Source organism: Solanum dulcamara, chromosome 6 (assembly GCF_947179165.1).
Source record: "Solanum dulcamara chromosome 6, daSolDulc1.2, whole genome shotgun sequence".
In the NCBI taxonomy this organism is placed as follows: Eukaryota; Viridiplantae; Streptophyta; class Magnoliopsida; order Solanales; family Solanaceae; genus Solanum; species Solanum dulcamara.
The window spans coordinates 58,011,297-58,083,385 of record NC_077242.1 but is presented as its reverse complement, the minus strand read 5'-3'; the positions used below and the strand labels follow the sequence as shown (position 1 = coordinate 58,083,385).

General features: G+C 36.7%; 2 protein-coding genes across 3 annotated transcripts; both read left to right on the top strand.

Annotated features, from left to right (window-relative positions):
* The first annotated feature begins 5,295 nt into the window (after positions 1 to 5,295).
* Positions 5,296 to 7,757, top strand: LOC129893031 (probable pectinesterase/pectinesterase inhibitor 13). Its single transcript, XM_055968521.1, has 3 exons — positions 5,296 to 6,410; positions 6,509 to 6,663; positions 7,060 to 7,757. The coding sequence occupies exons 1-3, from the start codon at positions 5,296 to 5,298 to the stop codon at positions 7,755 to 7,757; spliced, it is 1,968 nt and encodes a 655-aa protein (XP_055824496.1).
* Positions 7,758 to 41,175: 33,418 nt separating this feature from the next.
* On the top strand, positions 41,176 to 45,053 carry LOC129891189 (DNA repair protein RAD51 homolog). Of its 2 annotated transcripts, none has more exons than XM_055966466.1 (9): positions 41,176 to 41,476; positions 42,845 to 42,989; positions 43,119 to 43,229; positions 43,317 to 43,408; positions 43,507 to 43,601; positions 43,687 to 43,800; positions 44,245 to 44,374; positions 44,525 to 44,646; positions 44,732 to 45,053. In XM_055966466.1, exons 1-9 carry the CDS (start codon positions 41,381 to 41,383, stop codon positions 44,853 to 44,855), a joined length of 1,029 nt encoding a protein of 342 aa, XP_055822441.1. In that variant the 5' UTR covers positions 41,176 to 41,380; the 3' UTR covers positions 44,856 to 45,053. The 2 variants fall into 2 exon arrangements, with proteins under 2 accessions (XP_055822441.1, XP_055822442.1); XM_055966467.1 differs by lacking the exon at positions 41,176 to 41,476 and adding an exon at positions 41,924 to 42,024.
* The last annotated feature ends 27,036 nt before the right edge of the window (positions 45,054 to 72,089 follow it).

The following is a 72,089-nucleotide window of genomic DNA, read 5'->3' as shown; positions in this document are numbered from 1 at the left end:
CATCATCCGAGGTACATGCAACATTCCCTTGAGCATTTGATGGCTCAGGGTTTTCACTCTTCTTCTTGAACCGACAATCTTTCTTGAAATGCCCTTTCTTGCCACAGTTGTAGCACTTGATATTCTTCTTACTTCTTGATTGAGATCTGCCATGATTGTGACTCCCACTGGGGCCACGTTCCGTTGGTCTTCCTCTCACCATCATCAAAGCTTCAGCTTGCTGCGAACTTGCTTGTCTGTCTTCCTTATTTTTGCGCCGATTTTCTTCTTCCAAGACAGCGGCTGCAATTTCATCAAAAACTAGACTGTCTGTATTGTTCGTCAGGTTGATGATGAGTTGATCATACGAGTCAGGCAGACTTTAAAGTAGAAGCTCCGCACATTCAGTCCCCTCTATTTTGCAACCCATTGTTGTAAGTTGCGAAAACAGAGTATTCAAAGTATTGATGTGTTCAGTAACTGACATGGACTCTGCCATTCGAAGAGTATACAATCTTCTTTTTAAAAAGATTTTATTATGCAAAGACTTGGCCTCATACAACCCCGTAAGAGTATCCCATATTTCTTTCGCCGTCCGCTTTTCCGCCACACTAGACAACACTTGATCAGCTAGTGCCAAGTATAGATCAGCAACTGCATTGCTGTCTATGTCGTTCCACTTGCTGTCATCAACAAAGTCTGTGGGTCTGCCTTCAATTGCAGCTAAACAATTATCTTTTTTCAGTATTGCTTTTATTTTCATTTTCCATAATGAGAAATTAGTCCCATTGAATTTCTCAACGTCAAACTTTGTTGTACTCGACATTGTTATTTGCTTCACACCCTTCTAGATCGTTTCTGAATAATTTTGCGAACAACCGTGACAAACTGCACCGTCACCGAAATTTACTATTTACGTGAATAGTACTATTTACCGAATTTTACTATTCACGAAAAGTTACTATTCACTGATAGTACCTTCGCATAAAATAGACAGAATAACCGAGGGCTCTGATACCACTGTTGGGGGGATGAAGCACCATAACTAAAGTTTGATATGATGAAAATAATAAAAATAAATTGGACACGAGAATTTTACGTGGAAACCCCTCTAAAAGATAGAGGGGGAAAATCACGGGGTAGAAGGATCTCACTATTTTAATATGGAGTACACAGCTCTCAAATACAAGGAGAAAACAACAATAAACACTTCTCTCTTGTAAAAGGAACAACTACTAAAGAGGACACTCAAGACTAAAATATTTATCTTGGTGTATAACTCTCTTTGTATTCTTACTCTCTCTTTTTGGGATGGGATAAATGAGGGCAAGAGGTCTTCTATTTATAGAAAACTAGAAACGCGTAAAATCCGCGTATTGAACCTCCCTTTTTGACTACGCGTTCAAAACGCGTTTTGTTCCTTTTTTTGACTACGCGTTCAAAATGCATTTTGTTTCTTTTTTGACTATGCGTTCAAAACGCGTTTTGACTATCTTGCAAATTCAACTCAAGTTCGGACTGTTAACCTTAAAAAAAGAGGTGCATTGTACCTAATTTTTTAATCATCAACTTTGCCTTTATATAGTTCTATAGTTCTCTGCAGGTTCTCCTCCTCTTCGCCATGTCATTAGCCTTGCTAGCCGGACGAACTGGTGGCCTTAGAACGAAGGATCTGACCAAAAAGATCCACCAGATATCACGTTGAACGATTTCATGTGTCACTTTCTTACTGCTTGGCAAGGCTAAGAGTGACCGCATTCCATCTGGCTTGGTGAGATTGACACTAGGAGTAGCCCTTTCAGACTTTGCTGAGTAAACACTTGGCACCTCTCCCGAAAATATGTATTCCCTGATGTAGGAGGAATAGAATTTTGAGCTGCTTGATCCTACAGAAATGAAACTCAATTTCCTGCCATATATCAAAATTTCAGATCAAAATTCCCTCCAGATTGATTAGAATTAATTTTTCAAGTCAATTTCCAAATCTGATATGTCTGTTTTGCAGCTTTTCTTTCCTTCCATATATCAAAATTACAGATCAAAACTCCACCCTGATTGATTAGAATTAATTTTTGAAGTCGACATCCAAATGTGATGTCTATTTTGTAGCTTTGCGGGGATGTGGTAGAAAATTCATAACTCGGAGTAGGAATTTTGAAATCATGAGCTTCTTGTTCTATTGGAAAGTCAACTTGAAGAACTACGATATATGTAAAACTCACGGTCAAAGGCTTTATGGATTAGTACATATATTGCTTCGAAGTCAGCTCATGATTCTGTCTTGCTCGGCTCTTCAGCTTCATGCGTCTGTAGTATAAAATTAATAACTCTTAGTAGAAACGTTGGAATCAGGAGATCCTTGTTCCGTTGAAAATAAAACTCGAAGAACTACTATACGTGTAAAAATAACGGCCAAAGGTTTAATGAATTGGTACAGATATTGCATCGAAGTCAGCTCATAATTCTGTCTTGCTCGGCTCTTCAGCTTCGCGCATCTCTGGTAGAAAATTTATAACTCGGAATGGGAATGCCAAAATCATGATCTTCTTGTTCCGTTGGAAAAAGACTTAAAGAAATACAATATGAAAAGAAATCACGGCCAGAGGCTTTATGGATTGGTAAGATATTGCTTCGAAGTCAGCTCATAATTCTGTCTTGCTCTGCTCCTTAGCTTCACATGTATGTAATAGAAAATTCATAACTCGGAGTAGGAAAGCCGAAATAATGATCTTCTTGTTCCATTGGAAATATGTTTAAAATAACTACAACACGTTTAAAAATCAAGGCCAAAGGATTTACATATTGGTACAGATATTGCTTCGAAGTCAACTCACAATTCTGTCTTGCTCGGCTCTTCAGCTTTGCACGTCTGTGGTAGAAAATTCAAAACTTGGAATAGGACATTGGAATCATGATATTCTTACTTCATTGGAAAGAGGACACCAAGAACTACAACATATACAAAAATTATGTCTAATTACTTTCTGTATTTGTGCATATAATTAATTAAAGTTAAGACGTCTGTGCAACTTTGCGCAATCTTGCGTATCTTGAGCCTAGAGCGTCCAAATCGTGAGCTTTTTAATCATATAGACAACCAAACCTCAAGGAGTACATCTCTTACAAACATGGAAGATTAAATCAGCCTAAACAAATAATTGAAGTTGACACTATGATCTGGCACGTCGTGTCTTTGGTCAGCATGCTTCATGAATCTTATTTTCTTCTTCTTGATTTCTTTTTCAAGCTTGCAAGGTAGCTCAAAGGGTCTCGATATCAGACTAAGATGATGCACAAGATGTGGATGTTCTGAAGTTCTGAGCCACGGGCAGCAAGCAACACCTTCATGTGAAGGAAAGATTTGTTGTAGTCGATCATGTCCATCATGAATCTACTCCTTTTCCAAGAACCACACATACTTGATTTTTATATTTTCTCAAAGCTCATCATAGATAATTATTAAGGTGATTGGAGCCTCTCTTTTATTTCAAGGAAGACGGCTTCTCTCATAGAATCTTAAACCAACATTTTCAAAATTAAATGGGGCACTCAAGATAAATCGTCAACAAGACTTGGCTTCTGATTATTTTCATGACTTAGGTTTTGTAAATGATGAGGTATAGTCATCTCCGTGTCACCCTTTTTTGTATCCATTGATGTATCAAACTCTTGCAATATTTGAGCAATAAAGTTCTTCTTTTCTTTTTACTTCATCACAAATTTTCATCTTCTTTCAACTATGTATGCCTCTATATTTCAAAGAGTGTGATGAATGGATAAACCCATAATTTTCTTCATTATTATTTTTCTTTGGGTCGTATCCAATTTAAACTCATGTAGTCCAAGAGTAACATTTAGTTTAGGCTCGTGCATTAAGGAGCATTTCAACTTGCAGTTTAGGCTCGTGCATCGAGGAGCGATTAAACTTGCAGTTTAGAGTCGTGCATCAAGGAGCATTTGGGGGAAGAATTCTATCAATGCAATTTTTCTTCTAACCCTTTGTGGTGAAGCCTTGTTGCACTTCAATTTGGTGTTGGATTTGGATTTTATGCTTTTGCATATATGAAGTTGATTTCCACTAGATCTTATGTAGACATTTAAAAGTCACAGTTTAGATGTCTCTTGATACTTTTGTCTTTTGCGAGCGACCAAAGTCCAAGTGTCACCATTCTTGTCATTCGAGAAGTCATGTAAGTGTACGTTACTTGTAAGTGCTTCCATCCCAAGGCGCAAGATAAAAAAATTGTAATGCTTTGTTATTTTGAAAACTTTTTAAAACGTATTTTATAAATACAAACTTATTCAGTTCAAAATTTCTTTTGTTTTTGTTGTTTTAGTGTAATATTAAAAACATATCTACTTATAGGGTTCTAGATTTGGAAATCGAAACATATAATTTAATTTTATTATAAAAGATATGATTGATTCTATAACGTTCAATTCGATTAGTTCAATCGATTGTCAATGAACATTGACACCCCTAGAAAAATGTTGTTATCAAGGTTTTCTTTGTCAAAGAGCAATGTGGCGTTATTAGACAAGCGTTACAATCAGTAAAAGTATGTTTTTCTTATGGTTTTACTCCTCGTAACAAGATTATGTGGCTATAAGGAAATTGGCTTAATTAATCGTTGACGTTTGAGTAACATTTTGATTCAAGTAATCCAACAATTCCTGAAAATAACTTCAAAGTTGTTTACAAGCAATTCAATATTAGCTTCAAGATAAATAAAAACACTAAAAGAGAGGCAATAGTATTTAATTCTGTATTTAAAATAGCATGTTAAATTTACTTCTTTATTCATGACTCTCTCCATTAAAACATGTACATATATAAAAATATTCTCCTCTAATTAACTGATTAAATATATTATTTCCGCAAGCCAAAAAATAAAGAGTAAATATATATGTACGTAATGTGTTAATTAGATAAAATGATAGGTGTCAAAGGAAAAACGGGAATTGGATGGAATGGAACTTTTTATGGAGTTTTGAATGGAAAGAAAAAACATGGATCACCCATTGTTTAGGAAGTTTTAACTGTCTGGACTCCAAATAACAATTCCTAAAATTTCTCTACTCCAGACTTCTTTTTTCCATTTCCTTACTCAAATCATGGTTGTCAAATTTACACACTCAAGTAACTCTGACCAATTTGTCAAGTTCAAGTGAATAAGAGGAATAAACAGAGGGAAAACAAAAATAATAACAAATAAAACACCAAAGAAAAGCTCTCGGTGTAACATCTCTGCCTTGGCTTGGGATCCAGGGCAGAGATCTTTTTAATCTCTGTCTCTATTCCGGACTCAATCCAAAATGGCGTTTCAAGATTTTGATCAAATTTCTGAGCGGAGAAAGCTCGAAAGGCAACAAAAGATGAAGAAGAGGATCATAATTGCTGTTGTATTGCTACTCCTCATTCTCATTGCTGTTGCTGGTGCTGTTGTCTATATTGTTGTGTTTAAGAACAAGAGTGCTGATGCCTCCGCCAGCAAATCTAACAAAAACGCATCAACACCTCCTCCAAAAGAACCAGCCACACCTGAAACGCCACCTCCTAAGGCTAATGCATCACCACCTCCATCTTCTCCTTCTGAGGCAGATACAGCACCACCTTCGGATGAAGATGTTGCTGCAGCTCCTCCACCAAATGAGGATGGTGTTGCAACAGCACCGTCTGGGGATGCAGCACCTCCTGCACCATCACCCCAAGAGGGTGATAATGCAGCAGCCCCAGCCCCTTCACCACAAGGTGAAGGAGCTATGGGAGCAATATGTGCGGCCACAGATTTTAGTCAAAGTTGTGGGGATATTCTATCAAAAGTTTTACAAGAAAATGCCTCTGGTGCTCAACCCACTGATCTTTTCAAGGCAACTGTATCTGCAGCTATCGATGAGATTGCTACCGGCATTGTAGAACTGGACAAAATCAACAAGGATATCCCAGAGAAGGCAGTTGCCCATGACGATTGCATGGCCCTCCTTGCTGATGCCAAAAGAGACTTGAACGCATCCATTTACATGCTTGATGGAGGCATTAATGATGTCGCCACAACAACAGTTGAACTCAATAACAAGTTAAGTGCAGCCTTGACATACCAAGGCATGTGTGTGGATGGATACCCTGAAGCAGACCAGTCCACGGTGCAAACCGCCTTGAAGAAAACAGAGGAACACACCATCAATTCTCTCGCTGTTGCCTCCGGGTTGTCATCATCATCCCCTCAACCAAATAATAGTGCTAAGAGACGTCTTCTAACAACACGATTAGGTGTTCCCACATGGATTAATCAAGGTGATCGGAGAATGTTGGATGAAGAAGGCAAAGATATGATGGGATTTATAAACATGACTGTTGCAAAAGATGGTAGTGGTAATTTTAGTACCATAAATGAAGCTCTAAAGGCAGTTCCTCAAAGCTTTGAAGGAAGGTACAATTTTTTACTCCATTTTTTTTATTTACAAACTTTATCTAATCCAATTAATAGATGAGTCTTTTTTATTTTCTTATATTATGATGACAATGCAGGTTCTTTATTTATATTAAAGAAGGAGTTTATGAAGAGAATGTAGTTGTGACACAAGTCAATCTTACATTTATTGGAGATGGATCCCAAAAGAGTATCATCACCGGGAGCAAAAACATTGTGGACGACCTCACAACATACCAAACTGCAACCGTTGGTAAGTTAATTGAAAACGACTCATTGAGTTAAAACGTATCTGACAATATAAACAGGGGCGGATCTAGGGTATTGAGTAGGTTTCATGGGAACCCAATAACTTTTAACCGAACCCTATATTTTAAGATATTCAACCATGACCGATGAAATAATCTCTTTGGAGCTTTGTAGAAGTGGATTATCCTTTCATTCTTGTCCTTCTAATTTCTAGTGAACATTAACATTAGGGGTCATTTGGTTGATAGCTTTATATAATTAATCTCAGCATATAAGATACAACGTTTAATTAACGGTATAAGAAAAGAACTAATGTTTTATATTGTTTTATCATTACATTTGTTGCATCATATTGTAAAGTCGATTTTATTATTCTTTTTTTCCCCTATGTTTTGTGCAGCTATTTCAGGAAATGGATTTTTTGCATATAAGATAGGATTCCGAAACACCGCGGGTCCTGAAAAATTACAAGCAGTGGCTCTCCGAGTCCAAGCTGATCATGTAGTATTTATGAATTGTCGCATGGAGGGTCACCAAAGTGTGATCTATGCTCAAGCCTATCGACAGTTCTACCGCGGATGTTACATCACAGGCACAGTTGACATCATCTCAGGCAACGCGGCAGCTGTGTTCCAAAACTGCCAATTTTACCTAAGGAAACCAATGGATGACCAAAAGAATGTCATTACCGCACAAGGAAGGTTGCACAAGCGCCAAACCACAGGGACCGTCTTGCAAAGTTGTAGCATTTTCGCAGACGATACACTTGAGCCTGAAAAATCAAAGTTCAAGAGTTACTTGGGTCGACCAATGAAGGAATACTCGAGGACAATTGTAATGGAAACAGACATAACTGATGTTATTGATCCGGAAGGATGGGAGGCTACTAGCGGGGACTATGCATTGAGCACTCTATATTTCGGGGAATACAGCAACAGAGGAGCTGGATCTGAAACCGGCTCTAGAGTTAAGTGGGCTGGATATCAAGGCTCAATAAGTAAGGAAATCGCGTTGAATTACACTGTTGAATCCTTCTTACAAGGCCAAACTTGGTTGAAGGAACTCGATGTTCAAGTTCGTTATGGCCTTTCCAACTGATCATCATCATCAATCATCATGTCAAATTAATCTTTCTTCCTCTTAATTCCATGTCAAATTATGATCATCTTCATCTTAGTTATCTTTAATTTAGTTTGTTCTTAAATTATCATCTTGTACAAGTAGTTCTAAACTATCTGCGCTTAATGGGAAAAAAATTTCTAAAACGTACGTTAGTACGTACATTATTACAAAGAAGCTATATATACTGAATAATTGTAATGAATACTATTCATTCTCTAATTCTCACTTGCGCGTGAAAGATTTATAGCGGGGGGTTGTACATACAAGGACTATAAATGAAGGCATAGAGGCAATGAAAAAAAAAAAAAAGGGGGGGGGGGGGTGACTTAATAGTACATTTGAAGGAATTATATAAACGGATCTTGTATCTTGTCCTGAATTTTTAACTACATACCTAAATTTTGTGGGACACTTATTATGTCATTTAACTTTCATGTAACATGGAGAGTGTATTTTACCCTCCTATATATCATGAGTTGAGAAAAGATTTTTCTTCGAGAAAAAGATGCAGCATTTCTTTCATTACTAGATGCTATGTTTCATGCGATGCACGGGCTCAATTGCTATTTTTTTTATTTCTTCTTTTTATACTTTAACACTTCATGTAAGCTTGCTTTGATAAGAAAGGGTTGCTCGAGCAGTAAGCATTCTCTATCTTTAATCCTAAAATTGCGAGTTCGAATTACTAAGAAAATAAAATGGAGAGTTTCAATAATGGGTATAAAGAAAAATAGACTCGCATCCCAAAAATAGTAACGTTAAAAAGTGAAATCGGACTCCCATCACATGATGAAGAACCTTTATATGACTATTTATTTGTTATTGCACCCCATCCCTATTTGTGATTGTTGGCGGCAAGTTCTTTACATAACAGATTTGATAAATCTCTACATATATAAATTGACAAGCTCAGGTGCATTAGTGTACCCCTTCTCTAAAGTCCCGCCTTTGAGTTCGGTAATATAGTTTATAGGGAAAAGGTCATATTTGACCCTATACTATCGAAAATGGTTTAGTATTACCTTTCATTATATTATTTGTCCATATATGCCTTGATGGTAGGTTATCAGTTCAGTTGCTTTTGGTTTAATATGGTATCGATAAGTCTCTCGAGCCTCCTATTGTGCCAATATTTATATTATTTATATATATTATTGAAGTTATAAAAATGACTCAAATTTGTCCTTATTCCGTTAATCTCATCCATTTTAGCCAAAATGGCATGCCAACTCACCATACCAACTCTTCTTCTTCCATCACCATTCAAAATCACCAACACTTTCACCATATATACCCTCACTACAAACATAAAATATCTACCTTAAACATTATTGAAGGATATCTTGAAAATCAACGTATTAATAAAAATTTGTACATTAATTACATTATAACAATTGACTCAAGGCGGAATCTATCGGTGGCCACCTAAAATTAACATCAACTTTCACTTAGTGTAACACCCCCAAAAAATTTTCCCTAAGATTCGGACTTTTCTTGTATTCGGGTAGGGTCGAACTCATTTATTGTGAAGTATATGCTTGAGTTAAGATGAGTCCCTAAGTAATTGAAGAGTGTTGGAGGGGATGTGGGGTCACAAAGGACCCCTAGGACCAAGCTAAGTCCAAAAGGTTCCTCGTGGCTAAGTTTTAGGATGAGTTCGTTTAAGGGGTCGACTTCTAACGACCTTATCTTTTTAAAGACGACAATCTGGGTAGCCCACGACCTACCAAATTAAAGGTCGTCGAGTCTTCTTTCCAACGCTACCAAGAATGTAATTTTTGGAATTTGGAGTCAAAAGATATGACGATCCTAAGACAAACTAGCACGATAGGAATTTTAGGCCTGGGTTGCAACTGCTGGGAATCTAGGCTTGGTGCCGCAGTGGAGCGACGCGCCACTATCGCACCAAGAACAAGCCTCAGTAGTTTGGTCCTAGGCGCGGCGCGCCACTACGAGGTGTGCAGGGTTTTTAAGCCTATTTTCCCAGAACCCAGAAAATATGGCCTTGGCGCTGTAAGGGCGCGACGCGCCACTATCGCGCCAAGAACATGCCTCAGTAGTTTGGTCCTTGGCGTGGCGCGCCACTAACAGGTGTGCAGGTTTTAGGCCTAATCGACCTGGCGCTGCAATGGCCCGACGCACCACTATCGCGCCAAGAGCATTTGTAGCCTATTTTTTAGAATTTGGAGAAAGGGCAATTTGGGAATTGTCCCAAATTATATATGTATCAGTTTTTAACATTTTTGGACCATATTTTCAGCCTCTCTCTCTCTCTCTAAAAAGCCCTAGAAATCCCTCTCTCTCTCTTCTTCTTCTTCTTCTCCATTTCCAACAAGGAATTGTTCCAAAAGCTTCAAGATTCAAGCTTCCCATTGAAGACCCAACAACAAGGTTTTCTTCAAGAATCTATTCTAAGATATGTAAGGCTACTCAAAGCATGGGTTGAGTCCACCCATGTGCCCTACTCTTCTTTGAGGTTAGATGTCCATGAGAATGGAGTTTTTTGATATGGTTTATATTTGAATGAGTCTTGCCTCCTATTAATTTGATTCTTATTGTGTTGAAGTTGTTGAGCTAAGAATTCCAAAAATCTTCTTGTTAGCATGAGTCGATGGAGATGGGTTGTTAAACATGTTTTATTGATTTTTTTGATTATGTGGATTATGACAAAAATTCTAATTTCCTTAAATGTGTTGTTTATTTTGAATTGTTGATTTAAAACCTTGGAGTTGTGGTGAGTCCCAAAAGATTTGTTAAATGAATGGAGGAACGATTGGATAGATTTGTATGTTGTTATAAATGCATATTTAATCTACTCTTGAAAAATATGATTGGGATTGATCGAATTGTATGATTGGGAGAGGTTTGATTTTGATAAAGTTGATGAGTTGACAAGGTTGTAATGAGACTTCTCGATATGATTTGATTGAGTTGATTGGATGGAGTTTTATGAGAACTGAGTCTTGGGAGGAGTATCGAGCACCGAATTGGATAAGAGTACAATCCATACTCGAACCCAATAACTACGTCGCCAAACATCGAGGGGATTGAACCGTTAAAGTCGGATGCTTCCCCAAAATTATTGTCCTGATATTATAGGACTTGGTTAGATTAGATCCATGATTGGTTGATTCGTTCATACCCTGGCAAAGTATGAACGGACGCAGCAACAACGTCGGTTTGTTGTACTTTCACTGGCTCATAAGTGATGGTTGTCAGATAAGAGAAACTCCCATATAGGTCTTGATAGTACTCTAAGTCAGATTGTGTTGAATGGTATGTGATTGGTCCCGTCTAAACCATATTCTTGTTTAGACTTAGGACACTTGATTGAGTTGTTATTTCTCTTGAGTTGAGATTCTGAGTTGATTTGATTCCTCCTTGATGTCCATTTCATTCGGCCATTTTAAATACTCGTACATTCCATGTACTGGCGCCATTTGGCATGCATCATTTCATGATGCAGAGACAGGTACTAGAGATCATCAATCGGCGCACCGTTGAAGATCCACACACTCCCAGCTAGTTGGTGAGTCCTCCTAGTTTCCGGAGGATGTTGAGTTTCCTGTATAGTTTTGTGTTGTTTCCTTTATTTTGATTGTTGGTAGCAATGGGCTTGTCATTGGCACCTCCTAAATTGTTGATAGAGGCTTCATAGACCAAAGTGTAGAAATGTTGGATTGTTTTTTTGAGTAGTTCCTCTATAACTGTTTTGTTGATTTGATAGTTATTTGGCCTTTGGCCCTAAATTACGACTAGTACTTCATTGATTGAGTCTTCCGCTGAGAGAATGTGTTTGAATGAGTGTGTGACTAGACCAGGTGGTTTGCTTGGAGGCCAGAAATGGCTTTCGAGTGCCGGTCACGCCTAGGGTACCCTTCCGGGGCTTGACAAACATGGTATTAGAGCATAGAGTTCAAGAGTCCTAGGGTGTCTATGAAGCCGTGTCTAGTAGAGTCTTGCTTATGTGTGTGTTGTGCACCACACTTATAATCAGGAGGCTATAAGACATTAAGAATTATTTCACTTCTTTCATACTCTGAATTCGTGCGATAGAGTTAAACTCTATAAAACTCCTTTCTAATTTGTGCATTTATACGTTATAGATAATGCCTCTAAACGTACTGATAGCCAGAGAAATGATGATAACGCAGGGATGCCACAGTCAGAGGTACGCGCATCGAGGGCTAGAGGCCGACCGACGAGGTATGCGGAGGCACCTCAAATGCCTACTACTCCACCTGCACCAACTTCGGAAGTAGACTTTAGAGGAGCGATTGCCATGCTCACTCAATTAGTGGATGCCCGAAATAATAGCCAGAGTTCGCCAACTCTTAGCTCTAGTTCCCAAGAGCCGTCTGCTGCTACCAGAATTAGAGACTTTCTGAGAATGAATCCACCGGTATTCACGGGGACTAAGGTTGATGAAGATCCCTAAAATTTTATTGATGAGATGTGAAAAATCCTGAAAGTTATGCATGTTACGAAGATTGAGGGGGTTGAGTTAGTGTCCTACCAACTCAAGGATATGGCAAACATCTGGTATAACCAATGGGAACAAGGTAGAGGTGAGGATGCCGAACCTGCTATGTGGGATGAATTTGAGGGAGCCTTTCTGCACCACTTCTTTCCCCGAGAATTGAGGGAAGCGAAAGTGGAGGAGTTTGTAAATCTGAAACAAGAAGGCATGACTATTAAGGAGTACATCCTGAAGTTCATCTAGCTATCCAGGTATGCTCCAGAGATGATCCCAAATGTGAGGTCGAAGATGAGGAAATTTGTCTCCGGTTTGGGAATACATGTGAAGAAGGAGTGCAAAGCGGCATTGTTAATCTCCGATATGGATATTTCAAGATTAATGGTGTACGCTCAACAGGTGGAGGATGAAAAGAGAAAAGACAGAGAGGATCATCTAAGCAAGAGGGCAAGATCAGCTGGGTAGGAGAATAAACAAAAGCAAAATAAGGGCAATAGGTCCTTCTTCCAGAAAAGGCCTTCCAAATATGCCTCATCTACCGCCAGTGCACCTATGCTGCAGAATAGGTACGATCGATAGGGGTACAGTTGCGAGAATTTCAGACCCCAGGGTTCTCAATCCCAAACTAGTGTGGGTCAAGGTTCAAAAGGGAAGCCACCATGCGTCAAGTGTGGTAAGCTCCACTTGGGAGAGTGCAGAGCAGGAAGGGTTGGTTGTTATAAATGCGGCCAAATAGACCATTTTCAGAAGGAGTGTCCAGTATGGGGGAACAGATCCCACTATTCTACCACCGCACCACCAGCTAGAGGTAATTAGAGGGGCGCTGCTTCAAGTACGAGCGGAGGTACAAACCGACTATATGCCATGGGTAGTCGTCAAGATCAGGAGAACTCTCCAAACATTGTGACGGGTATAATTCGAGTCCTTTCTCTTGACTATTATGTTTTGATGGATCCGAGTGTCACACTATCTTTTGTGACCCCTTACGTGGCTAGTAAATTCAATAAAATTCCTGAATGTCTTCTTGAGCCTTTCAGTGTAGCTACTCCTATCGGTGATTCTGTCTTAGTTGAGAGAGTCTATAGAGATTGTACTGTGTCAATTCATCACAGGGATATCTTGGCTGACTTGGTTGAGTTGGACATGGTCGATTTCGATCTGATCCTTGGCATGGACTGGCTTTATGTCTGTTATGCCTCTATTGATTGTAGGACTCAGATTGTCACGTTCAAATTCCCGAACGAGGCTGTCATAGAGTGGAAGGGGAGTCCTGTTGTGCCTAAGGGTAAGTTTATTTCCTACCTTAGGGCCAAGAAGCTAATCTCAAAAGGGTGTATCTATCCCATTGTTCGAGTGAAAGATGACAATGTTGAGTCACTATCCTTTGAGTCAGTCCCAATTGTCAACGAGTTTCCTGAAGATCTGCCTGGAGTCCCTCTAGATAGGAAGATCAACTTTGAGATTGATGTTCTTCCTAATATCCAACCTATCTCTATCCCTCCATATAGAATGGCTCCGGCGTATTTGAAAGAGTTAAAGGAACAGTTGAAAGACTTATTAGATAAGGGATTCATTAGGACGAGTGTCTCACTATGGGGTGCTCCGGTCCTATTTGTGTGAAAGAAAGATGGGTCCCTTAGAATGTGCATTGATTACAGGTAACTGAACAAGGTCACCATAAAGAACAAATACCCTCTCCCCAGAATAGACGACTTATTTGATCAACTTCAGGGTGCCACTTGTTTCTCAAAGATAGACCTAATATCGGGCTACCATCAGTTGAAGGTGAGGGAGTGTGATATCCCAAAGACAGCTTTTCGGACCCGCTATAGCCACTTTGAGTTCTTGGTGATGTCCTTCGGATTGACTAATGCCCCCGCAGCTTTTATGGATCTCATGAATCGAGTATTTAAACTGTACTTTGATATATTTATGATTGTATTCATAGATGATATCTTGTTCTACTCCAAGAATAAGGAGAAGTACGCCCATCATCTTAGAGTCGTCTTGCAAACTCTGAAGGACCAGGTATTGTATGCAAAGTTCTCCAAATGTGAATTTTGGCTTGCATCAGTGGCTTTTCTAGGACACATTGTATCTGGAGATGGTATTCAGGTTGATGCTCAAAAAATTGAGGCAGTGAAGAATTGGCCCAGACCCACATGCCCGACAGAGATAAGAAGCTTCTTGAGTTTGGTCAGCTATTATCAAAGGTTTGTAGAGGGATTCTCATCCATATCATCACCATTGACTAAGTTGACCCAAAATAAGGCTAAGTTCCAATGGTCCGATGCTTGTGAGGAGAGTTTCCAGAAATTGAAGACCAAGCTAACCACTGCTCCTGTTCTAACCTTGCCCGATGGAATAGAAGGTTTTGTGATCTATTGTGATGCATCTAGAGTTGGTTTGGGTTGTGTGCTGATGCAGAAGGGGAAGGTGATAGCTTATGCTTTAAGATAGCTTAAGGTTCATGAGAGGAATTACCCAACTCATGACCTTGAACTGGCAGCTGTGATATTTTCCCTTAAAATTTGGCGCCACTACTTGTATGGAGTGCATGTTGATGTGTTCACTGATCACAAGAGCTTACAATACATCTTCAGCCAGAAGGAACTCAACCTGAGGCAAAGGAGATGGCTCGAGCTACTCAAGGACTATGATATGAGCATCATCTACCATCCAGGTAAAGCTAATGTTGTTGTTGATGCTCTTAGCAGGTTGTCTATGGGTAGCACTGCCCATGTGGAGGAAGGAAGGAGAGAATTGGCGAAGGAGGTACATAGATTAGCCCGATTGGCAGTTCGTCTTGAAGAGAACAATGAATGTGGAGCTAATGTTCAGGATGGGTCTACATCCTCACTTGTGGCAGAGGTAAAGGAGAAACAAGATCAGGATCCCGTCCTTCTCCAATTGAAGTATGTTGTCCACAAACAAGAGGTGATGATTTTTACCAAAGGGGGAGAAGGTGTATTAAGGTACCAAAATAGGTTATGTGTACCTGATGTCGGTGATGTTTGAGAGAGGATTATGGCTGAAGTGCATAGTTCCAGATACTCTATTCATCCGGGCTCTACAAAAATGTACCATGACTTGAGGGAAATCTATTGGTGGAGTGGGATGAAGAGAGATATTGCAGAATTCGTTTCCAAGTGTCCAAATTGCCAACAGGTGAAAGTTGAGCATCAAAGACCATGTGGCTTGGCTCAAAATATAGACATTCTAGAATGGAAGTGGGAGATGATCAATATGGACTTTATTACAGGTTTGCCGAAGTCCCGAAAGCAACATGATTCAATTTGGGTAATTGTGGATAGAATGCCAAAATCAACTCACTTCTTGGCAGTTAAGACTACTGACACCGTAGAAGATTATGCAAAATTATATATACAGGAGATCGTCATATTGCATGGGGTCCCCTTGTCTATCATCTCAGATAGAGGAGCTTAATTCACCTCCCAATTCTAGAGATCCTTTCAGAAGGGACTGGGTTCGAAGGTGAACTTGAGTACGGCCTTTCATCCCCAGACAGATGGCCAAGCAGAGCACACCATCCAGACGTTGGAGGATATATTGAGGGCATGTGTGCTTAACTTCAAAGGAAATTGGGATGATCACTTACCTCTCATAGAGTTTGCATATAATAATAGCTATCATGCAAGCATTCAAATGGCTCCTTATGAAGCTTTGTATGGGAGGAGGTGTAGATCGCCAATTGGATGGTTTGAAGTTGGTGAAGTTGAGTTGATTGGGCCTGATCTTGTTCACCAAGCCATGGAGAAGGTGAGAGTTATTCAAGATAGGCCAAAGCCCGCCAAAATCTTACACCGACGTGAAGAGGAGAGACTTAGAGTTTGAGGTGGGTGATTGGGTATACTTGAAAGTGTCACCCATGAAGGGCATCATGAGGTTTGGAAGGAAGAGGAAACTCAGTCCTCGATATATTGGTCCTTATTAGATTTCGAGGCGGAATGGGAGTGTTTCCTATGAGTTGGAGTTACCCTCAAAGCTAGCCTCTATTCATCCGGTATTCCACGTTTCGATGTTGAAGAAGTGCTTAGGAGATCCCTCATTGGTAGTCCCCATTGATAGTATTGGAGTTAAGGATAGATTATCCTATGAAGAGGTCCCGGTCCAAATTCTTGATCGCCAAATCCGCAAATTGAGGAACAAAGAGATCACCTCAGTTAAAGTCCTGTGGAGAAATCAGTTTGTTGAGGAAGCCACGTGGGAAGCAGAGGAAGATATGAAATCTAAATATCCCCATCTATTCGTGCCTACTGACGAGAATGTTGAAGGTAATGTCCATTTCCTTGACTTGAATTTGTTTGCGCACTATGAGTTTGATTGGTAATTTCTATTTGAGAAATTGATTGGTTGATTGACTGAATTATGATTGTGATTTGTACCCCAATTTCCATTCTTGGTTTACTCGTCATTCGAGGACGAATGATCCCAAGGGGGAGATATTATAACACCCCCCAAAATTTTCCCTAAGATTCGGACCTTTCTTATATTCGGGTAGGGTCAAACTCATTTATTGTGAAGTATATGCTTGAGTTAAGATGAGTCTCTAAGTAATTGAAGAGTGTTGGAGGTGATGTGGGGTCACAAAGGACCCCTAGGACCAAGCTAAGTCCAAAAGGTTCCTCGTGACTAAGTTTTAGGATGAGTTTGTTTAAGGGGTCAACTTCTAACGACCCTATCTTTTGAAAGACGACAATATAGGTGGCCCACGACCTACCAAATTAAAGGTCGTCGAGTCTTCTTTCCAACTCCACCAAGAATGTAATTTTTGGAGTTCAGAGTCAAAAGATATGATGATCCTAAGACGAACTAGCACGACAGGAATTTTAGGCCTGGGTTGCAACTGCTGGGAATCTGGGCTTGGCACCGTAGTGGCGCAATACGCCACTATCGCACTAAGAACATGCCTCAATAGTTTGGTCCCTGGCGCGGCGCGCCACTACGAGGTGTGCAGGGTTTTTAAGCCTATTTTCCCAGAACCCAGAAAATATGGCCTTGGCGCTGTAAGGGCGCGACGCGCCACTATTGCGCCAAGAACATGCCTCGGTAGTTTGGTCCTTGGCGCGGCGCGCCACTAACATGTGTGCAGGTTTTAGGCCTAATCGACCTGGCGCTGCAATGGCGCGATGCGCCACTATTGCGCCAAGAGCATTTTTAGCCTATTTTTCAGAATTTAGAGAAAGGGCAATTTGGGAATTATCCCAAATTATATATGTATCAGCCTTGAACATTTTTGGACCATATTTTCAGCCTCTCTCTCTTTCTAAAAAGCCCTAGAAATCCCTTTCTCTCTTCTTCTTCTTCTTCTTCTCTATTTCCAACAAGGAATTGTTCCAAGAGCTTCAAGATTCAAGCTTTCCATTGAAGACCCAACAACAAGGTTTTCTTCAAGAATCTATTCTAAGGTTTGTAAGGCTACTCAAAGCATGGGTTGAGTCCACCCATGTGCCCTACTCTTCTTTGAGGTTAGATGTCCATGAGAATGGAGTTTCTTAATATGGTTTATATTTGAATGAGTCTTACCTTCTATTAATTTGATTCTTATTGTGTTAAAGTTGTTGAGCTAAGAATTCCAAAAATCTTCTTGTTAGCATGAGTTGATGGAGATAGGTTGTTAAACATGCTTTATTGATTTTCTTGATAATGTGGATTATGACAAAAATGCTAATTTCCTTAAATATATTATTTATTTTGAATTGTTGATTTAAAACCTTGGAGTTGTGGTGAGTCCCAAAAGATTTGTTAAATAAATGGAGGAACAATTGGATAGATTTGTATGTTGTTATAAATGCATATTTAATCTACTCTTGAAGAATATGATTGGGATTGATCGGATTGTATGATTGGGAGAGGTTTGATTTTGATAAAGTTGATGAGTTGACAAGGTTGTAATGAGACTTCTCGATATGATTTGATTGAGTTGATTGGATGGAGTTTTATGAGAACTGAGTCTTGGGAGGAGTATCGAGCACCGAATTGGATAAGAGTACAATCCATACTCGAACCCAATAACTACGTCGCCAAACATCGAGGGGATTGAACCGTTAAAGTCGGATGCTTCCCCAAAATTATTGTCCTGATATTATAGGACTTGGTTAGATTGGATCCATGATTGGTTGATTCGTTCATACCCTGGCAAAGTATGAATGGACGCAGCAACAACGTCGATTTGTTGTACTTTCACTGGCTCATAAGTGATGGTTGTCAGATAAGAGAAACTCCCATATAGGTCTTGATAGTACTCTAAGTCAGATTGTGTTGAATGGTATGTGATTGGTCCTGTCTAAACCATATTCTTGTTTAGACTTAGGACACTTGATTGAGTTGTTATTTCTCTTGAGTTGAGATTCCGAGTTGATTTGATTCTTCCTTGATGTTCGTTTTATTCGGCCATTTTACATAATCGTACATTCCATGTACTGACGCTATTTGTCCTGCATCGTTTCATGATGCAGAGACAGGTACTAGAGATCATCAACCGGCGCACCATTGAAGATCCACACACTCCCAGCTAGTTGGTGAGTCCTCCTAGTTTCCGGAGGATGTTGAGTTTCCTGTATAGTTTTGTGTTGTTTCCTTTATTTTGATTGTTGGTAGCAATGGGCTTGTCATTGGCATCTCCTAGATTGTTGATAGAGGCTTCATAGACCAGAGCGTAGAAATGTTGGATTGTTCTTTTGAGTAGTTCCTCTATAACTGTTTTGTTGATTTGATAGTTATTTGGCCTTTGGCCCTAAATTACGACTAGTACTTCATTGATCGAGTCTTCCGCTGAGAGAATGTGTTTGAATAAGTGTGTGACTGGACCAGGTGGTTCGCTTGGAGGCCAGAAATGGCTTTCGAGTGCCGGCCACGCCTAGGGTACCCTCCCGAGGCGTGACACTTAGATACCTCAATTGTGCTTTGTTTATTTTAAACACCTTATGTAGGGTTTTCATGTGCCATTTTGACATTCTTTTTACAATCAACAAAAATATAGAGTGTGTATTACACTCGCGAATGACCTGTAAAGTGTCGAATTAAAAAATGATATTTGTCATTTGTATATAGAATATTTTCAAAACAATGAATTTTGAGTTTTAAAAAAATAGTCAATCAATTGATGACATATGGCATTTTGCCTAAATTATTTAATCATTTTAAAATATATTTTTCAACAGTCCCCCGAAACAATCCCATCCCCCTCCATTAACACCTATTTTGCAAACAACCATCTAATTATCCCCAATAATCCCAACCCCCCTCCAGAGCTGATTTGTTATCCCCAACAAATCAAAGTCATGTTTTGGCATTAATCATGGGTTTTCCCCTAATCATTAATTCCTTGAAATTTCTCTATACCTTCCAATAATCAGATAACAATGGCTACATGTAGATCAGCTACTAAATTGATCTCCTCTATTAACACTTGTCTCTTTTTTAAACGCTTCAATATTCTAGAAAAATTAGAGGTAAAATAGCTGTCAGTTTTTGTCAAACCAAATAGAGTAGGAAGAAGGGCTACAAAATAAAAATGCATAATACATAAATATATTTTTTAATTTGGCATCAACTTACATATATGTTTTCTAACTTTGGGTGTGCATAAGTAGACACTTAAACTTATATAAATTGAGCAAATAGACACATTCGTCTTACGTGGCATCCTACATGAAATTATATATCCTACGCGGCGTCCTACATGTATTATACACATAGGACGTGTGTATCTACTTGTGCAATTTTATACAAGTTTAAATGTTTACTTCTGCACACCTAAAATTGGAGGGTATAGATGTGTGTTGAACCCAAATAAAAGGCAATATTTATATATTATGCCAAATAAAAAAAGTGTTTAAGCTTGGGAAAATTTTTATTGCTGGATTCCGCTATTTTATCTGCAGCACCATCGAATCTATTTCTCCATGGAAGGAGTTTAAGTTTGGGAGATGGAGACTGAAAATTGGGGAAGAAGAAGAAGAAAAAGAATAAGAAGTAAAAATTGGTTAAATAAGCCTCTCACGCGCATATAATGAGTGTATCATACTCTCTATGCCATGTCAGCAAAAAGTGTCAAAATGACTCACACAAAGACCTACATAAGGTGTAAATGAACAAAGCTCAGTTGAAGTGTCTAAGTAAAAGTTGGTGACAATTTTAGGTGGACACCGATGGGTTTCGCCTTGACTCAAAAATGATTAAGTTAATTAATGATATTGCATTCTCAGTTTGAATTGTCTGAGGTCTTTCAAAAATATTTTTTCTATTTTCATGAGGTAGAGATAAGATTTGCGTATACTCTATCCTTTTCAAGATCTCATTTATAGAATTTCACTAGATATGCTATTATTGTTGATATCTTAGTTTGAATTAGCATTACTCTTAGTGTGTTACATTGATTCTTGAATTCTAAGTTTTCTGCCTAATTTCATTCATTTTCTTCAATTGATCACCATAGGCTTTAATTTGTGTTTATGCATTTTACTTTTAGGTTCCCATCTGCTTGTCAGGATCCAAGTTAGGCCTTAGACAAGACACGGTAATTAAAATTTCGAAGGACCCCAACCAAGCCTCTTAATATAGCATAAATAAGGTAAATAAGAATTTACTAAAAGAAAATCATAAGTGGGGGATATAAGTCTCAAAGATAGATTCTTGATATAAGAGATTCTAACACACTAGTCAAAGTGAAATAAACATACTCATAAAGCCAAGACATGCATCTACAAATTTAGATGGTGTATAGGACAAGTTCCTAGCTAACCAAAGCATAATGGAAAAAATAGTCTAAAACGTGAAGGAAAGTCATAGTGGTTATGTCCTCTAAACATGAGGACTCACCAAACAAGCTAACTTTGAGGAGGAAAACCGAATCTAGCCATATGGAGGAACGGAATCATCGTGACCTATATTCTGAGATAATATAGGCAAAAGTATGCATTAGTACATGAAATGTACTGAGTATGTAAGAAGTATGCATGAACATGAATAGACGGACATAATCAATATGAACATGTGATGCATGACCACATACTTGGGGGAAAACATGAAGTAAAAACATGAAATAATTTAATAAGGCCAAAGCATCATAAAACCATCATTTGAGAGCATATAAGAAGAACATAGTACTTTCTGGTATATTAACCTTAACCGACATTTAAGATAATGTGAGTTATAACATGGAATCCGATATAACTCCCATATAGAGAAGAGGGAGACTACTTGCCAAGATAGACACCGTATCATAATCATAACATGTGCTAAATGTAGATCCACTAGCTAGGCCAATTAAGGCAACCTACGGAGGCAATGTAGTTTGGGACTAGGGGTTGCTACTAGAGACTCCCTTACCAAGTCTCCACCACAAAGTCCTCTTGGTTTTAAGTTAATCCCAACGGAATAAGTAAATCATTAACATTAGAAAAGGCAAATATGTACCAATCCACATTCATAAAATACATTGTAAGAATAGCTCCCTAAATCATGATTTCATAACTTTGTCCATATAGACACTAACATTACTAAGCATCTAAATCGTGATTTATTTATATTGTGAGAAAACCTCATTCTTTCATACTTGAAAGCATGCTTGAATCATAATTCATAATCTTTCATAAATCATTCATAAAGCCTTCATAAAATCTATGATCAAAATTCATTATTGAAAATCATAGCAGCATGCATGGGTCCATGTGAAATTAATTTAAAATCATGTATCGTGGCAAATTCATGCATAATATTGAAGAATAACATTAATTGAAATCAATTGAGAAGGACTCATAAAGATTGACATGAAACCCTTTGGTAGAAACGCATGAATTCGAAGGAGTGAAAATAAAGGAACTTAATACCTCAAGTTAGAACGGAAGAAAAGAGATAAGGATAACATGACATCATATCGGATTTGGCTTTCCATGTGACACACTCAACTAGTTGGTTCCTCCAAAGAACCTTCACGGGTACAACTTATTTATTTCTCAACTTTCGGACTTGTTGGTCTAGAATCTCAACTGGAACCACTTTGTAAGAAAAACTCTCTTTCACACTAACGATATCCAACGACACAATAGAGGTAGGATCACACAACACATTTCTTCAATAAGGAGACATGAAACATCGGATGGACTGATTCCAACTCCAAAGGCAAATCCAATTCATAAGTTACCTTGCCATAACGCCTCAAAATCTGATATGGGCCTATATAACGGTGACTAAACTTCCCTTTCTTGCCAAAATGCATCACACATGGGTGAGATTTTCACGTAAAGCCAATCATCAACCTTAATTCAAGCTCTTTTCTTCTTATATTCGAATATGACTTTTGTTAGCTTTGGACAGTCTTCAATCTTTCTCTAATGAGTCAAACTGTCAAGACCCGGATTCGGGTGTGATGGCACTCGCCTAACCCATCAAGACGAGTCAGCCTAAGAGTCTAAACAATTCAAAGTAATCGGAAATAAAAGCGGAAATGTAAAGGCTAACATCATATATTATTAAAAGTGAGAAGCTCCAAAATGCAAAATTGGATTACCATTTTATCCCAACACTAAATTAAAATAGTATAAACATCTAATTAATTAAATAGTAAATCATAAATTTTAATTACTTAATTATGTTTTGTATAAAACGTGGGTTGTATGTAATGACTAATAAGTTATTATGGGACTTGAATGGTCCGCAATCAATTAAAAAATAGACAGTAAAAAGAATTAAATTGTGAACATTAAAAAAGCAAAATTTGAAATATATACCCTCACCCTTATTGGATTCAATGAATTAACGTGCATAAAATTATTATTTTTCATTCAATTTTAACTTCTTTTGGCTTCCCACGTTACTTTTTCATTCATTTCAACCTTTTCATTATCTTTCACTTATAAAAATAGATATGAAACTAGATAGACTTCGCCAAAAATCATTCTCAATTGGAAAAATCCTTCTTCTTCGTTAAAAGAAATATTATTTTCATCTGGTATACCTTCTTATTATCTACAACACACACAACCAATTTATAGACATTGTTGTTGGGTTTTCTTATAGTTATTCCTTTTCTAAGTATATTTTTCATAATTATTATCATAAAATTGGATTTGATTATATGAATTTTATCTTCTTTTTTTAAAAAAAAAAAAATTAATTGGCAAATTGTGTTGTTGGATAGGTTTGATCTAAAACCATGGTGTTGAAAACAAGCCCTTAAACCTATGAGTCATCTGGTCACTTTATATGAATTTTATCTATGATGTTGTACTTACTGATTTTCAGTAGAAAATAATGTTACCTTTGTTATTTCTATATTGTTGTAACTAAAAAAGTTTGATTCCAATATTAAGCTAATTACCAATCCGATTATGAACCTTACTTCTTCTACTGTTTAGTTTTAGTAGCCACAAGTTATGAATCAGTGGAATTTCAATATATAACTATTATGTGATGGAATCACGTTCTGAATGTTATCTCTTATTCCTCTCCTATTACTAGCAGTTTCTTCTTTGCTTTGGATTGTTTATAACAAGTTAAGTCAATGGTGATCTTTATTTCTTATTTCCATTATGGCTTATCTTCTGAAGTTGAACGTAAAATTTTAAGAAATTAAAATTCAGCCTTCTTACTAAGTCCACTAACAAATTTTAACATGTGCAAGTTAAATCTAGCTAATATTAATGAATTTCAGTTTCAATTCTTTCCCAATTTTATCTCTTTCTTTATAGTAAAATCACTAATAAGAACAAATCATAATAATGAATTTCAGTTCCAATTCTTTCACAATTTTCTCTCTTTCTTTATAGTAAAATCACTAATAAGAACAAATCATAAATTAAATTGATTGTCATTTTCCGGATCCTACGCATAGCGGGAGCTTATTGCACCAGGCTGCCCCTTTTGTTTTTTAATTTTAAAAATAGAATTTGTCTTAGAAATATATTAAATGATCAAGCAAGGAAGGATGAAAACAGTGCTCCCATCTTTCACTAATTGATAAGATAATTGGAGTTTTATTTATCTCAACTTCAATGATATACAAGTAAAAGAATATATGACATGTAGAAGAAGATGACTCAAATTATCACAGACAAAAACTATATTTTCATACAATTTATAATATTATAATTACATATCAAAATTGATTTCGTAGAAGGGAGGAAAAACTAAGTACCAAAGTTAACTTTCAAGAATTACATAATAAGGTTAGATTTATATATCTTGAAATACACGTGCAACGCACGTATCCAAGAACTAGTAATATAAATAATGATAAGCGGGGAGTAAATTCTAAACTACCCAAGACTTGGTGTCACATGTACAAGCCACTATTTCAACAAAAATGAAAAAGATACAAGTATATATGTCTCAGTTCTCAAGTAGAACAAAACATAAAGTAATGAACGTCGAGAGTCTGCGGAAGAGTACAAACTGCTACCTCTCAAGCATCCAGAAGCTCAGACCGGTCAAAGAGTACTATGAGCAGGAGGTACTGAGCTCAGATCCTACACAACTGTAGAACCAAGGGGTGAACACAAATAACTCGATACTCAGTAAAATGGAAATTAAATCATAAGTAAAGGATTGCAGAATATGGGTACTCTTGACATCCCAACCACAATCATCCATAACTACACATCTACACTCAGACATACCAATCTTTATAGTTTATATCACAATGGCACTAAAATACTAAACAGACCACAATAGAAGCACTAATACATTCTCACCACTATACTCAGGCAAACACATATAATCTCAGGTCATAATCAATCACATAAATAACTGAATGTAAATGCAATATCAAATATCGTGATGCATGTCTGTCCAATGATACACATCCACTGATCACCTCAGACTGGAATCCATGAAGGCCACACATAGACCATGTATCCATCGGAAATGACCTCGGCCAATATCAGCTGAGAGAGACCTCGACCATAATATCTGTGAGAAAAAATCTCGGCCATAATATCCATCGAAAGAGACCTCGGCCGCCGAAAGAAACCTCGGTAAATCACCTCGACCGGTAGAAACCTCGGTCTCAATATCCAAAACCTTACTCATATCATTTCTCAGTCATCACTGATGCAATATATGTCCAAATAAAGAGTGAAGTAAGATAAATATTTACAATGATGTCATATAAACCACAATCACACAATAGATCACTGTCCTGAAATCCACAACACTTAGATGATTAATCCCTATTCGAATCCACTATCACCCTTCAACTCATATAATTCAATTCAATCTAATGACCCAACACACCCTAATCACCTCACATAGGAAATACAAGGTTCAACATACTTAACAAATGATAGAATTCCACTTGCCTTAGCTAAAATATTATGAACAATCCGAAATTGCCGCTTTTCCTCTCTGACAATACTCCAAATCACCACAATCTAATCAAATATCGACTCACAATCACATTTCGAATCTATTGACACTAAAATTAAGAAATTCGGATGAAAAGGGTAAAATAGTCAAAAATCTCATATTAGAAACCGAACTCGGAATCTAATTATTTTTAGATGAAAATGTTCCTCACACAATCATGAATCTAATGGTAAAATTCATTTCAAAAATGAGGTTAAAATGAATTCAAAATACTCATTTCTCTTTCAAAAGTTCATGTTAAAAAAAGTCCAAAATCTCCAATTTGAAATTCATAATTTGAAGTTAAAATACGAAATTATTCAGTGGAAATTAAGTGGAAGTGTTAGAATCATATTACCCAATAGTTTCCCACAAAAAATCCCCTTGAAATTAGCAGCCACCGAGCTTAGAATGTCAAAAATGGAGGAATTTGGCCCTAATCCCGTATTTTTAGAAAAGACCCTGTTCAGGTCGAATTTGTTCTCTGCGAACGGGGATAACTTACTCCATGAATGCAGAGACATACCTCTGCGAACGTGGACCACCTTCCATGAACGCGGATAAGGGACTTGGTATTCTCCCCAAACGCAGCCTGTCCTCCACGAACGCAAAGAAGGAAAATATCACACTCCGCGAATGCGGAGAGGGTGTTGTGAACGCGGAGAAGAACTCACCAGATAGCAGATTTTGGCAAGTTTCAAAGTCACGGAATAGACCCTCGAAATTCATTCACGAATCCCGTGCACACAAACCATATATGCAACCCTGTAAAATTTGATGTTCCGAGTGGAATCATCGAATTTCGAATTTGAGGCCTCCTCGATCCAAAATCTGATAAGTCTCAACTAAACTAGTTTCGGCACTTGAAATACCCAAAATACCCTCGGGACCTTCAAAAATTATAACGAAGCTATTTCTAGCGTTAGAATCACCTTCTAAAACCATTGGAACCATCAGAAATCCAATCCGAGCATCCGAACCTCAAATATTGATCAAAGTCAAACTTGAACCAAATTTTAGCTCAATTTCCAACTTCGAACCTAAATTCCACATTTTAACTCTAAATCTGATTCGACAGCTCTCCTGGATCAATTTCCACATTCCGGAGCTGATGGAATCGACAAAATTTCATTCTGAGACTCGAAACTCTGAAACTCAAATTTTGACAACTTAAGCCTTTAAAATCCATTTCTCAAGTAAAACTTCAACTTTTCACAAGATTTCCAAAATAAATTTCAAACCAAAACAAAAGTGACTCGAGAAAACTAATAGGAGGGGTAAAACTGTAATTTTATCAAAAATGCCAAAAATGACCTTTAGGGTCATTACATCAACTTTTTCTATAACCTCACAAACCAATTCGGGTCCTATCAAAGCAACCTCACCAACCACAAACCATCCAATATGAGACCTACATCTCTTACTATACAAGGCCTCAAATGGAGCCATTTAGATACTCGAGTGATAACTGTTGTTATAAGCAAACTCAATCAATGGCAAGTGATCATCTCAATTACCTTTGAAATTGATCACACAAGCCCTCAGCATATCCTCCAAAGTCTGAATAGTGAGCTGGGTTGACCATCGGACTGAGGGTGAAAAGTTATACTAAGCTTACTTGAGTATCAAGACCCTATTGGAATGACTTCCAAAACTGAGATATAAATTGAGTTCCTCGATCTGAAATAATAGACAATGGAACTCCATAAACCAATTCTCGAATGTAAAGTCTACCATAATCCTAGGTTGAATAAGAAGTCTTAACGAGAAGAAAATACATTGACTTAGTTATTCGATCAACAACAACCCAAATCGAACCATATTGCCAAAAAATATGAGGCAAACCTATAATGAAGTCCATATTCAAGTCTTCCAACTTCCAAGTAAGAATTTCAATATCTTGAGCTACCTCCCATTTTTTGATGCTCAACCTTCACTTGTTGAAAATTGAGACACTTAGCCACAAATTCTGGAATATCCCTCTTCATGTCATTCCACCAATAAACCTTTTTCAAATCACAATACATTTTTACGAAACCTAGATGAATAGAATACTGCCAACTATGAGCTTTGGACAAAATTATTTCCCTCAAGCCATTAACATTTGGAACACACAATCGGCCTTGATATCTAAGTACACCATCTCTTCCTTGGGAGAAAGCCTCAATAGCTTTTTCGGAGGCTGCTTTCTTCAACTCAACCAAGGTCGTATCATTGTCTTTCTTTGCCTTAACATCCAATGCAAGAGAAGATTAAAACTATTTTGCACAACAACAACACCGTCCTCAAAATTGACCAAGCGAACACCCAATTGAGCTAGTCTAAGAACATTACAAACTAACTCCTTCCTTTCATCCTCAACATGGGCAACACTATTCATGGACAGCCTACTAAGAGCATTGGCAACCATATTTGCTTTCTTGGATGGTACAATAGATTCATATCATAATCCTTAAACATCTCAAGACATCTCATTTGTAGAAGGTTCAATTCTTTTTGACTGAACAGATATTAAAGATTCTCATGGTAGGTGAATACATCAACATGGACACCATAACGATAGGTCTCCAAATCTTCAAAGCAAACACAACCATCGCTAACTCTAAGTCATAAGTTGAATAGTTCTTTTCATGTACCTTAAGTTGCCTAGAATCATAGGCTATCACCTTATCATTTTGCATCAAAAAACAACCAAGACCAACCCTTGAAGCATCATAATACACGACAAACTCATCATACCCTTCTAGTAAAGTCAGCACGGGAGTGGAAGTAAATCTATCTTTCAACTTTTGGAAGCATTTCTCACATACCTAGGATCATTAGAATTTCACCTTCTTTTTAGTCGAAGTAGTCAAGGGTGATTCAATAGAAGAGAATCGTTCCACAAATCGTCTATAATAATCAGCTAAACCCAAGAAACTTCAAATATCAGAAGGAGATAAAGGTCTAGACCAATTCTTTTCCACCTCAATTTTCTTAGGATCAACTCAAATGCCTTCACCAAAAAAAGTTTTGCCAAGAAAAGCAACCGACCTCAAACAAAACTCACCTTGTTAAACTTATCAAATAATTGATGATCCTTGAGAATTTGCAAGATAATCCTCAAATGGTCAACATGCTCATCCTCACTCCGAGAATATTCCAAGATATCATCGATGAATATAATAACAAACATAAATATCTAAATATTTCTTGAACACCTTGTTCATCAAATTCATAAAAGCTGCAAGAGCATTTGTTAGTCCAAAAGTCATAACCAAAAATTTGAAGTAACCATACTGAGTTTTAAAAGTCGTCTTTAGAATATCATATTCTCGTACTTAAAGTTGATGGTATCCCGATCGAAGATCAATTTTTGAGAAATAACTCGCTCCTTAATGTTAATCGAAAAAATCATCAATCTTTAGAATGTGATACGTATTCTTGATTGTGACTTTGTTCAATTGTTGATAATCAATGCCCATGCGAAGAGAACCACCCTTCTTCCTAACAAAGAGAACTGGGCACCTCATAGAGAGATGCTCGATCTAATGAAACCTTATCCAACAAATTATTCAACTGATATTTTAACTCTTTAAGTTTCAAGGGGGACATTCGGTAAGGAGGAATACTGATAGGTTGGGTATCAAAAAGAAGATAAATACCAAAGTCTATCTCTCTTTCGGAAGGAATACCAGAAATACCACCGGGAAATACATACGAAAACTCACTAATAATTGAAATGGACTCAAGAGTAAAAGTTTTGAAATTTGTATCTCTAATACATACAAGATGGTAAATACAACCCTTATAAATTATTTTCTAAGATTTAAGGCACGAGATAAATTGACCCTTCATTCTAGGACTGGATCATTAGGAATTGAAAATTAACCACATGAGTTCTACAATTAATAGAAGCATAACATGCATGAAGCTAATCCATACTAAGTATAACATCAAAATTAGTCATATCAAGCTCTACAAGATCTACTAAGGTATATTTATGGAAACTATGACTGGATAATTTCTATAGGCTCTTTTATCCAAAACTGAATTACCAACAAGAGTTATAGACTGAAAAAAAGGCTCTAACAAGATCTCAAGACTAACATCAAATTTCATAACAAGATTAACAAATAGACTAACACTTGGATCTAACAATCTTTAAACATCAAACTCAAAGACTCATAACATACCTGTCACCATATGGAGAGAATTCTCTAACTCTAGTGAATCTGCAAAGAATAAAAACAAATTGGCACTAAACACCACCAGAACCTGAAGTAGTGTCATGTAGAGTCGGTCGGTCGAAAGTAGTAGTCTGAGTCTGAGGATAACCACATCCACCTCTAATAGCAACTGAGGGACATTTCACTTGGTGACCTATCTTGCCACACCCAAAGCATACAGCCAAACCTACCAAGCACTCTCCCCTATGGATCTTCCCACACTTTTTGTATATGGGGATAGTCTGACAAATCGAAGCTCCTCCTTGAGGCTTAGGGTTAGGCACCCTATATTTTTTCAAATTTAGAGCTAGAGTGTTATAAGAATTTTGATCGGAGAACTTTGGGTGAAACTATGAACGGACGTAGCAGCTACATGGACCCCTTTCTTTCTGTTATTTCTAGTGCTTTCTCGAGCGAATTCGACTTTCTAATAGACTTGTTAGTTCTGCATATCGGTATGAGCTCTAGAATCGACAACCATGAATGGAGCATATTTTCCCACGCTCATGTTCTCTTGCCTCAAGTTAATGATCTCTTGAAATTTGGTCTCCCTTAACTAAAGTGGAAAGAAACGATCAAGAAAAGCATCCTTGAACTCTTCCTAATCAACCAAACCCACTTTTTTATCCCTTTCATTCTTTTGTTTTTCATACCAAATATGAGAAACTCCTTTTAGTTGATAAGCAACCAAGTTTGCCTTCTCCATTGGACTAATTCCCATGATGTCCACAATCTTGTAGATACCCTCAATAAACTTTTGTGGATCCTCGTCCACTTTCGAACCATGGAACTCTGAAGGGTTCATATGAGTGAAGTCATAAACTTTACTAGATGTCGTACCCATACTTGGATTCACGAGAGTGGCCACTTCAGAATTAGCTTGTGTCACCATAGCTTGGGAAAACACTTGGAATGCTGCTCAATACTCGGCGTGTAAAACTTATTTGGCAAGAGGATCATCCAGAACTTAGGGAGCTTGTGGCTCCTCATCCATATTATCAATAGCGTTCCTTCAGATGTAAGTTCTTCGGGGAGGTATGATTCTGTAATCGCAAAGAAAGATCGTTAGAGGGAAAACCTTGGAGCACAACACTATTGCATGACTCAAGTATGATGAAAGAAGAGAAGTTTCCTAAAATTCTTATAGCCTTCTACTCATAAATATGGCATGCTTCACACCCATGAATAATACTCTACTCGATGCGCCATTTCAGACACCCTAGAACACTTGAACTTTATGCTCTGATAATAAGTTTGACATGAACAAAGATTGGACGTAGATGTGACATGGTGATTAGAATCTTAAAGGACCCCAACCAATCCTCTTAGAATAACATACATAAGGTAAATAATAATTTACTGAAAGAAAATCATAAGTGCAGAATATAAGTCTCAAAGATAGAATCTTGATATAAGAGACTCCAACACACTAGTCAAAGTGAAATAAACATACTCATAAAGCCAAGATATGCCTCTACTAATTTAGATGGTGTATAGGACAAGTTCCTAGCTCACCAAAATATAATGAAAGAAATAGTCTAAAACATGAAGGAAAAGTCATAGTGGTTATGCCCTCGAAACATGAGGATTCACCAAACAAGCTAACTCTGAGAAGGAAATCCGAATCTAGCCACGTGGAGGAACGAGAGCATTGTGATCTATATTATGAGATAATATAGGCCAAAGAATGCGTTAGTACATGAAATTACTAAGTATGTGAGAAGTATGCATGGACATGAATAAACAAACATAATCAATATGAATATTTGATGCATGATCAAATACTTGGAAAGCATGAAGTAAAAACGTGAAAACATTTAATAAGGTCAAAGCATCATAGAAATATCATTTGAGAGCTTATAAAAAGAACATAGTACTTTGTGGGATATTAACCTTAACCAATATTTAAGATCATGTGAGCTGTAACATGGAATCTGATTTAACTCCACATCAAGAATAGAGAGGCTACTTGCCAAGGTAGATTTTATATCATTATCATAACATGTGTTATATGTGGATCCACTAGGTAGGCCAATTAAGGTAATTTACAGGGGTAATGTAGTTTGGGACTAGGGGTTGCTACTAAAGACTCCCTTACAAGTCTTCACCACAAAGTCCTCTTGGTTCTAAGTTAATCCCAACGGAATAAGTAAATCATTAACATTAGAAAAGGCAAATATGTATCAATCCACATTCATAAAATACATCGTAAGAATAGCTCCCTAATTCATAATTTCATAACTTTGTTCATATGCTAATATTTTTAACAGAGGCGGATCCAGGATTTTGAAGTTGTGGGTGTCACATTCTATGAATAATAGCCTATTTGGCCGCAAAAAGTACTTATTTTTTTTTTAATGAGGTATTTAACGAAGTTTTTAGGAGAAAATAAGTATTTTTGATATATAGAAAAATTATTTTTCAAAATCTAAAAGAATAAGTTTTCCTTGAAAAAGTACTTTTGATTAAAAAAATACATTTTTTATTACTAAAATTTGAACAAAAATTGGATATGATTGATAAAAATTAAGAACCATTTTCAAAAGAAAAATTGAGAAAAACTTTAAAAAGTTTTGCCAAATACTAATGGTGGTTGAAAAGTATTTTTAAAATTTATTGGTGAAACACAAATTGATTCTCATTAAAAATATTTATTTCAAAAGCATTTTTGGAAAAAAAAATCAAAATAATTTCATTTTAAAAAGCTTGTTCAAACAAACAATAAAATTCTTTATCATCTCTTTTGTCAATGGGTTGGCTTGTTAGTTAGTTTGTATATTTACATTAAAGGATCTCTTGGGTTCAAATCCACTAGCCACAATTCTTGTGTAAAACAATGAAAAGAATGTTATTTGTAAGAAAAAAATGCAAAAGCACAAGTTTGAACCCATGACCCAGGAGAGTCAAACTTGACGCTATGTCATTGGCACTACATAGTCAATTGGTACTAGGGGTGACATGTATTATATTTATATAAATTCTGATAAATATATACTTATATATAGAGAGTTTCAACCAAGATCACTAGGTGTCGTGGCACCCCCACACTACAATGTAGATCTGCCCCTGATTTCTAAGCATCTAAATCATGATTTATTTATATTGTGAGAAAATCTTTCATAATTCATTTGTTCATACTTGAACCATAATTCATAGTTTTTCATAAATCATTCATAAAGCCTTCATAAAATCTATGATCAACATTCATAGTTCATCATTGAAAATCATAGCATTATGCATGGATCCATGTGAAATCAATTTAAAATTATGTATCGTAGTAAATTCATGCATAATATTGAAGAATAACATTAATTGAAATCAATTGAGAAGGGCCAATGAAGAATTGACTTGAAACCCTTTGGAATTGGTGAAATTGAATTAGGAGAATTGAGTTTTTTGGGACCCAATGGATGAATGGAATCCATAGGTGAATTCTCACATACCTTAGCTATCAAAGCCTTAAGGCAATGAAGTTCAAAGAACCTTAAACTTTAAGCTTGAACCATAGATTGAACTTGAAGAAACCTTGGAGAGAATTCTTTTAGAGAGAGGATTTTGGTTGGGAGAGTAATTGAGAGAATGAGGGCTAATGGAGAGTTTTGGGTAGTTATTAATTTAGGAATATACTCCAAAAAAGTCCAAGTATAGATATTAAATAAATGGGAAAAGACCCAAATACCCTAAATTTAAAAATCTGATGGGGATACTTCACGGGCAACTTTATAGTCCCTAAGAATTACTAAAGACCGTATAGATGTAGTAGAATTGAAGGAGAAAATGGTCGTGGGAAGAGGAACTTAGACGGAGGGTTCTACAGGTCGTACGAAGCTTGACAGGCCTTAATAAGTCCCCATGAAGACACCCTTAAGAAAAGACTGAAGCTCCCCTTTCCACTATGGGATCTGCGGGTCATGGTGGCTTTTACAAATTGTAGATCCTGTCGTGAACCTCACCTTGTCTTTCCCTTTTCTTGACCACTTTCACAGGACCCTATACAGGTCGTGGTTCCTTTCACGGTCCATATGAGGATTTGTAGAACCCTTTTCCCTTCCCACTCTCTAGTAGCCTCTTCTACGGATGGGTCTACACAGTGTGTAGGACCTTGTATGGTCGTAAGACCATCTGTATAGTCATTTGGCCAACATCACTGGGGTCTGTTCCACGGGTGGTTTTCATGAACCGTGAATTTTTCTATGGTCCATGAAGGACCTCGTTCAGTGATGAAAAGCTGTATTTTTTGAGATTTTCTCTTTTCTTGACTTTGGAACTTTCGGATCTTACACTCCTCCTCTTTATTATTTTACGTAATTAAGTTCACATTCAATCACAAAATTAACCACTATCCCTTTGTTTAGTCTTTCTTTTTCTTCTTTTTTTGGCTAAAATTTGTCAACTTTGCCCGATATGTGAACGTTACTTAACAGTTGTCATGATGTAAGCAATTACAAGTTTTTATTAATATGTTAATTTATAAGAAATATATTAATATAACATTTAAGGTAGATGATGTATATTGATGGTAATGGTATATATAGGGAAAGTGTTGGATAGTGATGGAAGAAGAAAAATTGATTTAGTGAGTTGACAGGTCGTTGCTAAAATGGATGGAAGGACGGATAATTTTTGGTCATTTTTTTATAACTTTAAGGGTATATGTTGACTAATAGTACAATATTAAAAACATATATGAATCTGTTATGAAATATTCTAGCTTTAACAAAATCAGACAGAAGGAATAAGATAGAAAGGAGGAATAGAAGAGAAAATGTAGTATTTGTGCGTGTATCTCTGCATTTCAATACATTGCAGAAGGCTATATTTATAGCCAAGGGAAAGAGGTAAAAATCAAGTGGGAAACTTGCCCACTTGAGAAAATAACATCCATCTCCTAACACTTCCCCTTGGATGTCTATGTATAATATGTCTCCTTAAAAACTCTATAAGAAATAATATACATATTTGGTAATACACTTTGAGTACTGCCTCATTAAACACCTTACCAGGAAAACCCAGTGGGATAAAACCTTGGTTAAAGAAAAAAGAGTGCAACGCGTATTTTACTCCCCTGATGAAAGCTTCAGTTGATATTTTGGAGATGACGTATTCCAACCTTATATCTTAATTTCTCACAAGTTGATGTTGGTAATGTTTTTGTGATTAAATCTGCAAGATTATCACTCGAACGAACTTGTTGTACATCAATATCACCATTCTTTTGTAGATCATGTGTGAAAAATAATTTTGGTGAAATATGTTTTATTCTGTCTCCTTTTATGAAGCCACATTTTAATTGAGATATGCACGCGATATTGTCTTCGAATATAATTGTGGGTACTTTAACATTATTTTCCAGGCCGCATCTTTTTTTGATGAACTGTATCATCGATCTCAATCACACACATTCTCTACTTGCTTCATGAATTGCTATTATTTCAGCATGATTTGAAGAAGTAGCAACAATGGACTACTTTGTAGATCGCCATGATATAGCAGTTCCTCCATGTGTAAATAGATAGCCTGTATGAGATCGAGCTTTATGTGAGTCTGATAAATAACCTGCATCTGCATAACCAATAAGGTCTGTGCAACCTTTGTTAGTATAAAACAAACTCATATCAATAGTACCCTTCAGGTATCACAAAATATGTTTGATACCGTTCCAATATCTTTGCGTTGGGGATGAACTATACCTTGCCAGAAAATTAACAGAGAATGTTATATCAGGCCTGGTTGCGTTGGCAAGGTACATAAGTGCACCAATAGCACTGAGATATGGTACTTCTGGACCAAGAATTTCTTCATCCTCTTCTAGAGGTCGAAATTGATCCTTTTCCATTTTAAGTGATCGAACAACCATTGGAGTACTTAATGGATGTGTTTTGTCCATGTAAAATCTTTTTAAGATTTTCTTAGTGTAGGCAGATTGATGGACAATAACCCTGTCTACTAAATGTTCAATTTGCAGACCTAGATAAAGTTTTGTCTTTCCAAGGTCTTTCATTTTAAATTCTTTTTTTAGATATTTAATTGCCTTTTGGACCTCTTTAGGGGTTCCAATGAGATTTATGTCATCAACATAAACGCCGAGTATAACAAACTCTGATTCTGTTTTCTTAATAAAACACATGGATAAATAATATCATTTATAAAGCCTTTATTTATTAAGTACTCACTAAGGCGATTATACCACACACGCCCTGATTATTTCAGATCGTATAATGATCTTTGCAGTTTTATTGAGTACATTTCCCAAGAATTTTTACATGTTTCAGTCAATTTTAATCCTTTTGGGATTTTCATGTAAATTTCATTATCAAGTGAACCATAAAGGTAGGTTGTAACTACATCCATTAGATGTATATCAAGATTTTTATGTACAACTACACTGATGAGATATCAAAATGTTATTCCATTCATAACGGGTGAATATGTTTCTTCATAGTTGACCCCGGGTCTTTGAGAGAATCCTTGTGCAACAAGGCGTGCCTTGTATCTTACAATTTCATTTTTCTCATTTCATTTTCGTACAAAAACCTATTTATAGCCAATTGGTTTTACACCTTCAGGGGTTTGGACTACAGGTCCAAAAACCTCACGTTTAGCAAGTGAGTCTAATTCTGATTGAATTGTCTTTTGCTATTCTGGCCAATCACATCTACGTCGACATTCTTCGATGGATTTAGGCTCAATACTTTCACTATCTTGCATGAGGTTAATTGCAACATTATATGCAAAAACATTATCCACCGTAATTTTCAATCGATCTAGATTTATCTCATCACCGGTAGAACTTATTGAAAGTTCTTCATTCACTTGAGTCTCGGGTTCACTGATTTTTTCAGGAATATCAAAAGTACTCAAATCTTGACCTTCTTTAGGAGGTTCTTGTGTAGTATCATTTTTATTATTTTTCATGCTTCTCTTTCTAGGATTTTTATCTTTTGATCCCAATGGTCTACCACGTTTCAGGCGTGTTTGGGATTCATAAGCTATGATACTAGTAGATGGTCCTTTTGAGACATCAATTCGGATAGGCACATTCACTGCAGGGATATGTGATTTAGTTATCCGTTTTAAATCAGTAAATGCATCTGGCATTTGATTTGCTATTTTCTGTAAGTGGATGATCTTCTGGACCTCCTGCTCACATGTGCGGGTACGTGGATCAAAATAAGATAGTGATAAAACTTTCTACGCAATTTCGTTTTGAGGTTCCTTTATCTCTTCCCCTAATGGCGGGAAAATTGTTTTATCAAACCGACAATCTGCAAATCGAGCAGTGAATAAGTCTCCAGTCAATGGTTCACGGTATCAAATTATGAAGGGTGAGTCAAATCCAACATATATTCCTAACCTTTGTTGAGGGCCCATTTTTGTACGTTGTGGTGGTGCTACAGGCACGTATACCGCACAACCAAAATTTTTTAAATGGAATATATTTGGTTCATGACCAAATACTAATTGTGACGAAAAATATTTATTATAATGTATCGGTCTGAGACGTACAAGTGTTGTTGCATGTAAGATAGCATGACCCCAAATAGTAATTGATAATTTATTTTCATTAGTAGAGGTCTTGCTGTCAATTGTAGGCGCTTTATAAATAACTCTGCAAGGCCATTTTGAGTATGAACATGAGCAACATGATGTTTAATTTTTATCCCAATTGATAAGCAATAATCATTAAAAGCTTGGGATGTAAATTCTCTAGTATTATCAAGGCAAATGATCTTAATTGGGTAATCTGGGAATTGCGCTCTCAATCTTATTATTTGTGCTAACAACTTTGCAAACGTCAGGTTGCGAGATGATAATAAGCACACATGAGACCATCTAGATGATGCATCTATTAGGACCATAAAATATCTAAACAATCCACTAGGTGGATGAATAAGTCCACATATATCTCCATGTATACGCTCTAAAAAGCCAGGAGATTCGATGCCAACCTTCAGGATCGATGGTCTAGCAATTAATTTTCCTTGATTACAAGCAGCACATGAAAATTCATCATTTGTAAGAATCTTCTGGTTCTTTAACGGATGTCCAATTGAATTTTTAAGAATTCGTCTCATCATTATTGATCCAGGATGACCTATTCAATCATGTCATAGCACAAATTTATTTAGATCAGTAAACTTCTGGTTTACGATCATATGTGCTTCAATTGCACTGATTTTTGCATAATATAGGCAGATGACAAAGTTGGTAATTTTTCCAAAATATATTTCTGGCCTGAGTCGCTCTTGGTTATACCAAGATATTCAATATTCATTTCATTTAGTGTCTCAACATGATATCAATTTCTGCGGATATTTTTAAAACTTAATAAGTTTCTTGAGAATTTAGAAGAAAATAGTGCATCTTCTATAATATTTTTTGTCCCCTTAGGCAGAATTATAGAAGCTCTTCCGGAGCCTTCAATCATTTTGAATTACCAGATATTGTAGTAACATTAGCTTTTCTTCTAAGCAAATTGAAAAAATATTTCTCGTCTTTAAAAATAACATGAGTTGTTCCACTATCAATTACACAAATATCCTCTTGATTTATCATTGATCCAAATAAGATTTGAGGCATTTACATATTTTCTTCAATAAGAAATAAAAGAAATATTAACATATGGTATATTACACAAATTTTATTTATTTACATTGACTAGGAAAATACAAACATCATATTTAATACAGATAAAAAGAAAAATATTTACATATTATTAGTCTTGTCAATATTCATATTTTTGTCTGGAAAATTAAAGAAATCAGCTACATCCAAATGCATGGGCTCAATATTATCTTCAGAGATAAAAATTATCTCTGGGTTATTTTCTGCCCTTTTCAAAGATGCCTGATATAATTGAACCAAACATTTTGATGACCGCCGGCAAGTCTGCGACCAGTGCCCCACACCTCCATATCTATGACATACACTTTCTGATTTTTTCTTCGGTAAAGTTTCTGGCCTTTTACCCTGCCTTTTATATTGCTGATTATTTCTCGGTGTCAGCCGAGTATCATGATTAAAATTTCTTCTTTGGCCACGACCACAACCACGACTGGGGCCATGACCTCTTTCTCGTTGGTTATAATTTGTCTGATTCACTTCAGGGAGGGGCAAAGAACCATCAGGCCGACTATCATAATTTTTCATTAATAGTTCATTGTGGCGTTCAGCAAATAGAAGGTGAGAAAGTAATTCAGAATATTTTTTAAATTTTTTTTCGCGATATTGCTGCTGTAGGAGCATATTCGCGGGTGGAAATGTGGAGTAGATATTTTTCCAGTTTATCCTGTTCAATGATCTCTTCTCCACATAAATTTAATTGAGCTATAATTCTAAACAGAAAAAAATTATATTCAGTTATATTTTTGAAATCCATTAATCTCAGATTTAATCAATCATGACGAGCTTGTGGAAGCATGACCAACTTTAGGTGGTCATATCTTTCTTTTAAATTTTTCCACAATTTAAGGGGGTCTTTTAATGTGAGATATTGTAATTTTAGCCCCTCGTCAAGATGGTGACGGAGAAATATCATGGCTTTAGCACGATCTTGATTGGATGTCATATTGTCATCTTTAATTGTGTCTAGCAGACCCATTGATTCTAAATGAATTTCGGCATCAAGTGCCCATGATGAGTAACCTTTTCTAGAGATATCAAAAACAGTAAATTCCAAGTTTTAAAATATTTGCCATTTTATGAAAATAAATTTAAATAAAACTCTTACCATTTTTTGTTACATTCTAAAAATAGCTGAAGTCTCGTACTGATAACGTGTTATGAAATATTCTAGCTTTAACAAAATAAGACAGAAGAAATAAGATAGAAAGGAGGAACAAAAGAGAAAATGTAGTATTTGTGCGTGTATCTCTGCATTTCAATACATTGCTGAAGGCTATATTTATAGCCAAGGGAAAGAAGTAAAAACCAAGTGGGCAACTTGCTCACTTTCAGTGGGGCCCACTTGAAAAAATAACATCCATTAGTAAGTGGACAAATAGACTTTTAATTTTTTCCTTAGTTAATTGATTATGTACTATAAGTTGTACATCATCACTATATTATTATTATTATTTAGGGAAAATGGGTCAAATATATCCTTTAACTATTATAACCTCATTGTTAAGAAACTTATCACATATATCTCCATTTTTAACAATTTTTCATCGTAGACTTTTAAAATCTCACGTGGCCTAATTTTGGGTGAGGTGGATGTCACGTGGCATGCCACCTCACCTCCAAATTTTTATTACTTAATATTTCTTTTTTTTTTTCTTCTAATTTTTTTTCTTTCTCCTTTTCTCTTTCTTCAACAATCTTGTTTTCATTGAAAAAAATAGAATCCATCAAGATATTCTCCAAAGAACCTAACAAATCCTAACCCATCAGCACCATAAAATAGAAAAAACACAAAAGGAATACCATTGAAATCAGAAAACATTTCACAAACAATATGAAAATTTTCAAAAAAGAACAAAATTCTCAATTAGGATTGAAAAATAGGAGAGTGTTATACTGAGATCAACAACTTTTTAGACAAATAAAATTATATCCAATATTCCAAAATGCATCATTATCATAGTTGCATTCAATATAGCCATCAACAACCCATAGGGAAGCAATTATCGATAATAGCAACAATCATGATTATATTTTCTTTCGATGATCATGCTACATTTTTGAATACTTCTGAAATTCTACAAATTCAGCAATACAACTCCAACGTCCTCGACGACGAATTACAAAAGAACAGTCTCAATTGCACCTAATCCTCTTCAAATTGTCCAAAAAGGGTATTATTAACACCTTATCCTGATCCTTCACAAACTTTTCCTCAACAAAAATCATAACAAGTATGGGTTCAATATTTTCACAAACAACTCCCATACAAAATTCTAAATCTCAAATTAAAATTGCAAGAACTCGAGGATAATTAATAATAGAGTGTAAAATTGAGGAGATACATGGATTTGAAGAAACCCTAGCTAGTGAGGAAAAGGAAGATTCGACACCAACGATTTTGAGGTTGGGTTGGGATTGTGGAGTGGTAAGGTGAGAAAAAGAGAGGGAAAAGGAAAAATAAAAAGAAGAAAAGAAAAAAGAATAAAAATTATAAATGAAAAAAATATATTAAGGAATAGAAATTTAGTGGTAAGGTAGCATGTCATGTAGCATCCACCTTACTCAAATATGTGAGATTTTAAAAGATCACAGTGAAAATTGAAAAGCTATTAAAGATGGGATTATAGATAATAAATTTTTTAACAACGAATTTATAAACAGCCCTACAATATAACAGATAATAAAGTTAATTAATAAATAAAAATTGAATGGTATTTTGACCTTCTCCCGAATATTTGACCCTTCTCTCCCTAGAAAAAAAAAAAGGCAGGCAAATGTGGTTCCATTACACAGCTTGTCAAGCACGCTTTTAGTTTGCAGTATTTTTGGCGGCTCATCACGCTTTTGAAATATTTCCTTTTGCCTCCATTCTTGTATCTCTTTCAACACATCTGTTACTCAGTAGCATCAAGAAAGTAGCAATGGAGCAGCAGCACAGGAATCAAAAGTCGATGCAAGACCAAAATGATGAACTAGAGGATGTTCAACACGGCCCTTTCCCTGTTGAGCAACTTCAGGTTTCACCCTTTCTCCAATTCCACAATTTTCCCTTTTCCTTCTTGTATTGAGGGGTTCTTCATATAAAGTTGCTTTGCTTTTAACCTTGACCCATTTTCCCGTTCCTCTAATCCAAGATCTTGATTTTCTTGTTCTTTTGAGTGTCATTCCCTAATCCAGATGTTTTATTTTTCTAACTTTAATCCTACCCCTTTTTATATATAAAGTGTCTTGAATCTTTGGTTTACTTAATTGGGGGTAGTCATTCTTATGATAATTAATGATTGCTTATGACTTCAGATTTAATGCGAAGCTGAGTCTGATCTTGAATCTTGAATTGTGCTTCTGGGTGGCTGAATTTCGTGAATCTTGAATTGTGCTTCTGGGTTCTAGGAAATGTTTTTTTATTCTGGGGTTTTTATATAATGTCCATTCTTGGAATCTTGTTCGTGCAATGGGCTTGCTTTTTTATAGCGCTTTTGCCCATTATTTCAAGCTAATACTTTTACAGTTGTTTCTACCTGACCTTCATTAAGACTCACCGCCTGAGTTTTGAAGCTAAATGACGGTATCACCTTGTAGTATTATGCTTTGTGAAAATGCGTTCTCGAAGCGGTACCACTGATCTTGAAAGCCTGATAATGCTTTCTTGGTAATGTTTTGATGGAATCATGGAGCCCTCTGCCAAGCCTAAGTGTAGTATTTGGGTAGAGGAGTGACCCAAATGAATACTATTGTTGGCAAAAAAGGGTTGGCTCCAAACAAATTTCTAGGTCATCAATTAGAAAAACAAGATGCTCTTCCAATCTTTTTGCTGTGAGTAACTACAAGCAGTTTTCATAAGAAGATTTATAGGTTGCAATCAGCGTGTACAGATTGAGGGCACCATGAAAAACTGTTTGCAGAGAGGCACTTGACACAAAATGATTCACATCATGAGGCATGATATGGGGGTTTGATGGTCACATATTTTAGTGTGCATCTGGGTGATGCGGTTGACTTTTGGCTTTGCTCCTTCCAAGATTTTATTCGTGTAGATCTTTTTTTAAAGAATTTTAAGTCTTGAGTTATTAACATTTACAGTAACTCGGATAAGTACTTATCATAAGTTTCTTTCATTCTGCAGGTTTTAAAAAGATTTACATGAAGTGAAACCTAAACTCTTGAGGATTTTTTAATCTTTCTGGTATTACATAAAAGCAGGACTAGGATTTCCTAGATTTTTTTCTCAGAATTGTTAATATTTAAGAGGCAATATCTTTGAGTATCTTTTTCCAGTCTAGCTTGTAGTATAGTTGTTTCTGTTGAATGACACCCTGTAAGTCCTTCCAACTTAAAAATGAAATGGTCCATTCATTACTGAGGCATATAGCTTTTTTGTCCTCAAGGCATCAGGGATCGCAGCTCTAGATGTAAAAAAGCTCAAGGATGCTGGTCTATGCACAGTTGAATCTGTTGTTTATGCTCCAAGAAAGGAACTTCTGCAAATAAAAGGAATTAGTGAAGCTAAAGTTGACAAGATCATTGAAGCAGGCATGTCTCACTTCTTTTAACAGTCATTGCCAGTGCTGATGTGGTTTTCCTTACCTTCTTTGTTCACCCATTTCTACAATTTTTTATCAGCAATCAGTACTAAACCTTTTTAATGCTGCATATGAACAGCTTCAAAATTAGTGCCTTTGGGATTCACTAGTGCCAGCCAACTCCATGCACAGAGGCTTGAAATCATACAGATAACTTCTGGATCAAAAGAACTTGACAAGATATTAGAAGGTAGATATCTATTTATTTTGTGAACTTCTAGAACTGGTATTTGATCTGGCATCACAGCCTCATGCTTCTTTTTTTCTCGCATGTCAGGAGGAATTGAAACTGGATCTATTACTGAAATTTACGGAGAGTTCCGATGTGGAAAGACTCAGCTGTGTCACACACTATGTGTCACTTGTCAAGTACGATAACCTATACAAATATTTTTTTAATTTTAAAACCCCATAAATATAAAGTGCATAATATTCATTTAAATATCATTCTTTATCTGTTATCTCAGCTTCCATTAGATCAGGGAGGTGGTGAAGGGAAAGCAATGTACATTGATGCTGAAGGTACTTTCAGGCCACAAAGACTTTTACAAATCGCAGACAGGTCTTCTACTTGTAATCTCAACTCACATTTTTTTCTTGTATTATGAGGTTCAAACTACTGTCATCAGTGGTGCTAAATGCTGCAGGTATGGGTTGAACGGTCCTGATGTTCTGGAGAATGTAGCCTATGCTCGAGCTTATAATACTGATCATCAATCAAGGCTTTTGTTGGAAGCAGCTTCAATGATGGTGGAGACCAGGTTAACTTTTCTCCAAATTCCACTGCTCTTCTTTAATTTTTTTTTATCTTGCTTCTCAGTGGGTGTGTTACTTTGAGCGAGAACATGTGCTAGATTATAGCTTAGAGAATATTCCAACTCTTGATTGAGTATGTTGAAGGGTTCTAGTTTGAAGCAGCTCTCAATTTGTTTGATTATGGATGTCCCTCTTACATCTAATGCATGTTTGGACACATCTTGGATCTGTTTGAAGTGTCCTCTTACCTTTTTCAAACAAATAAATCTTTTAGAAGTGTTCTAGAATTAACTCAAGGTTTGAACTTAATGGACAGAAATAAAACATTTGCTTCCTGAATATGGTGAAAATCTTGAACCTGTGGCTTCGTCAGTTATTTGGGTTCATCTCATCAAGCATAAAAAAGATCTCTGTTAGAAGCTTAACTTAGAACTGTTTTGATCCAGCAGGTTTGCTCTAATGATTGTGGACAGTGCTACTGCCCTTTATAGAACTGACTTCTCTGGTAGAGGAGAGTTGTCTGCGAGGCAGATGCATCTTGCGAAGTTTCTGAGAAGCCTTCAGAAGTTAGCAGATGAGGTAGTTTAGCATGTCCATTGTTTGTGCCAATTATCCAAAATAGAGTCTCCTCCCTGTTTTTCTCTGTTTTGGTGGTGGTTAATGTTACAGAGCTAGATTATGGGTTCTTGACTTACTTTTTCTGTCAATCCTTTACTTTTACACTTGCAGTTCGGTGTTGCTGTTGTTATTACTAACCAAGTTGTTGCTCAAGTGGATGGTTCTGCTGTATTTGCTGGGCCTCAAATAAAACCCATTGGTGGCAATATCATGGCACATGCTTCTACAACGAGGTATGCATAATAGTACAACTATAACTTGCAGGCTTGCAGCTTATCTTGATAGCTGAAATTATACTTATTTTTCATCTTCTGACAGACTAGCTCTGAGGAAGGGTAGAGCGGAGGAGCGGATTTGTAAAGTAGTCAGTTCGCCATGCTTAGCTGAAGCTGAAGCAAGATTTCAAATTTCTGTTGAAGGGGTCACTGATGTAAAGGACTAACTGTAATCAGCAAATTTTCTACTACTAGTACTATTTTTGTTTTCTACTTGGGAGTACGTTTTGTCATTTTTTTGAAGGTCAGTTGACCATAAAAGAAAATATGTTGTATGATAACTCACAACAGTTTTTGTATAACAGTATTCCTTCCTTCTACTAAATGTAAATGATGTTTTCTTTTTGCGCCTTTTTGGCATCTCATTCTGTATGTTCTCAGATTTATTTAGCAGAAGGGAAACTAAATAACCTAAAGTAAAAGGAAGGAGGGTGCATTCTATTGTCCAGGATTCTACTTTTTCCTGTTTTACATTTTAAAATTGTGTAAGTTTGCTCAATACTTGTTGGGGGGTAAAAAGAGGGTGAAAGGAAGAAGGATGGAGTAAATAAGAATGGAAGTAAATAAACCCTTGTTGTCGTTGGAGTTGAATTGTTATTTGGCTGATGAACAACCTACTTGAAGGTCTTATTCCATGTTTAATTGAGAGAAGGGTTCTCTGATCACTCATATGTGTTATAAAGATGACACAATTTTAACTATAATTTACAAATATTATTAAAGGGGGCAGGGGGCAGCCTGGTATAATAAAGCTTTCGCTATGCGTAGGGTTCGGAGAAGGGTTTGACCACAAGGGTTTATTGTACGCAGCCTTACCTTGTATTTCCGAGGTTGTTTCCAAGGTTTAGCAAGGTTTAAACCTATGACCTCCTGGTCATATAACAACAACTTTACCAGTAATTTCAAGGTCCCTCTTTATAAATATTATTAAAAAGAATAATATTTTAGTTGTATAACAAATTATTGATATCCTAAGTTAGTTCCTAACTTAACTAATATTTATCCACGTTTTAAATGCAAAATTGATTTTTTTTCCGTTTCTTCCAATTCCCTCACACTCTCTCCAATTTCCAAATTATTTCAAACTGGAATTTTTTCTCTCTCTCCAATTCCCTCTTTCTTTTGTTCTTCATGCTTCTCTCTCATTCAATTCTTTCTTCTTCTTCTTTTTTCAGAAATTGAAAAAATATTCTAAAAGATATACACAACAATCTAATTGATTCAGGTATCCTATTTTTGATATGTATCTTTTGCGATTTTCTTCATTTTTTTACGAATTTATTTTATATATTGAGTTTTTATTTGCAATCTACTTTTTTGTGTATGGGTTCTTAGCAATTTCTCAATTTTGGGTTAGGAATTTAGCTTGGGAAAACATCAAAGATTCCCGACTCAAAGAGGAATACAAGAGGTATCCTGTACAATCATCAATTTTATGTATTACTCAATAACCAATCGAAAATGTAGGCTCTGCTACTAACATGGCGGAAGAGAGTAAATCTAAGCGTGTACATGACACTAGCCGCATGCAAAATCTTCCTTAAGTATAAAATACAAATAAAAGGAAAATTACAAGGACTTCGTCTAACAATAGCGAAGTCAAAAAACTTGATGAAGATCAAAGTATGGAAGAACAACTCCCTGAACATACAATTGATGAAGAGGTGTTTACTTCTATTTCTGAAAATTTTCATTTAATTTTAATTTTAATTTAATATATTAGCATTATATTTATTTATGTGATTGCATGCTCAATTGAATCGAATTTTTAGGTAAAAACCCAACAAACAGATTTTGTATTTATACTAAACTTGTATTCTTAATTTTTTTGAAGTTCAGGATGTTTTGTTTCTGCATAGAGTAATTGTATTTTATTACTAAAATAATAAGTCCTTTATTAGTTTATATTCAATTCAATAAGTATACCAAACTAATTTGTGTATTTATATTTTTTTAGTATATTAATTCCTTTCTTATTTTGTATTCATTATAATTTACATGTTATTTGGATTTGTATTCAAATTAGTTTGTATTCAGTCGAATTTCTATACTTAAGAAACATATTTGTATCCATATCTGTATATTCCTACTTTTATAGTCTTCATGAGTTTGTATTCATTCTAAAGTTATGCCAATTAAATTTGTGTATTTGTATTTTTTTCCACAGTATTGGTTTATGTATTAATGTATTCATTCTAATTTACATGTTACTTATATTGGTTATTAAAATTAGTTTGCATTGTCTTTTATCATCTTAACTTGTATTCACATCTAATTTGTATACTTAAGAAAAATATTTTTATCCCTAGTTGTACACTCTTATATACTCTTTTGAAAACTAAAACAAATTTGTATACTCTTATAGTGTTTATGAGTTTGTATTCAATCAAATAATTATGCCAATTAAATTTGTATATTTGTATTTTTTAAGAATATTGGTTCATTCATTGTATCGTATTCAATCAAATTTACATGTTACTTGTATTCAAATTAGATTGTATTCATGGGGTAGTCGTTTAAAATCATGGTGTATTTATATCTTTAAACATATGTAGGGAACTAATTTTCATGAGAAAAATTTTCCTACGAAAACTCTACACATGCAGTGTTACAATAATAATGACATTAAACAAGATTTGAGAAAGTATTTGTCTGAGCGTGTATAAGTTATTTTGTGAGAACACGTGTTTTGGTCATTACATGAGAAAGAATAATTATTCTGCTCAGGCACAAATTCCTAGATGCTTTATGGTTCTAGACCTTAATTGTAGTTCTTGTCAAGACGTTAATGGAATCATATATCGATTCACAATTAGGAAATTTACATTAATAAGTGGGTTAACCCCAGACTCCACGATGTGGGATTTCACTGGGTTGTTGTTGTTGTTGTACATTAATAAGTGGGTTAAATTGTGTTGGCGATGATGGGGATTTCAAATTAGACACAAGAACTGAATAGGTTGATGGAATAATATTTTTATGGTAATACTAATATTCAAAAAATAGACTTGATTGAGAGTTTCAAGGGAAAAGTGTGGAGTGATAATAATGAGGATGCTTTGAAGTTCGCTATCCTATATTTCATTCATACCTTTGTTTATTCTAGTGAAAAGAATTCTAAAACAATATTCAAAATTCATTTTGATTTGATTGAGAGTGACCGGTACAAATATTATTCATGGGTTAAGAAGGCTTTTTATTTGTTTCTCAAAAGCTTAAGCATGAAGATGACTGGTTAGAAGAGGTTTTATAGAATATGTGGAATGCCAATTGCTAAGTAAGTAGGGATATATGAGTATAGTTCCACCGTTGACCTCAAAATTATTTAAAAGGTCGACGATTGTATTCCCATATTTCTCAATTGAAAGACGGTATAAAAAAAACTTGGATACAAGAAATTAATGATAGGCATATTCAGTGATGTTAATAACAGGATAATTAGTTAATTCGTGTATAAAATACCTTCTTTTGTATCAAGTTCAGTCTTATTCATAATTGCATTTGTTATCATCTCACTTCTTTTTTTGGGTTGATATTCAGGAATATATCTCCTTCTCAAAGGGAGCTTGTAGTTCTCCAATTGCCATCGGAGGATTTCAAAATTAAAGTCGAAGGTCATCAAATAGATTCATCAAATGATGATTCAAATGCTTCATCCACTTCAGAAAAAAATTGAGATGATAATTTTCAATACACTCCTCCACCATCACCTAAGGTCAAAGGAAAAGGTAAAGTTGGATCTTCAACATCATCTGTTAAAAAAAGAGAGGAAGCAACATTCGTATGATGTCTCAGATCATTCCGCACATGTCACGATCCAAACCATCGGGCTGTGCAGGCACCCACTCGATGAACCAAGTAGGAGAACCTTTAATTCCTTACATGAAAAATATTGCGGAATTTAAATCAAACCTTGAGTATTTAAGCCAACAATTTCTAAAAATATATCCTGTTATACAAAAGTAACATATAAAACCCCATGGATATTAGCCTAAAATAGGTACAAGAGCTTCTAAGAGTGATAACAAAGCAAAAGAACAATGACACAGCTCCCACCATAAGAAGGAAAAATAAAAGCTGCTGGAGGATTGCCTTCATCTTCACCTAAGAGACATAACTGACCCTGCAAGCAGACTATGCCAAGTGGCATAGCAATATTAGTATTAGTACAAAACAACACGTATTGGTAGGCATCGTCAATCAATCTGATACCCACCGCATAATATCTGAACAGAAATATAAGAGAGGTCGTAATAATTAAACTTCTTAAGCCTGTCCACCAATCCAAACAAGTAAATTCCTTACTTGCATTCTTATAGTCTTCACCACTCCACTGTCTATAGTTCTCTACCCATTCTAGTTACAAACTTAAGACCGGTGGGTTATAGGCCCACCATACTACAGTTCACTCCCCACTAACAGTTACCTCCCCAACAACCTTAGTCAGTCAATGGTTCCACCCAACCACCACTGGTCTTGATCCATTTGTTTTACATCCTAGGGACCTAGACATTCCATAACCATCTCCATGACTAACTCAGGTTTCTAGGTAACAACTACTACCTAACACAGTTCACCATCTTACCCATGAATAAGTCTATGCATGCTGACAGTTCTTTATCACTAACACGCCTCAACTCAAGATTCTGTTATAAGCCCTTATTCCATGACTCATTTACACTAACCTCGCTATTACACAAAAATATAGGTATCATCAAGTCCTCCCATACAAATATCCACATGCACATATACATACTTGGCCCTCTCAGGGGACCCAATCCATCCATATATCTGTCAGAATGTGACACCCAATCCAAGAACGTATTGAATGTGACACCCGATCCAAAATACATATCGGTCCCCCGATCCTATTATGTGTCAGAATATGACAACCGATACAAAATACGTGTCGGACACCCAATCTAATTATGTGTCGGAATGTGACACCCGATCTAACTATGCAAATCAATCACAAACTATCAATAATAGACCATATTATATCATGGATTCATTACAAATCAAGCCAGTAAGTGATCAATTTACATAAAGTCTAGCATGTTTTCCTATTCATATACATATATGCATATCTTGAAGTAATTCAACCGATACATGGGACACACCCGGGAAACATTATCATCATCTACACTACCAACCCTAAGGTTTATCCTCAATATCTAAGTATTTTATATCACTGTGTCTACTACTATGTCCCTTACAATTTCACCCATCTACAAACAATAATATCACAATAAAAAACTCCCTCAAATCATTACATCACCCTCTTACCCAGGTCACTTTGAAATAAACAATTAAAACCATAAAATTTCTACCTGTGACCCGTGACCCATAGCTTAGTTATACGAATTCTCATTAAATTCTATTCTATACCACATAATGGGTATATATTTACTACTCAAAAAGAGAAGCCTAGCCTACCTGTCCGCCAAGCAACTGTGGAGGAATAATGCTGTTGAAATCTTTGATTCTAGATACCCTACGAGAAAGGCAGGATTAAATTCCACGGTTGAAAGCCTTCCAATGCTGATATTCCTTCCCCTCTTCTTCTCAAGTCAAGAGCAGCCTTTTGAAAGGTTTTGCAGTAACTCTCGCTTCGAACCTACCTTTAGAAAAAGTAGAGAAAATAAAAAAATCGTGACTTAAGTGCTTACCCACATCCTTTTGCTCTGGTGGCCACCTTTCCACTCTAGCGGCATAGCTATGGTAGAACCATCTCGCTCTAGCGGGATGGTGAGACCCAGTTGAATAAATTATTTTAATTTATTCTAATCCTAATTAACGAAGGTTTGATCATTACAATAGATACCAATTTACCCTTCGTTTGTCCCTGAATGAACACATGATATGAGATACAAACTGGTCAAAGCACACTCAAAAGAACGACTAAAGTCTATAAATCTAGGAAATATTCGCGTACCCTAAATTATAGTGCGAATGAAAAGATATTCAATACATGCTCGACAAGGATTACTTAAGGGGAATTTGACCCACTTTCAAACCACACTGCCTCGCCTCATCCCACTCTGACAGGATTGGTTTTGCTAGAGCGGCATAGCTGGAGCGGGGATCCTGCCGCTCTGGAGGGATGTTGCGACCAATAAAGAGTGGGGAGAAGAATAGTTTCTCTCCATTCTTCACATTCCCTCACTCAAACTCTCCAAAAACTCTCTCAAACTCCTCACTCCGATCATCTACTCTACGGTAAGAATCTTGTCCACAACTTTTAGATTAATGCTACTAATTACATTCTAATGATTAACATGCTAAGAATCAGTAGAATAAAGGGCCTCTAGGGTAGTTTTCAACCCTTTTAAAAATACAATGCCTATATTGGTAGATTAACATAAGATGGACCCTTCCCTTATATTCATAATGTCTTCTCGATGTCTTGGGCGTAAGGTTAGCAACATATTTCACCCAAAATAATCTAAAATAAGATGGTAGAAGTTGAAAGGTTTTCTTTTCCCAAACCTTGATTATGCCAACTATTTGGAGTTTTTGAACCAAAATCCTTTGTAAATAAGGTTGTTAGGACACTTAGGAGTACTGATATGCAAAATTTTGAAGAAATAATTGATTTGGGGGTGGGGAGGCACCATGAATGCGCTTGGTGTTCTTCTCGAATGAACTCTGCTCTAGTGGGGTCGCTCTGGCGAGATCCTGCCACTCTGGTGGGGTTTTGCCAGGCAGTGGCCTCACATTTGAGGACCTTTCCTCCCCCTAACCTATGTTTTTACACTTATACTATAGAGTTCTAACTATATTTTTTTATATATCTTGCAGATACAGTAATATGGCTCACAGCGATGATGCCAACCTCCCCTTTGTCTAATTCCTTGGTGCCGCTACTTGAGAGAGAAATCACGGCTATCAAAATAATAAGTTTCTACTTGAGAGAGGGTTCTACATGCTGAGAGTGGCGGACAATATACTTGCCTTTCATTCCAGACTAGAGGAGTTTGGGTGGAGCTCTTTGACTGAATACCCTCTCTCTGGACGCACTGGTTGGGTGATATAGTTCTATGCTATACTTCCTACGGTACGCTGGGATGACCTTGATCCCACAATCTGCATCAGAAGGGTAGACATCCCACTGAGTCCCCACTTCATAAATGCTGTGGATGTCCCTAATGCCTCTAATGCTGACTACGAGGCCAAATTGAGGGAGATGGAGCTGGAGTGGCTATGGGACACTCTAGTGGACCTAGAACATCAGAACAAGGTCTATTGACCCACCACAGAGGGTATCTCTAGCGCTGACTGGTGTAATGATACTAAGAGGTGGCTACACCTAGTATCCAGGAGGATTCGCCCTTCCACCAACCATACACAAATGTGACTTTTCCATAAGCTCTAGTGGTGGCTTGTGCTATTTAGGGGATAGGACTGAATGTGGGGGCCCATATTGTGTCAAAGTGAAAGATATTCTACCAGGCAACAAGAAGGCATTCTTTCTACCAGGTATGATTTTTTCCAAGTGCAAAATGGTCGGGGTTCCGCTTCTGGATTCATATGAGGTGCTTCCTATGGACCCTCCTTTTACCCCTTACTTATTAGGCAGACCTCTTTCTGGGGAATAAATAAATGGAAGACAGATAGGGCCGAGAGTAGCCGGGCAGCAGCACAGGACAAGGATAAAAAAGAGGATGCTGTCCCTCCCACTTAGTCGTAGCCACTAGTCGAACCTCACTTGGATGAGAATTTAGCTGCAGTTTGGAGGTGACTAGCAGGCCATTTTTCCCAGACCCCTGCGCCCGTGCCACCAGCCACTGCTATGAAGGTAGAGATACTCCATCGTCAGCTGTGGTGGGAGATAAGGAAGAGCATAAAGAAGGATCGCCTCATAATGAGGATGTGGAAGACGATTAAAATCATCTTCTCTTACATCGCTCGCTAAAGGGAGCTTCCCACCCAAGAGCCCTGGGACTTCAATGAGTTCAATTTCCTAGACGAGGCCTAGGCAGGAGAGTACCCTCCCGATAAGTTGAATTTATATAATGACACTCCCCCTCATTCCCGTTAGACTTTGTTATTTGATTGGTTTGCCCATTTAGGCATGTAACAAATAATTTACTTCTTTCCTTACTATTTTCTCTATATTTTGTAAGCACTCAAATGCTAATATTTCATTAACATAGCCATATATAAATATTTCTATCCATTTACGGTATTTTCTACCTTGGTTGAGTGCTATATTGACCTCAGAGTTAGTCAATTTAAGCTTTAGGGTTCATTCCAATAGTAGGGGAAAAACAGGTAATTTTTTGAGGATCTTCTGCCTCGTGAGATCTCACTCTGGCAGAATAATTCCCGTCTCTGGTGGGGCCGCTCTAGTGGGATATTCCCGTTGGGGTGGAAATCGCCCAGACAGAACCTTAGGAAATTTTCCTCTAGTGCGTTTTCCTGTCCCATATCTCCCTTAGAATCTCTAAGAGTTAAGACTTATCCTATGAGACTCTTTTTAATGAGAAAATTAGCGTGCTCTATTCTAGAGTTTAACCCAGAACTACATGTCAGGAGATTTCTTCTCCTCGTTACCTTATCATAACCATTATGCACCCTACCAAAATACGTTCATCATCCTCCTTAGATCAATTGCGTCAGGATAATAGGAGCACAGTCTAGAACAACTAGTAACATAGAGTTCTTATCAACTCGTTCTCACAATTAAAATTGTTAACACAAATAGCACAAACCAACAAAACATTGATTCAACCTTGTTATGAATATATTAAATGAGTCTCTCATAACTATCTTTATATTAATGTATCACAACTGATCTTTTAGGTTCCCAACCAATCCTGACTGCCCCAAAATCAGAGTTTCTCTACAGTTCCATTTGTTCCTTTCTCTTACCATTTTTACCAATGATAAGTTGATGCACCCTTTATAGGTGGTATTCCCTCAAATGAGTATATTATTACGACATCAGAACCCATTCTTTAATCACCTGGCGTCTTACAAAAAGGCTACTACACATAATTTAGTTAAGACATCTAGCTCACAGAATTACTAGAAAGTATGCATCACATAATTCCAACATGGAGGAAAGGATACTTCACACATTACATCAGGAACTACTATGCGCATATGTAACACTCCAAAAATTTCTATGTCCAGGCCCAAACCATTCTTCATATGCGTATAGGCTTGAACTCGATGACTTCTAATTTGACATATGAGTTAGAATCAATTTATGAGTATTTGAAGGGTATATGCGGTTTAGGGTTATAAGGGATTTCTAACACCAAGCCAAGTCCAAAGAATTTCTATCCATTAAGTTTTTGGATGAGTCCGTATAAGGGTCAACTTCAAGCGACCATATTCTCAGCATACTAAGAGTTAGGTAGTCAATGACCTGTCACATTAAAGATCTTTGTGTCTTCTTTCTAATACCACCAAGGTTTTCTTATTTGGAGTTTGGAGTAAAACATTATGGTCATTTTAGTGAAGCTGCTCAAACAAGAGAGGACCACGACCCATGGTGGCCTTCTGTGAAACTCAGAATGGTTCATAATGGCCATCCGCGAAAGCCATTTTTTCTACTAGTTTAACCCATGAGATTATTGGTGAGCACCTTGACCCGCGGAGGTCTTCTATGAACCTCAGTACAGTCTGTAGTAGCCTTCTGTGAAGAAGGTTTAGAGATTTCTTTGCAACACGTTCCAAAATATTTTTCCAAGTCTTTTACCATGAGAACCCACCACGATCTGTGGTGGGCATCGGAACCGTGAAGGTCCCCCATGAAGCCGATTCTGGTTAGATCTTTGAAGAGATATTTTGGTCTTTTCCTGCATTTTAACCCAAAGTGGTGCTGTTTTGAGGGAAAAATTCACCTATCTAAATACCCTAGACCCTTCAAAGCCCTCATTTTCTTTCGCTCCAACTTCCCAAAGACAAATTCTCTCTTCTCAAACTCTCCCAAGAGTTTCAAGCCAAGCTAGGGTTCATCGCAAGGCATTTTCAAGTCTCCTTTCTTTCTCAAGTATTCTTAGGGATTTTATATCCCTCAAAGTATGCGGGTTTTCATCCATGGGTCCTTCCACCCATGGAGGTCAAATGATTTCTCAAACTAGCTTTTAAATTTTAAATGATGAAATCTTATGGGTTTTTACATGATGACTTTAAATGCACATATTATGATATATTTGAAGTTTCCTTACATATATTGATGTATCTTGACTCTTGATTTTATAAAGTTATGATGTTATTAAAGTGCCTATATGAAGGCTTGAAAAGAGTTTTAAGACATATGGTGGGTTGCATTAAGAATGTGTATTTTATGCATTTTCATCACTCCTATGCATGCAAGAACTCTTTAAAGGCATTGAAAGGTTTTTATGAAATGAGCCCACCTAATTTTCAATGATAAGGTAAAGTTGAAATGAAGTTTTACTCCTATGAATGTTATGAAGTAAATTCTTTTAAAGGGGAGTCTTTATGGAATGATTGGTTGATGAAAGAGCTTCTTATCCAAAATAAGGTTTCAATGTGAAAGGAAAATCCTCACATTGAATCAAATAAAATGTTTAAGATTATGATATGACTTGTTTGACATACCTATATGCCGTCAATGCTTTTGAACATTTTTCCAAAAGGTAGGTTCTATTAGCTTGGTACCCGGAATAAAATCACTGATTGTAGAGTTAATTTTCTTATAAATCAAGGTTCATTAGCAGGATGGTAAATAGGGTATGACAACCATGATGATATTATAAACCAAAAGTTTTAATGAGCTATTCCACCGATTGATATTTTAATATTAAAGTTATATAATACTTATGCTATATTGATGTTTAAATGTTATTCCGTGGGATTTGACCTAGCACCAAATGTAGAATGTAGATGGAGACTCGACCTAAGGAATTCTTAAGTAAAGTCTCATGTTGCATTAACTATGTGCCATCATAGGAGCCCTTGTAGGCTAGGCCTTTGTAGCCATCAAATATTAAAGTTAAACTTTAAAAAATGTTTAAAGTTGATCGGATTTGTACTTGGAAAGTATTCTCCCCGCGCCAACGTAGGGTGATATGTTGGATTCCATATAATAGCTCGCATGGTCTTAAATGTTGGTTATGGTCATCTCCCCACAAATAAAGGTTTTCTAATATTATGTACATGATGGAATATGCATGCATTGCATTATTTTTCATATTATGTTAATGTCCTATTGATTCTTTAAAGTCACGCATGCCTACATACGTAGTATATTTAAAGTACTAATAAATACTTTTGCCTACATGATATCACCATGTAAGGATTGGTGCTCATCCTTTATCTCCTCCACGTGGCTAGCTCGGATTATTTTGAATATTGCTTGTGGTGAGTTCCTATGTTTCAGGAACAACATCTTTTTTATTCTAGCTTATGTTATGAAGAACATTAAGACTTCTATTAAGGTATTTCTTGACACTTATTTTGAGGGTGAACTAGGGACATGTCTTAGCCTCCGCCAAGTCTATTAGTAGAGATATGTTTGGACATAAATGAAAAATGTTTTGAAGTTGTTAAGGACTCTTATTCTATGATATTTTCCTTAGTCTCGTTTCCCCTTTTTATTTCCGCTTGTTATTGTATGTCATTACCTATGAAAAGGTAAATGAATGCTAAGAGGCTTGAGTGAGGTACCTCCGGGTGTCTCATTCGCCGTGTCACGTTTAGGCCTTAGGCTTGGGTTATGGCAGCATAATCACAATTTCAGCTACATAACTCAAGCAAGTTAAAAACTATCAATTAAGTCTGCTTCATAAATGACCATTAGTTGATCATCTATGCATTCTCACCGCCTCTAAGGCAAGATGCCAATTGGAACCTTCTCAGTTCCAATTTTCTTTTCTTGCGTCCCTTCAGCCGTGTCAACGACATGCAATTACTCTTTTGAGATACCAATTCGAATCTAGAGATACAAATTAGACTCAACCATACCACAAACGACATACCAATAAATTAGAGAAAAGAAATGGAACTACTTTCTAAAATACTTCATAGCTTTTCGAAGATTAGATGTGGACGTCATCACACCAATCCGCATGAGTCTATTCCACTCTTGCTCTTGTACTGGGAGACTGGTAACCTGGGCTCTAATACCAAATTATCTTGACCCAACCCACCAAGCTGTGGAAGCACCCACTCTATAACCTAAGTAGGAGAACCCTTAATCCCTTACATGAAAAACATTGCAAAATTTAAATTAAAACTTGAGCATTCAAGCCAAGAGTTTCTAGAAATCTGTAGAAATTTGATTATAAAAAAATAACACATAACCCCCCATGGATACTAGTCTAAAAAGGGTACAAGAGCTTCTAATATTGGTAATAAAGTAAAAGAACAATTACACAGCTCCCAGCATTAGAAGGAAAAATAAAAGCTGTTGGAGGATCGCTTTCGTCTTCACCTCGATGGTTGTTTGCAAGAGGTGGCAATCGGCAGTGTTCTAAAAGAGACATAACTGACCCTGTAAGCAGACTATACCAAGTGGAATGGCAAGATTAGTATCAATACAAAACAACACATATTGGTAGGCATCATCAATCAATATGATATCCACCACATAGTATATAGACAAAAATATAAGAGATGTCGTAATAATTAAATTTCTTAAGCCGTCCACCCATCCAAATATGTAAATTCCTTACTCACACTCTTATAGTCTTCACCAATCCACTATCCAGAGTTCTCTACCCGTTCTAGTTACAAACTTGAGATTGGTGGGTTATAGGACCACCATACTACAATTCACTCCCCTCTAACAATTACCTCTCCAACAATCTTAGTCACTCAATGGTTCCACCTAACCACCACTGATCTTGATCTAATTTTTTCACATCTTAGGGACCAAGTCATTCCATAACCACACCCTATGACTGACTCAGGTCTCTAGGTAACAAGTACTACCCCACAGTTCTCTATAATGCACCAAGGAGAACGTTGCCTTTCAATAATCAACCTGCACCTCTAAGCCCATAAATATAGAATATTTAATATATCATATATGTCATATCGAGACCTAACACGGTTCATTATCTTACCTATGAATAAGTCTACGTATGCTCAAAGTCCTTTATAACTAACACGCCTCAACTCAAGGTTCCGTTATAAGCCCTTATTCCATGACTCATTTACACTGACCTCGCTATTACACAAAAATACATGCATCATCAGGTCCTCTTATGGAACCATGCATACACACATACTTGGCCCGCTTAGGGGACCCAGTCCATCCATATATATGTCGAAACATAACACCCAATCCAAGAATATGTCAGAATGTGATATCCAATCCAAAATACGTGTTGGACACATGATCCGATTATTTTTTGGAATGTGACATCCGATCCAACTATGCAAACCAATAACAAACTATCAACAATAGACCACATTATATCAAAAAATGGGTTCATTACAAATCAAGCCAGTAAGTGATCATTTTACATAAAGTCTAGTATGTTTTCCTATTCATATACACATGCATATCCTGAAGTAGCTCAACCGATACAGGGGACACACTCGGGAAATATTATCATCATCTACACCACCAACCCTAAGGTTTAGCCTCAATATATAAGTATTTTATATCACTATGTGTACTACTATGTCCCCTACAATTTCACCCCTATGCAAACAATAATATCACAATCAAAAAAATCCCTCAAATCATTACACCACCCTCTTACCCTGGTCACTTTGAAATAAATAATTAAAACAACAGAATTTCTTTCCATGACCCATGACCCATAACTTAGTTATACGAATTCTCATTAAATTCTCTTCTATATTACACAATGGATAAAGATTTACTACTCAAAAAAGAGAAGCCTGGCCTACCTGGTGCTAAGAAATTATGGAGGGATAGTGCCATTGAAATCTTTGGTTCCAGATGCCCTACGGGTAAGGCAGGATTGAATTCCACTGGTTGAAATCTTTCCAATGCTGAGATTTTTTCCCCTTTTCTTCCCAAGTCAAGAGCAACTTTTTGGAGGGTTTTGGCAGTAACCCTCGCCTCTAACCTACCCTTCGAAGAGGTGGAGGAAATAAAAAATCGCGACTTAAGTTCTGACCCACGTCCTCCTGCTCTAGTGGTTACCTCCCCGCTTTGGCGCCGCCGCTATGGTGGAACCATCCCTCTCTGGTGGGATAGTGAGAACCAATTGAATAAATTTCTTGTGATACCTTTGTGTCCTGTCCCAAAACAACAGTTAAAAAAATCCAACCACCCAAAAATAGGTTGAAGCAATCGAACGTTTCTTTAAAGAAGAAATATCTCACACTTCCTTTCCCAAATAAATCACCATCTGTAAAATCTTACATACTAAGAGCAACTGATTCTGAAGAGCAATAGATGAGGAAAAAACTTTCCTCTTTTAGAAAATAGGTATCTATTATTTATACATATATTTTGTTAATTTATCCTTAATAAATGTCTTGATAAAGTTTATGAAGTTATAACATGTTATTTGTATTATAAGCTATGTATCACTTTTCTTTTGTTTGTATTTGTACTCTGTTCAGTTTATTCTTATTTGTATTCAATCAAATTGTCATTGTATATATATTAATGGGTCAGTTTGCTATTGAGAATATGCAGAAAACATATGGCATATCAAGTGTTGCCAACACTGTTGATCAACAAGTATGTTTTTCTGGCCTATAATACAAATAACATGTTATAACTTCAGAAACTTTATCAAGATATTTATTAAGGATAAATTAACAAAATATGTGTATAAATAATAGATACCTATTTTCTAAAAGAGGAAAGTTCTTTCCTCATCTATTGCTCTTAAGAATCAGTTGCTCTTAGTATGTAAGATTTTACAGATGGTGATTTTTTTGGGAAAAGAAGTGTGAGATACTGTCTTATTTAAAGAAACGTTCGATTGCTTGAGTACATTTTTGAGTGGTTGAATACTGGATGTTTTGGAACAGGACACAGAGGTATTGTGTGTGAGAGAGATAATCTGAGACATCAGACGAATGCTGCTTCCTTCTTTGTTAATAGGTGATGCAGAACATCCAACTTGGAATCATCAATTGGATTTTTTTGAAGTTGATGCAGTATTTGAATCATCATTTGATGAATCTGTTTATTGACCTTCGAATTGATTGCTAAAACCCTTCAATGGAAATACGAGAACTGCAAACTCTTTTGGAGAACGAGATATATTTCTAAATTTCAACTGGAGAAAAAAAGAAGTGAGATAATAACGACTGCAATTATGAATAAGGTTTAACTAGATACAAAGAGGTTATTTTTTATACAAATTAACTAATTACATTGTTATTAACTATCGAGGTTTTTCTTCTACTTTTTTCAGTTGAGCAATTTGAAAATACGGTCGTCGACCTTTTGAACAATTTTGAGGTCAACAATGAAACTGCACTCGTATATCCATACTTGCATAGCAATTGGCATTCCACCTATTATGTAAAAGTTCTTCGAATCAATCATCTTCTTACTTAAGCTTTTGAGAAATAAATGGAAAGCATTTTTACCCCATGGATAATCTTTGTACCGACCGCTCTCAACCAAATCAAAATGAAGTTTAGGTATTGTTTTAGAATTCTTTTCACCCGAATAAACAAAGATATGAATGAAATATAGATGCCAAACTTCAAAGCATCCTCATCATTAGCACTCCACACTTTTTTTCTTGAAACTCTCAAGTCTATTTTCTGAATATTAGTATTATCATGAAAATATTGTTCCATCAACCTATTCGGTTCTTGTGTGTCAAATTTGAAATTCTCTTCATCGCCAACGTAACTCACTTATTAATGCAAATATTTCCTAATTGTGAATTAAATTATGATTTCATTAACACGTATAATGAAATCTTGATGAGAACTACAATTAAGTTCTAGAATTATAAAGCATAAAGGGATTTGCGCCTGAGCAGAATAGTTATTCTTTCTCATGTAATGACCAAACATGTGTTCTCACAAAATAACTTACACACATATTTAGACAGATACTTTCTAAAATCTTGTTTAATGTCATTGTTACTGTAACACTACATGTGTGGAGATTTCGTAGGAGAATATTTTACATGAAAATCAGTTCCCTGTATATGTTTAAAGATATAAATGCACCATGATTTTAAATAACTACCCCAATGAATACAATCTAATATGAATATAAATATAAGAAACATGTAAATATGAATGGATACAATATAATGAATGAACCAATATTCTTAAAAAAATACAAAAATACAAATTTAATTGGCACAATTATTGAATTGAATACAAACTCATAAAGACTATAAGAGTATACATGTAATGACCTTGAGGGTCATTTTCAGAAAATTTTGCGGAATTACTATTTTACCTATATCATTAGTGCCCCCGAGTATTATATGTCTCATTTGTGTGGTTGAATGTGTTAAAATCTTAATAGTTAGTGAATTGGTCAAATTCTTGTCTTTTATAGAGTTAAGATGTTAAAAAGTATTTTTTGGTACCAAATAGAGGTACGGGTCTTGCAATGGGATTCCATTTGTTCCATCTACTCCAAAATGTGGAAAATGATCTAGGAGAGTTGTCAAAATCAGATTTGGGGTAGATATGTGAATTTGAGGTCCCAAGTTGGAAAATTAGTTTTAAATGAGCTAAATTTGACTTTGGTCAACAAATCAAGTTTGGAGACTCGAATTGGATTTCTGATGATTCCAATAGTTTTGAGGGGTGATTCTAACGCTAGAAATGGCTTTGTTGTAATTTTTAGAGGTTCCGAGGATATTTTGGGTATTTCAAGTATCGAAACTAGTTTAGTAACGACTTATCAGATTTTGGATCAAGGAGATCTTGAATTCGAATTCTAATAGTTCCATTGCGTCCAGAACGTCGAGTTTGGTTTAGTTGAACACTGACTTAGATCCCAGGGACCTAAATTGTTGTTTTGAGTTTTTAAGCCAAAAGTTGAGTTTTAGGCGAATAAAGGATCCGAGAGGGTATTTTGATCAAAAAAACTTCCTTTTGGAGATTTGATGATTCCATTGAGTTTGAAATATCAAATTCAGTATAGTAGCATATTTGATTTATTTTTATCGGACACGAACGATTTTTGAAGGTCCAATCGGAGTCATTTTGAGTTGTGTTTCAACTGTTGTTTCTGAGTTTTGGTGCAACCAAAAATGCTCTTTGCTATCGTGACATGTGGTCACGCTATCACTATGGGTTAGTCCTTTGCTCTTTGCGATCGCAAGGGATAGTCCGCGATTGTGATGCATAATTTTCCAGTACTTGGTGATCGCGAAGGTTAGTAACCTGCGATCGCGAAGGGTTAAAATTTTCAGAATAGTGAACTATCGGGGGAGATCTCATTTCCTCTATTTTTGGTGTTCTTGAGCTCAGTGGGAGATTTTTGAGAGAAGATTTCGAGGAAAACCATTGGGTAAGTGACTTTCTAACTAAAATCTTCCATTTTCATTTAATATATCATGATTGTAACTTCCAAATCCTAGATTTTAACCAAAACCCCCTTGATTTTTCAAGAACTGAAAATAGTAGATTGAGACAAGATTCTTACTCAAATTTTATGGGTTTTTCGATCATGAGTTTCTTATTACTAGTAGAATGTAATTCTGCAATAAAATTCCAGATTTACTCTTTTACCTAAATTAGTTTATTTTGGACCATTTTACCCCTGATTCCGAATCCTTTGAATATAGGTGCCATTGTACTCCATGTGATGTGTATGTTTCATCCTTGATAGTTCATTGTCAATTTGGGCATTGAATTCGAGGGTTGATCATTTGGTAGAAGTGTTCGGGTGCGGTTTTGACAATTGAGGTAGGTTTGACTATTTTTCTTTGAGACTGAGATGGGGTAATTAGTCATTCATATGTTATAGACTTTGGGATGGGATTGTAGTATGAGTTGAGACTTTTATTTATATTGTGATGCCCATGTGGGGGCTTATTTGTATCACAAAGCCTGTGTGGGGACCTTATTTAGCCCATGTGGGGACCTTATTTGCTTTCTTATTTGCTTTGAGAGCCTGTGATTTATGATTTTTCTGTGAGAGAGGATTGAGGATATTATGACTTGTGATGCTTGCCCTAGGGGTTGAATTGGGGGTTTTGAGCCCACTTGAGTACCATAATGATTCAAAAAGGAGTGACCATTTATTTCAAATACATATCTTTTCCATGCTTATCTGTTGAGGGTGTAAATCATGCTGAGGTTAAGTTTTAGAGAACTTGGAACCTTAGATTACATGTTGAGTTGAATATTTTCTCTATGCCATACATGTTTTGATGCATTCATCCTCATTCATCATATCAAGAAACATGGGAAGTTGAGAAATATGAAAATTCTTTGTGAGAAAGAAAATGAAACACTTTTAAACCTTTGTATCTGTAATGACCCTCAAGGTCATTTTTGTCTTTTCTGATATTTTCAGCGTTTAGAGATTTCCAGTAGCGACCCGAAGCCACTTATGACTTGCTGGAACTGACAATTCGGTTATCCGATCGTTCATTTGGATTTTATGCCCGTTTCCTTATTTTGGAGCCTTGGAGTTTGAATGGTTGACTTTGGTCAAAACTCTAGGAAGTCGATCTCAGATTGGAATTTTGATTATTTTATCAGCTCCAAAATGGTCATTTTAGGCTAGTAGCATGGTCGGCATGAGCATTGAGCCTTACAATGCAAATTTGAGCCATTAGGCGTTTTAGCCTTTAAGCTTTAGCCTAAGGTTGAATTTGGTTTACAATCTTGGTAAACACACTCAGATGGAAATTTTGTCAGCCTTGTTAGCTTTGGATTATCGAGTTTGGTCTAGAACGGCTTTTTGTTCGTGTCCCAAGGCTTCTGGTCTCATTTCAAGCCTCCTTGTAGAATTGACAAAAAATATTCTTAGGTGTGGAACCCACATTTTGTCGAGATGACCTTAGATGAAAATTTTGACTATTTCTTTGAGTTGAGAACGTCGAATTTGGTAGGGTAGCATAGTCTGTTAGTGTGCATGATATTACGAACGAATTCTGAGCACCCCACCGGAGTTGGAAATATTTCCAAAACCAGCTGATGTGCATCAGCTGGTGTAGAACAAATTTGGTCTTCGTGTTTACGCCACCCAGGCCACATTCGCTGAAGCCATGGTTCTTGGTCTCCTTGCTCGCAGGCAAAGAACCTCGTTCACGAAGGCCTAGTAGATTGGACTCCGCGTTTGCGAGGCCCATGTTGCGTTCAAGGAGAATTGAAGGATTGGCCTCCGCGTTCGCGATAGTCACTCTGTGTTCGAAAAAGCTTTGAGGCCTTAACCTCCGCGTTCGCGTACCTCTTTTTTTGCGTTCGCGAAGATCATTTCACTAATCTTTTAATTAAGACCAGTGACGCGAGATAGCTTGAACCCCATTTTTATTTCTTCAATTTTGGGAGTTAGGGAGCTCCTTATGGGCGATTCCAAGTGTGTTTAGTTTGTAGGAGCCATGGCTACGTATTGGTAGGTTCTAGGAAGCGTGAATATCATCGGGTTGAGGTAATGTCTTGCCCAAAGGGGCTGCCCTAGCTTGATTTAAGCTGTAATGGTGTTTTGAAATGTTGGGCTGATTTAGGTCGTTTTGAGCATCGATTTTGCCTCATTTTGAGTAAGGGTTCAGCAATGCATTTAGAATATTTTCACGGAGCCATTTTTAGGATTCCCATTGTGGGTCCCACAATCCCATTTTAGACCTAATTTTGGATCCGTCTCCAAAAAATATAATTTTAGTGTCAAAATATTTGTATTGACGAGGTGATCAACCTTTTGATAGTATGGAGGCATTTAGAGCCATTTTTGGAGCCAAAAACTACTGAGAAGTGGACTTAGAGCGTGGGTGTTCGACTTTTCTTTGATTGAGCCTTAATAGGTATTGGTTAGCATAAATTTTATGTGGTTTGGATTGTATGTGACGGGTTAGGATTGATTTCTAGATTCTTAGTTCTTTGTCCCGATGTGAACCTTAGGCTAGGTTGCCTTATGGGACTTAAGTCTAGTTGGTAAGATTAATGATTATTCCTTAGTTTGGCCTTGGTTAGCCTAGTTTTGGTGGCTTGTTCGATTACTATGATGATTTGAAGAGTTGCACCTTAGGATTGATTTTGGGAGGAAACTTAGTAGATGTAGCCATCATTAGCCAAAAATTATGAGACTTAGTGTCCTTCACTATTATATCACCTATCTCAGAGCCTCGGTGTAGTAATTTCCATTCGGTTCAGCTTGGGAATTACTATTGGATCCTATTCATAGACTTAGAGCTAGAGTCCTCTGTGTTCTCATTTTTTTCATTTGGTAGGCTAGTTGTGTTTTAAATCTCGAGTTTGTATTCCCAGTTGGATCTAGAGGTTTTGGTTGACTAGCGGAGCATCTATTTCTTATATCCTCCTTCTTATCACCCATTTAGGGTTGAGTTCCCTTTTGGGCCTTGTTTTTGAGCTAGAGGAGTAGACTTGAGCCCTAGGCCTTGGTTAGAGGTCAGTTGCATGTGCTAGTCCTATTTCTATGCTTTAGAAGGTAAGGTGCTTGTGGAGTCATTATTGTATATGATTACACATGTTGTTTGAGTGCTGGTAATAGCATGTATTGCATTGGATCATTCTTTTCTCACAGATGTAGTTGACCCCGGTACATGCATTGGTTCTTAGCATCGACGATAAGCTCATTTTATTATATTGATTCAAGGCATCAAGGATATGCTTCTTTATGATATTGATTTGAGGCATCGAGGATGCACTCATTTTACAGATTGATATAAGACCTGGATCGGGACCAAGTGGTATATAGGGGTATTCCTGAGCCCTCCATGGCAACCCCATAGAGGCACATGGGTCTTTCTTCCTGGTCGAGACTTGAAGTAGGTGTATATATCTTGGTATGAGGCACTTGGAACTGATGGTACTCCTATTTTTACAACATTACTTTCATTCATATATGCATTGCCTATCACCAGCATAGTTGTTTATACCTATCGGTAGTATGGGATGTCGTATTGGTTTACCTATTTGTGAGTGAACTTCCTGGGCACATAGGAGCTCAAGGGGTATTATCTGACTATTTGCAAACTTGTAGCGGTATAAAGGGTGGTCTCTTGTTTGAAGGTAGTTACTACCCTTGTTTTTATTTATCTAATTTTTGTGCAGGGATTTAGTTGATACGGTCCTTTATGACTTTATCTGATATCTGAGCTTACTTCTGTTAGAAGGTTGTCATTTAGTTATCTCCCTTTTGTAGTGTGTTATCGTGTTTAGGTCTTGGTTTGGTTCCACCAGGTACGTCCTTTGTTTCCTATCTTACCCCTTGTATCAGATATTCTTATTGCAGGATTCCCTATTATTATTGGGAATTACTTGTGATATATACTCCATGCTTACATGTTCTTTATACTTGCTTTATCTTTAGAGCCTTAGTCGGCCGATGCCTAGTGAGTGCCACTTACTGGTACTCATACTATACTTCAACACCCTACAAATCATAGTATGAATTTTCTTTACTGATTTGGATATCGTGTGGATCAGCTTATGGATTTAGAGAATTAGTGAGATCTTGGCGTTCAGAGTTGTCTATCTCCCTCTATTTTACCTTGGACTACTTTTTATTTTGTATTCAGAGACAGTCTGTATTACCATTACTATTTTGGTATATGTATAAACCTTGTACTTTCTTAGTTAGTTTAGTAGCTCGACTATCGACTGATACCAGGTCTTGGGGGTTATCTTGTTGTATTGTTATTATCCTTCTTTTCTCATCATTATATTATTACTATTAGGTTATTTCCTTCTGCTTGCGATGGTTCATTTCCTGTGGTTCTGAACTATGAGGTTAGGCTTACCTACGGGTGGATTGATAGTAGGTTCCATCATGACTTGAGAAATTGGGTCATGGCAGAGTTGTATTAGAGCTTAGATTCATCGGTATCATTGATATAAGAGAAAGTGCATAGTAAAATTGTGCAGATCGATGTGGAGACATCTGTATCCTATCTTCGGGAGGCTATAGGCATTTTAGGGAAACTTCATTCTTGAATCTTTATTGTGTGAAATTTCTTCGATCAACCTCTAAATACTTTCTTGGAATTCATTCCTTCTTAGATGGATAGTATGAGCTTTTCGATGGACATGGCTAGAGCATCAACACATATACCTAGGCTTCGACAACATTTATAACAACCTTGACTTCTTTGAATCCAGCATTTGAAATTTTGCATCTCGATGAGCATACATCATAGGCCGGTATGGTTTTTGGTGCATTAAATGGTTCTCTTCCTAGAGTTAGATCTATTAGTCCTCAGCAAGGTTCTTTCCCGATTTCTGAGTATATGATTGAGTTTCTTGAGTGGGCCGGACAGATTCCCCTTTTTTTCCTACTGAACAAGAATTGATTCAGGGGTTTATTAATAGATTGATCTTGCCTCTTTGTTTAGCATCACAAAACTTGATGGAAATTGGGTCTACTTTTCCAGGCGGTTAATTATGTAAGGTCTATGGAGCATGCATATATGGAGACTTATAAAGGTGGAGGTAGGAGATCTTGCCGTCAGGGCAGAAGAGGTAGCATCTCATCTCGAGGTAGGCATCATCCTAGTAAGGGTCAGCCTCACACTAGACCTATCAAACTCATGTCAAGAGCACCTGAGGTTCTAAGCGGCCCTATGACAGGTTATGGTACCCATAGTGGAAATAGTTCACGACAGACATCCCAAGGTTTTCTATTCGAGCATCCAGGTTTTGAGGCTCATAGTAATTTAACTGGTTTATCTCAGTGGGCTGCACTTAGTGGACAGTGTTATATGTGTGGTGAGTTTGGGCATCCAGCTAGGGATTATCTTACAATCACATATCATAGGTGAAAGGCTCGATAAAATTAGGTTCATAGGGCCCAGGGACAGTCAATTAGAGGTGATGCCCCGAGTGTTAAAGTTAGTGGTATGGCTGTTTAGTTTAAGGCCAAACGCATTCCATTCCATGCTTCTGTAGGTCATACAGAGGATGAGATTCCAAGTATCAATCATTTTTGTTTGAAATTATTTTTAGGACGTTCCCTACTTATAGTGCTTGGGTGTTGGGATCTTCATACCTATCAATGAGTACTTCTCTTGTTAGATTTATCTTGTGATTTTGGTAATTATTTTACTTAGACTTATATGAGCGTGCTTATTTAGCCTGATTACTTGCCTTTCTCTTTCTATGACAACTTTACTTGAAACTATGTATATGTGTTTATCTCCCCTAGGTGATTTCTTTTAGTAGTGGATCATATTGGTGTTACTATATGTGGAAGTAGTGGTAAAGTTATACCTTGTCGATGTTGATCTTAGTTGATTGCTCTGGGATTCCAGTTTAGCCATTCTAGAGTTTTCTTGGTTTAGTCATTTCCCCTTCCTAGCTTGCCCCTCCTAGTGTACTTAGCTGGTATGAGGTTGCTGCCAAGAGAAGGGTGTGTCAGTAGTTATAGACCTTATGATCTACTTTAGATCTAGTTCGGGATTCTACCTTTGTTCGATTCATGTTCTTAGTTCCTGAGGTGGCAAAGTTAAGGTTTGCCCTTCAGATTTGGCTGGGTTGCCTCTTCATGTTAAGTTTGATGGTTAAGTAATTTGTTTAGCTGGTTGTGTGATGTGGTGTGAAATGGTTATATGTGAGTTGGGAAGGCTGAAATTAGAATTTCCTTTGTTATTCTAAGTATGGAGATGTTTTAGCTTGAAGTCTTATGTGAAAAGGATTTTATTAGGATTCATGGAAAAGATGGAGTAATACAGTTGCGATTGACCAATGATTAGCAAAAAAGGGATGAATGTGGAGCGAGAGCATTCTTATTGATGAGATGTGGGTTATCAGTATTACCTTGGTGTGCCCTTGTGACTTATGGACTTTGAGGTGGTTAGTCAATAAGTTTTGGAAATTTTAGTCATAGGCTTGTTTTACCGTACATGTAGGACTATTTTCAATCTCGGTGATTCTGTGTTGTGCCTTGGTTCTACCAGTAAAAAACAACGGGTGTGTCGATAGTTCAAAGAGTCTAATTATTGATTTGGATCTCCTATTGTGGTGTGCTTTGTCTATATCAGACTTTGGCTTCTATGGGCAGATGAAATTTCTCTTAGAAAGCTCAGCCTTAAGATTGAGTCAAAGTAGTTCATGGAATCATCTCCTGATTTCTTGATTAGGATTGAAGGTTCGCAGGTGTCATTGTGGTTAGCTGGCAATGTTCTTTGCAGTGGTTCAACTTAATATGTGGTCATTCTCGAAAAAGGGTTTATATGCTTGCTCGCTACCTGTTGGCTTAGCTTTTCTTGAGTTTGAGTGGTTAGCTTAGATCCGCACTGGCGGGTCGACTTATGGTATTTTCTGCGATAGTTCGGTTCTATTTGGTCACGTTTGGCATGTTTAATATGCTATTAAACTGCTTATTTTGCCAATTTTTCTCCTAGATTGGTGGTTTACTCGGATTTTCACTTATGGAGTGGTACATGGATGCATGGGATCAATTTCTATTGATCTGAAGTTATAATCTCATGTTGGTTCTTTTTTAAAAGTTCCGTTGGCAGCAAAGTGACATTGGAGTTGGTCTTAATGTGGTTTCCTCCTATGGATTTGATTTCCCCTTAAAGCGGCAGTTTCAGTTTTGAAGGATATATTTCAATTTTGAAAGATAAGTTTTAGACTAAAGTTATGGATTATAGGAACCATTAGGTTAGAACTTTGGGCTCCTTCCCTAGCCCGAGTTGCTTCTTATGAGTTCTTGTCTTTCTTTGATGTTCGGGTGGTTCTTGCATGACCTTTGTAGTTATTTGGAAAATGTTCAAATGGTGTTGAGAGCGGTTACTGTGGTTTAGGATGGGTAGGATACCCATGATGACTAAAGAGTCATGAGTTTGGAGTATAAAGCAAAGATTGCAGCTTGGGAGTTATTTGTCATCTTCTATTTTTATTGGTCACCTAATCTTGAGAAATCTACTTGATTTTAGATTATCTCGAATGAGTCTGTTGTGTTCAATTGAGTTAATTCTTGTTGAGTTGAGGTAAGTATCAAAATAGAGGAATTGGAAATTTGATTGAGTAATGAAAATAAAAAGTGAATTTGGGAGTTTTCTCTTAGCTTGAGTTTTGGGTTGGCGTTGCCTTACCTGAGAAAGCACTTGTAGGTCTGACAGAGCTTGCGGGCCTAGATTTCTAATGTTTTTATACCCTTTTCTCTTTATTGTCCTTTGATTTAGTAGTGGATGTTGTAGTGACCCTTAAGGTCATTTTTGTTTTTTTTGATATTTTCAGCATTTAGAGCTTTCCTGTAGTAACCCCAAGCTACTTATTACTTGTTGGCACTGATAGTTCGATTTCCTGATTATTCGTTTGGGTTCTATGCCTGTTTTCGTTTTTAGAGCCCTTAGAGTTTGAATGATTGACTTCGATAAAAAATCTAGAAAGATGATCTCAGAAAGGAATTCTGATGGTTTCATTTGCTCCGGAATGGTCATTTTAGGCTAGTAGCATGGTCAGCACGGCATCGAGCCTTATGGTGCGATTTTGAGACATTAGGCATTTTAGCCTAAGATTGACTTTGGTCAACAATCTTGGTAAACGAGCTCGAATTGAAATTTATTCAGCGTGGTTAGCTCTAAAATATCAAGTTTGATCTAGATCGACCTTTCATTCATGTCCCTAGTCTTTCGGTCTCATTTCGAACCTCCTAGTAGAATTGGATAAAATTATGATAGGGTGTGGGAACAAATTTTCTCGAGATGACCTCAGATGGAAATTTCAATAGTGCCATTGAGTATGAAACATCAAATTTGGTGGGGGTAGCATAGTCTGTTTGTGTGCACGGGATTTCAAATGAATTTCGAGCACCCTATTGGAGTTGGAAATATTTTCAAAACCAACTGATGTGTGTCAGCTGGTGCAGACCAAATTTGGTCTTCGCATTTGCACCACCCAGTCCTCATTTGCGGAAGCCATGGTACTTGGTCTCTATGTTTGCGGGCAAAATACTGCATTCGTGAAGGCCTAGCAGATTAATCCCTCCGCGTTTGCGGACCTCTTTCTCCGCATTTCCAGAGAGCATTTCACTGGACTTTTAATTAAGACCAGTGATGTGAGATAGCCCAAACCCCATTTTTATTTTCTTCAATTTTAGGAGAAATGGAGCTCCGTTTGGGCGATTCTAAGTGCGTTGGGTTCATGAGAGTCGTGGCTACGTGTTGGTAGGTTCAGGGAAGTGTAAAGATTGTCAGGTTGAGTTAATTTGTTGCCCAAAGGAGCTGCCCTAGCTTGGTTTAAGCTTTAATGGTATTTTGAAATGTTGGGCTGATTTAACTCATTTTGAGCATCGATTTGTTCCCCATTTTGGGATATAAGCTCAATAATATGTTGAGAACATTTTGACCAAGTCGTTTTCGAGATTCCCATAATGGGTCCCATAATCTCATTTTAGATCCAATTTTGGGTGCATCTATAAAACATATAATTTTAGTATCAAATCGTTCGTATTGATGAGGTTATCAACATTTTGATAGAGTGGAGGCATTTGGAGTCGTTTTTGGAGCAAAAAGCTATCGGGAAGTAGACTTAGAGCGTGCATGTTTGGTTTCCAGGTTGGCTACAGTCTTCTATTCTTTGATTGAGCCACAATAGGTATTAGTTAGTATAAATTGCATGTGGTTTGGATTGTATGTGATGGGTTAGGATTGATTCCTATATTCTTGGTACTTTGTCCCGCTGTGAACCTTAGGCTAGGTTGCCTGATGAGACGTACAGTCTAGTCGGTAAGATTAATGATTATGCCCTAGTTTATCCTTGGTTAGCCTATTTTAGTTGGCTTTTTATGTGTTTATGATGATTGGCGGAGTTGCGCCTTAGGATTGATTTTGGGATAAAACTTAGTTGATGTAGCCATTGTTAGCTGGAAGTTATGAGACTTAGTGTCCTTCAATATTATAGCACCAATCTCGGAGCCTCGGTGTAGTGATTTCCATCCAGTTAGGCTTGTGAATTACTATTGGATCCCATTCACAGACTTAGAGTAAGAATCCTCTATATTCTCTCTTTACCGTTTGGTAGGCTAGCTGTGTTTGAAATCTTGAGGTTGTATTCCAGTTGGATCTGGAGGGTTTGGTTGACTAGCGGAGCACCTGCTTCTTATATCCTCCTCCTTGTCGCCCAGTTATAGTTGAATTCCCTTTTGGGGCTTGTTGTTGAGTTAGAGAAGTACACTTGAGCCCTAGTCTTTAATTAGAGGTCGGTTACATATGCTAGTCCTGCTTCTATGTTCTAGAGAGTAAGATGCTTGTGGAGTCATTATTGTATGTGCTTGTGTGTATTTTTTGGGTCCTGGTGATGGCATGCATTGCATTGGATCATTGTTTTCTCATAGATGTAGTTGACCCCGATGCATGCATTAGTTCTTT

What these genes read in the sequence shown, in the direction of transcription:
- LOC129893031 (XM_055968521.1), top strand. Translation starts at nt 5,296, where the DNA reads ATGGCGTTTCAAGATTTTGATCAAATTTCTGAGCGGAGAAAGCTCGAA. An exon ending in CCTCAAAGCTTTGAAGGAAG is followed by an intron (nt 6,411 to 6,508) that starts GTACAATTTTTT and finishes ATGACAATGCAG; the next exon opens with GTTCTTTATTTATATTAAAG. An exon ending in ATACCAAACTGCAACCGTTG is followed by an intron (nt 6,664 to 7,059) that starts GTAAGTTAATTG and finishes TGTTTTGTGCAG; the next exon opens with CTATTTCAGGAAATGGATTT.
- LOC129891189 (XM_055966466.1), top strand. Translation starts at nt 41,381, where the DNA reads ATGGAGCAGCAGCACAGGAATCAAAAGTCGATGCAAGACCAAAATGAT. An exon ending in TGACAAGATCATTGAAGCAG is followed by an intron (nt 42,990 to 43,118) that starts GCATGTCTCACT and finishes GCATATGAACAG; the next exon opens with CTTCAAAATTAGTGCCTTTG. An exon ending in TTCAGAAGTTAGCAGATGAG is followed by an intron (nt 44,375 to 44,524) that starts GTAGTTTAGCAT and finishes TTACACTTGCAG; the next exon opens with TTCGGTGTTGCTGTTGTTAT.